Source organism: Alosa sapidissima, chromosome 18, assembly GCF_018492685.1.
Source record: "Alosa sapidissima isolate fAloSap1 chromosome 18, fAloSap1.pri, whole genome shotgun sequence".
Lineage (NCBI taxonomy): Eukaryota > Metazoa > Chordata > Actinopteri > Clupeiformes > Clupeidae > Alosa > Alosa sapidissima.
The window spans coordinates 31,002,621-31,074,709 of record NC_055974.1 but is presented as its reverse complement, the minus strand read 5'-3'; the positions used below and the strand labels follow the sequence as shown (position 1 = coordinate 31,074,709).

At 42.8% G+C, this 72,089-nt stretch overlaps 1 protein-coding gene and 2 long non-coding RNA genes across 7 annotated transcripts; all 3 read right to left on the bottom strand.

Moving 5' to 3' along the window:
• Nucleotides 1-22,694: 22,694 nt before the first annotated feature.
• On the bottom strand, nucleotides 22,695-27,439 carry LOC121689874. The gene is made up of 3 exons (XR_006024914.1): nucleotides 27,242-27,439; nucleotides 23,533-23,535; nucleotides 22,695-22,706 (listed from the first exon to the last, which is right to left on the bottom strand). It is a non-coding gene; the product is annotated as an uncharacterized LOC121689874 (long non-coding RNA).
• A 1,078-nt stretch (nucleotides 27,440-28,517) lies between these two features.
• On the bottom strand, nucleotides 28,518-40,716 carry LOC121689814 (endogenous retrovirus group 3 member 1 Env polyprotein-like). 5 transcript variants are annotated; one of them, XM_042070033.1, is made up of 4 exons: nucleotides 40,419-40,589; nucleotides 37,022-38,101; nucleotides 29,596-31,124; nucleotides 28,518-29,541 (listed from the first exon to the last, which is right to left on the bottom strand). In XM_042070033.1, coding segments are annotated over exons 3-4 (1,020 nt in total). In that variant the 5' UTR covers nucleotides 30,615-31,124; nucleotides 37,022-38,101; nucleotides 40,419-40,589; the 3' UTR covers nucleotides 28,518-29,540. The 5 variants fall into 5 exon arrangements, with proteins under 5 accessions (XP_041925967.1, XP_041925965.1, XP_041925962.1 ...); XM_042070031.1 differs by having other exon boundaries at nucleotides 28,518-31,124; nucleotides 40,043-40,716; XM_042070028.1 differs by having other exon boundaries at nucleotides 28,518-31,124; nucleotides 40,419-40,716.
• A 690-nt stretch (nucleotides 40,717-41,406) lies between these two features.
• LOC121689849 lies at nucleotides 41,407-47,222 on the bottom strand. Its single transcript, XR_006024886.1, has 4 exons — nucleotides 46,163-47,222; nucleotides 42,434-42,504; nucleotides 42,151-42,207; nucleotides 41,407-41,610 (listed from the first exon to the last, which is right to left on the bottom strand). It is a non-coding gene; the product is annotated as an uncharacterized LOC121689849 (long non-coding RNA).
• Between the last annotated feature and the right edge of the window lie 24,867 nt (nucleotides 47,223-72,089).

Genomic DNA, 72,089 nt, shown 5'->3' with positions numbered 1-72,089 from the left:
TAACATTTGCATGAAGTTTAAACTTGTGCTTGTGTGTACTGTATATTTACATTGATATGCAGTCATTTCAAGTATATCAGGCTTGATATGAAGCAGCAACACGTTAGGCTGCGCAGTCACAGTGCAGTTCCACAGGGCGGTGTTGGGGGGGGGGGGGGGGGTAGACAGGATCCTAGGGTCCTAGGTTCTTGGCTGGCTGGTGGGTAGGGGGGCTGTCAGTGATGGGAGAGTGGGTAGAGTGTTCAGCATCCTGATTGCTTGGTGGATGAAGCTACTTGCAAGTCTGGTGGTGCGGGATCGGAGGCTCCTGTACCTCTTTCCAGAGGGCAGGAGGCTGAACAGTTCGTGTGCAGGGTGGGTTGTGTCCTTGACAATCATTAGTGCTTTGCGGGTGAGGCGGGTGCTGTAAATGTCCTGTAGGGAGGGGAGTGGTGCTCCAATGATCCTCTTAGCTGTGTTAACAATGCGCTGGAGGGTCTTTACAGAGGATTTACACTGTATCAGTCAGTCTTTACAGAGGATCAGTCAGTCTTTACAGAGGATTTACACTGTATTTACACTGTATTTTTTTTTTTACTGTAAAGGCGACTGTGCTTGCCTAAACATCTCACTGGTGCTCTTTCCTATCATTCAAATTCCAGCCATGCAGACCCGGCGCCAGACACAAATTCACGGACAGGCATGGCATTGTTTTGGGGGGGGGGGGCACAAAATAAATAAATCTAATCATGTAACATTTTCTTAATTATCTTCCAAATGAACATTTAATGATTTCATGCAGTCTTCACGTATAACAGATTTTATTTGGTATTGAAACAGGTAAGTCATGGACAACTAGCCTACCATTGCGCAGAACGGTTTACAGAAAATAAAAAGAGGAGCGCCTCTTGAAACGCATCATCTTAAAAACAGCATAAATCATCGTAGGCCTATGGTAGCCTATAACATTAAGCTCAATTACATCCCAAATGAACTTTGAATTCATAGCCTACACGTCTAACAGTCTAACAAAACACATTTCGTATTGAAACAGATAAAGCATGGACAACTATTGCGCAGAGCATAGGCCTATACAGCAGCGAAAGAGATAGCCTATCATGGACAACATTGCGATTCAAAAGAAAGAGGGAGAATAATGTAGGCCTTAATTATTAAGCATCTTAATAACGAGTATGAACGTTACATTGTTATTACATGTTGGGTGTTTTGAGGGTGTTTTACTGTCTCTCAACCTCGGTTCTAATAGCGTAATAGGCTATTACAAGCTCACCATTAGTAGAGCGACAGGCGACGATTTGCTGCAGAGTGAAATCTTCTCAAAAGGCTGTCCTTCCACTCCTCTCTGAATTTCTTTGTTAAGTCCTTTTCAAATGCCAACTTAATTAAATTGGCCTTTCGTCGATGAAGCATGCTGAGACGATGATCTGTAAGAATGTTCTTTAGTGTGGAAAAAGAGTTCTCACAGAGTGTAGTGCTTGCACCAAAAGTCAAAGCGTGTTTCAGCGCTGTCATCACGCTCGGCATTGCTTCGAGAGGTTTGTGAAATTGTTTTAGAACTTTTTTCATTGTCCATTTACCCCCGTCAGGTGGGGGCGAGACCTTCATTTGCTCATTTAAGAACCGACGAGCCACTGCATTTTCTGACTCCACAATGACAGTATTAGAAAGGTCCAGTAAAGGTTTCACTTTGGACCCATCCAAAAAAGTAGAATCCTCCGGGTCGAGAGATTTGAGCGCATGCAGTTGCGTTCCCCGAAACGCTCCTTCATTTCCCCACAAACTGCATCAATACAACTGAAATACAATCTGCGCAGCTCAGTTTCGTTGTTGGGATCTTCGTGTATAATTCTTTCTTCAACTACATACATAGCAAGGGATGTGTTTAGTGTGCGCTGTCTTTTTGGTGCGGGCTCCTCTGTTGCATCCTTGCAGCACTGGAAAAGTGCCATGAATTCTGTCTCTGAGCGCAAATTTTCAATGCATGTACATGCTGAATTTACAAGTTGCACACCTGTAAACAGGTCCATGTCCTCTGACTGTAGCATCATGTTAGGGGGGGCGAGATATGACAAGATTTTGTGCGCCATCTCAGCGATAAATCTGAAACTTGGTTCAGACATGGCCTCCAGTAAACCTGTTGCTTCAACTCTCACGTCTTTGGGATAGGCTGTGGTGCGGTTGACTTCGCGCAAAAGGGTGACAAGGTCATCAAATGATCTTAAAATAACGGAGACCGTGCCAAGATGACCAGTCCAGCGTTGATCTAAGAGTCGCTTCAGAGTCTGTCCCTTATAGAGAAGGGAGACTGTAGGTTTTCTGCAGAATTTGTAGAGCATGTTGCACATTGAGAAAAAATCCAAAAAGGCTTGCTCAGTTGCCAAAGCATGAATGATCACCAAATGAAGCTGATGATTGAAACAATGGACATATGGTATATCTCTGTGCAGTTTCTGTTGCCTCCGTGTTTGCCCGACATCAGGGAGGCGCCGTCATACACCTGACTGATGATTTTTCCTGGACTCAATCCTGCTTTTGTTAATTCGCCGATAATCGTGTCAGTCAGTGTAGCTGCATCCCCCTTGTCAGTCGTGGAAATTGTAAGAAGACGCTCAGTTGGCTCGTACAGTTCATTGACAAAACGTACAATTATGGAAATATTCTCTGTTCCTGTAGGGTCTCGAGTTCCATCCACTTTTATAGTGTAAAACGACTCGCCAACCTCTTTCACAATCTGCTCTGTGACCATAGTACTCATAATGTCTATTATGTTATTCTGAATGTCATGGCTAGTGTATCTAGTGTTGTGTGGAATGGATTGTGCTATTCTGGCCAAGGCAGGAGGATCTTTCCTTAATGTGTATTCAAACAAGGACAAGAATAGACCACAGCCATCACCAGACATACTATCAAAACCATCACTGTCCCCTCTAAAAGGTAGGTGGTTTACGGCAAGGAACTCAATTGCATCAATGATAGCAGGCAGGTAGTATCTATTACGTTGCAACTGTTCTGTATTTACCAACGTTGATATTTCTGTATCTGTCTGAACACGTCTCTCCATATGTCTCCACATAGCTTCACAGAGCTGGTGTTCTTTTGATGATGCATGTTTGTTGAGTCCTTTCCCAGTTTCGACTGCATGCTTCCAATCATAAAATCCACTTAGCGTAAATGTCGAGTCTGTAGTAGAGGAGGGTGCTCGGAACTTTCTGCATGGGTAGCAGAATGCAGCGTCTGCCTGGATGGAGTATTCCAGCCAGCTTCTGCTACCCTACCAGGCGCTATTGAAAGTTCTTTTTTTGCCTGAGAACAGGCGTGCAGGAAAAGGTTTTAGGATAACCTGGTTAGGTTTCTCAATGCCGAGATCCTCTGGTTGGGCCGCATGTGATGAAGACCCTTGCTTTGGGTTACAGTGTTGGCTAGCACTAGCAGCACTGATGTGGTGGGTAATGGTAGCTTCGGGAGTGACTGGGCCTACCTCTTGTTCTTTAGAACTAACGCAGCCTGTGCTTTCGCCGTCTTTGTCTCTAATTTCTTCCACCAACCTTGGTGGTCGTTGCAAGTTAAGAAAACGCCTTATATCCATAACCGTATTGTTTCCAGATCTTTGTTTACATTAAGCTTCCATTAAGCTCAACCAAATTCCCGCTATCTGACACATAGCACAATTTCCGTTCTAACCGGATCAGTTTTGACAGACCAATCAAATCCATTGACAATTATTTTAATACAGTTAAGAAAAACACCCTTTTTATTCATGATTTATGTACGATATATTTTGTATTAGGGTAGCCTAAGGATAAATAATGAAAGATAAAACAAAAAGTGGTTAGTGTGAAGTGGGATTGGTGACAGGCTCGTCAGTCGTCAGTTCAAAAAAAAAAAAAAAAAAAGGCTCGTCCGTCCAGGGCGGGCACAACTGACTCTGGGGGCGGGCCCGGCCCCCTAAAGCCCGCCCATAACGCCGGGACTGCAGCCATGCAGAAAAATGGAAGAGTGTGCATGTTTGATGAGTGCTGAAGAGTGCTATGGAAGAACAAAAGAGAACAAAAAGAAACATTCTCCAGTGCATCATTACGAGGGCAGCCGTGGCCTACTGGTTAGCACTTCGGACCTGTAGGCACCTAACCCTTCACTGCTCCCTGAGCGCTGCTGTTGATGCAGGCAGCTCACTGCGCTGGGATTAGTGTGTGCTTCACCTCACTGTTTGTTCACTGTGTGCTGGGTGTTTTTCACTAATTCACGGATTGGGATAAATGCAGAGACCAAATTTCCCTCACGGGATCAAAAGAGTATATATACTTATACTTATACTGCATATGATGCTGAAAGGGAAGTGGACCTAGGACAAATCCTCAGCTGTGAACTGATTAATGTCCCTGTACTGTAGCTATTGCAGATAGCGATGGTTATTTGTGAAGTCTATCCTCACTTAAGTGCTGTCTAGCAATGTGGAATGTCCAGTAGTGATCACTGGTCAAAAAAACTGGTCATTCAACACTGGTAATAGATGCTCAAGATCTAGTTATGTCTTTAGGGTGTACTTTGGAGTGGGTAAGACTGTTTTTAGTGGCAGGCTAGCACATACCGTTGACTTGCGCTAGCCTAGCACCTGCGAACTCTGCAATTAGAAGGACTGGATGAAACGTGTTGAAAACGGTCTCCACTGATAAATATCACACTTGCTTACTTGGAAATGAGGTCCTATGTCCAAAATCCTGAACCACCCCTTTAATGCTCAAACATGTATTTAGAGAACACTTTTATTTGGTTTTAGTGATTACTTTTGAAATCAACCCAATTTAGGGAAAAATAAGCAAAAATTATCACTATTTTATGTTAAAATGCTGATTATGCGGCTTAGAACTCAGAATTGAGCTTGGTAAACAAAATATTCAGAATCAGCACCCTCAAATTATGTAAGAAAGGTGGTTTACCAACTTTTCCTCAAATTTGCCGTCAGAAGTTCTCTTCTGTGAAGCTGCTCTTCCTCTACAGCAGGGATGTCAAAGTCAAATACATTAGAGGGCCAAAAAAACTTTGCTACAAGCTGAGGGCCGGACTGGTTCAATGTTTATTAAAACATATTAAAATTACTGCACGTAGGCTAACCTATTGAACCAAGACGTGTACTGTATTTTATTTAATGATTAAATGAATAATGACTGTGACTGAAGTGCGGGCAAAGTTTGCACAGAAATGTACGATTTTTCCCATCCTCACCGACCTTGTCATAAAACTTGTTTAAATGATCATATGATGCCTCCTTGCTGCTTTGTCGTCTACACCTTTCTCAAACTTCTTTGACCTGAGGCCCAGTCAAGGCATACTTTGGGGTCATAGGGCCCACCTACATGAACCCACCCCCTCCTCCCACCCCCCATCAATTTATCATAATGATATCACAATTATTATTATTTTTATACTATATTGCTATACATGCACTTCAAAACAGTCAATGTTTAAAGTGCTAAAATTGTTCACAAAAGTTTGTGAAAACATGCACATCAGAGTACTGCTTTACTAATGTAAAATATAATTAGGCCTACAATAGTTTCATTGTTTTTGCATTGTTGCATGACGCTTGCATGAGAAATACTTCTCAAAACAACAGCAGTTATATGGGTGCCGTTGTTTTGGGATGCTTCCCTCATGCAAGTATCATACACTGATAGAATATTTATATGCTATTTAATTACATTTCATTTGAATGCCTGAATGTAAGGATTCAGGAAACCCAATACCAGCTTTTGTGAATGGTAAATGGCGGATCAGATCATGCGTAAATCACTGATCTGGAGATCTTTAACTATCCTTAACTAAGACTAATTAATAGCTTTTGGCTGACTTTAATACTTAATGCTAAACAGTGTTTTATATAGTCTGTGCTCTGTTTTTTATGGAAGTTGCATAAATCCACGTCATTCTATTAAATGTCGTTTCATAATTAAATAGCCTTCCAATAGATTGAAGCTTAGCTTTGCTACCAACGTGCACACGCATGCATTGAATAAACACTCATACCACGACTTACCAAATTAACAAGTATTTCCTACTAATTGCAGAAATGTTTTTTTCTTTTTCTGTCCACAGCTCCTTGATCAATTGTGCAGCAAATTATCAGACGATGGCCCGGGAATAATTTCACTCTGCAGACCATTGTCCACGTTGCGATCGCGGCCCATAGTTTGACAAATGGTGACCTGCATGCTGCCATATTAAGGCCTTTTTACGGTGTGTTTTAGCCGGGTTTTCGCGTAAAAGGCTGTAGAAATCGGGCACCCTATTCAACGAAGTTAAACTGAAAGAGTGTGCCGTTCACAGACACCAGAATGAACGAGTTCACAGTATCGTTCATCAGGCAGTGATACAGTACGTTCAGTTCACGTTCGCTTAAAATATGAACGAGTTCATGAACTTTCGTTCAATGAACGTGTTCAGGCACAACACTGGGGAGGGGGGTAGCTGAAAGCTGACATCTGCCCTGACTGAATACTGATGAATAATGAAGCCGAGGCCAACTTGCGGTGCCGCAGTGAGTTTGCGGGCTACCGTTGCATTGTGGGAAATGGAGTATTGGTGCGTGTAAAACAGCAGCCGGCGGCTGTGGCCTGCGGGCCGGTTCTAATACTAATCAAATATCATCCCGGGGGCCGTAGATAATTCATTCGCGGACCGGATCCGTACATTCATATAGGCAGCCTATAGTATGAACTATCGTTATTGGGAAATAGCAATTTTCAGAAAATCACAGAATGGTCGCACTCCAAAAATCTTTTTTTCTTGCTTTTATTCCATTTAGCAACAGGGGTCAACGAACAACACACAAGGATGGCCTTCGTCAGTGTGTTGTTTGTTGACCCCTGTTGCTAAATGGAATAAAAGCAAGAAAAAAAGATTTCTGGAGTGCGACCATTGTGTGATTTTCTGTGAGTTCCCTGGATCACGCACCCACAAGCAAATAAACAAGAGAAGAAACGGGAGAGCGCGGTGTTTGCAAAGAAAAGGACTCTTATCTTAAATAGTCATCTTCAAACAGAGGATAGTGATATATCAGTGTGTGTGTGTGTGCGTACGTGTGTGTTTCTGTGTGAGGATATGTAAAAATGTAGGTTTAATGTAAGTCACTCACTGTCCCTCAGTTGGTGACAGGCAAGGATGTACTGGGCAGCTATGATACAGCTGGATTTGTCTTCACCCAAAATAAAAGGTAATTTGCTTTGGATTGGTAGAGTCATAAAATCAGGATATTTTACTTCAAATATTTGGAAGTAGATTTCACACAGATTTCTCTCTCTCTCAGACTCGAACCCGCGAACAGCAGCACCTCAGATCGGGAGTCGAGCGTGCTGACAGTTGAGCTAAAAGCCCAGGCTACAGGCTCTCATGCCAGCAGCACTCTTGAGGCGTCGGGGAGTGAGGTTTACCAACGTTCCACAAGCACAGCTAAGCTAGCTGCCATCTGTTACACTCCCACAGGAGCTAATACTACTGAGCTTCCCCCCATAATACTACTGAGCCATAGGGGTTAATACTACTGAACCATAGGGGTTAATACTACTGAGCTTCCCCCCATAATACTACTGAGCCATAGGGGTTAATACTACTGAGCTTCCCCCCATAGGGGTTAATACTACTGAGCCATAGGGGTTAATACTACTGAACCATAGGGGTTAAGGGGTTAATACTACTGAGCCATAGGGGTTAATACTACTGAACCATAGGGGTTAATACTACTGAGCCATAGGGGTGAATACTACTGAGCTTCCTCCCGTAGGGGTTCAGTGAGATGGAATGCCCATGTCACTTTTAAAAAGGAGTGAAATGTTTATTCTTCAGATTAACTGTTAAGGAGTGAAATGTTTATTCTTCAGAATAACTGTTAAGGAGGGAAATGTTTATTCTTCAGATTAACTGTTAAGGAGTGAAATATTTAGCCTTCAGAATAACTGTTAAGGAGTAAAATGTTTAGTCTTCAGATTAACTGTTTAGGAGTCAAATGTTTAGCTTTCAGATTACGGTAACTGTTTAGGAGTGAAATGTTTAGCCTTCAGATTAACTGTTAAGGAGTGAAATGTTTAGCCTTCAGATTAACTGTTTAGGAGTCAAATGTTTAGCTTTCAGATTACGGTAACTGTTTAGGAGTGAAATGTTTAGCCTTCAGATTAACTGTTTAGGAGTGAAATTTTTAGTCTTCAGATTAACTGTTTAGAAGTGAAATGGTTAGCCTTCAGATTAACTGTTAAGGAGTGAAATGTTTAGTCTTCAGATTAACTGTTCTCTGGTGTTTAGCTCTCTGTCACCACCTACTGTGTGAAATGATCAGTGACAGATCTACTCAGACAGATCTGCAGTGACAGATCTGAACATTAACACTAATAAACACATGTACAAAGCAAATACTCAAAGTATACACACACACACTCACACACACACACAAACATCAAGCAATTAACACACACCCAGCGTAAACACACACACACACACACACAAAATAATTGACACACACTCAGTGTAAACACACACATGCACCGAGCAATTAACACACTCAGAGTACACACATACAAACACATACACACAGAGACACAAAAACAGACAGACACACACACACACACACACACAGACAGGCAGACAAACACACAACCACAGACACACACATACATACACACAGTGCTCTATCCTAAACAAGACAGCATTTCTTACCTGAAAGAGAAGGTGCTTTTTAGTTCACACACCCTGTCTCCATGTGACAACACTAGCACACTCACACACACACACACACACACACACACACCCTGTCTCCATGTGACAACACAAGTGCACTCAAACACACACACACCCTGTCTCCATGTGACAACACAAGTGCACTCACACATTACACACACACACACGCTGTCTCCATGTGACAACACAAGTGCACTCACACATTACACACACACACACACGCTGTCTCCATGTGACAACAAGGGTTTTCTTTTCAATGTAATTTCTGCAAAGTGAATTGTGTGGTGTTTGCTCCGGGCCAGCAGGGGGCAGGGTCGGGTGATGGGGCTTAGCTGCGTGAAGTGGGAATAGACCTCTGAAGTTCGCCTACAAAAAAGCAGCCATCTTTGACATCCGGTATCTGGCGATTTTTCCTATTGGGAAAATAACATGGGGATTTTGAATTATCGCATCTTTTAAACTCTCGCGGGGATGAAAAAGTCTGAAATGCAGACGTTTTCCTGAACACACTTTTGTCCTCTGCCTTCGAGTGGACACTGTGATCTCCGGTACGTGAAGGCGGCACACTTAGATTGTTGCTACCCCAGAGCTAACTTGCAATGCAACTTGCCATAGGTAGTTAGCTTCAATTAACAACCGGATCTCCTTATATGGGCAAAGATGGCCGTTTTGGTTCTTTTTTGTAGGCGAACTTCAGAGGTCTATTGTTCTCATTACTGCAGAGAGCTTGAACCTGACACGCTGTCTCGTTTCTCTCCTGTGTTACAGGTGGGTACATGCACAAAAACACCTCAGAGCTCAGGATTTAGCCATGCTGAAATGTGTTTGGGATATGAGTGGACTAGGATTTAGCCATGCTGAAATGTGTTTGGGATATGAGTGGACTCAGAGCTAGGATTTAGCCATACTGAAATGTGTTTGGGATATGAGTGGATTTAGCTAGCCTGGCTAGCGCCACCACTTCTCAATGAGACGTGGTCTGGGAACCAAACGTTAATTTTCTCGTATTTGAAAAAAATGCCCAGATCCGTTTATTGGGTGCCACGGATGTCTATCAAATGCATCTGTGCATAGCTCATCATCGTCTTGCTTTCCCCCCTGTTCTGTGATTGGTTCCCTATCTCAGGCGAAAATTTGAACCAAATCGCGCGCAAGGCAGCATGGGAACACCCAGGCCAGGATTTAGCCATGCTGAAATGTGTTTGGGATATGTGTGGATTTAGCCATGCTGAAATGTGTTTGGGAGATGAGTGGACTAGGATTTAGCCATGCTGAAATGTGTTTGGGAAATGAGTGGGCTCAGAGCTAGGATTTAGCCATACTGAAATGTGTTTGGGATATGAGTGGATTTAGCCATGCTGAAATGTGTTTGGGATATGTGTGGATTTAGCCATGCTGAAATCTGTTTGGGATATGAGTGGACTAGGATTTAGCCATGCTGAAATGTGTTTGGGATGTGTGTGGATTTAGCCATGCTAAAATGTGTTTGGGATATGAGTGGACTGTTTTAGTGAAGTAAACACCTCAGAGCTAGGATTTAGCCATGCTGAAATGTGTTTGGGAAATGAGTGGGCTCAGAGCTAGGATTTAGCCATACTGAAATGTGTTTGGGATATGAGTGGATTTAGCCATGCTGAAATGTGTTTGGGATATGTGTGGATTTAGCCATGCTGAAATGTGTTTGGGATATGAGTGGACTAGGATTTAGCCATGCTGAAATGTGTTTGGGATGTGTGTGGATTTAGCCATGCTAAAATGTGTTTGGGATATGAGTGGACTGTTTTAGTGAAGTAAACACCTCAGAGCTAGGATTTAGCCATACTGAAATGTGTTTGGGATATGAGTGGACTGTTTTAGTGAAGACATTTTTGTTAGAGTCTGTTTATGATTTTGTTTGTAACGAGTTTGAAACGAGAGGGCAGAGCCCGGCAGAGTAACCGTGACAACGCACACATTATGTCATAGAGAGCAAGTCAGCTCAACACACACACTTTCCCACATGCATACACAAACAAAGATATTTTATGAGCTTGCAATGTTAACTCAGAACTCAGAACAATGAACAGGTGATCAAAGACACAGTTTAAATCACTCAATCAATTACAGCAAATTAAAATATGGGGGTGTAACAAGCATTCCTAATAAAATACTAAATGACATAAAAGGCACAAGTGAGTCATTCTCCAGAGTGAGTCATTCTACAGAGGTAACCCATGAAGTCCAATAACACTGACTGATTGAGATATAAATACAAATGTGGTACAAATGGCATGATGGTGTGTTGGTGGTGTGATGACGTAATGGTGTGATGGTGTAATGATGGTCAGACGTTCTTCCTCACACAGCAGATGAGTGTGAACACCAGCAGAGCCACCAGCAGGACCGCAGTCTTCAGGACGCCCCAAAACACACAGCTATGGACGCCCCAAAACACACAGCTACCGAGAGGATCAGACGCTGAAATGAGACACATTCCTCAGGTGCATCCATACATAACTTATTAGACTTACAAAGCCTCATACAGTAGTAAACTCCTCTCTCACACACACACACACACACACACACACACACACACACACACAGATACATAACTTATTAGACTTACAAAGCCTCATACAGTATTATACTCCTCTCACACACACACACACACACATTTATAAAAACTACATTCCTCTGGTATATACAGTACATGTACACACACACACATGATAACTATAACTGAGTATTTAATGTTACTCAACAGGCACACAAAGGACAAATAGTGCTGTATCACACACACACACACACACACACACACACACACACACACACACACGATAACTATAACTGAGTATTTAATGTTACTCAACAGGCACACAAAGGAGAAATAGTGCTGTATCACACATGGACTAGTTGATAGCACAGAGACTCCTACCACTTGGTGGCGCTGTCCTGTTTGCAGAGAGGATGTGGGTGCAGGCCTCCACCATGCAGTTGTGAGTGTGTGCGTCTGGGAAGCGGAGACTCGTCAGGATGATTGACACTTTGGGGCACTCTGACTCAAACCCACGCTGCAGCTCAAACACACCACTCCTGGAGTTCCCACCTCCTATGTGCACAACACACACACACACATACTCACATACATACACACACACACTCACACACACACACACACACACACACACACACACACACACGTAAACAAACATATATACACACCTGCATGTTACCAATGGAGTTTGCACCCCACGTGAGTACAACAATCAGAGAATCAGTGGTGATACTGCACTTCATATCCCAGCTCACATGAGTCCAACATGGAGAGCCAATGAGAAGCTATAACACTGCTGTATCATGAGTCCAACATGGAGAGCCAATGAGAAGCTATAACACTGCTGTATCATGAGTCCAACATGGAGAGCCAATGAGAAGCGATAATACTACTTTATTCCACTGCTTGGTTGAATTTCCCATTGTCCTACGTAATTTAGAACGACCATTAACCGTATGTTATCTGCACACCTATGAAGTAGATCCATTTTTTTGGCCGTATCACACTTGTATATTAATTCGCCAAACTCGTTGTGAAGTTTAAATGAACCGTCACGTTGCATCCGAGCTGTAAAATGCAGACGTTCAGAACATAGTAACATTGTAGCATATGACGGAGGTGGGTTTTATCTAGATGGATGACAGTAGGCTAGGGAAAATAGCGATGTTACAAAGCTAAAGTTCATCAGAATCTTGGGATACGCCCGCTTGACAACGGGAGAGATAGAACTAACGACTGGCCTTTGGCCGTAGCAACCATCCATTTAGAACTAGTAACGGCAGTTTGTCCTGCAAGTTGAGAAATCAGTTGATATGTGTCGGAAGAAAGTAGTTCTACAAACAAGACAAGTTTTAGCGATTAAAACGTTTAAATTGTAACAGGAAATGAATACAACGCAAGTGGCAACAGTGGAATAAGCGGGATAGTGGACTCCACGGTGGTCTGTTCACAGGAGTTCATGCACTTACGAGGTCCGCTTCGCGTCGGGGCCGTTTACAACCTCGACCGTGCATTAACTTCTGTGAACAGACCACCGTGTCGTCCATTATCCCTTACGTATCTGGAGTCACACCAAGCTTGCAGTATCCAGTTTGCAGCATCATTATGAAGCAAGACGGGATGATCTGATATAAACAGACTCTAAAGGTACCTGTCTAAAGTGACCTGGCTAAAGTGACCTGTCTAATCATCATCTGTTAGAGATTTAATCTAGTCATTTAGTGGTTGATCTTTCAGATGTTGTTTGTTTCTTTCCAAAAGTGATATCACAGACAGTAATTCACAGACCAGAAACATCACTCTGTGATCTACTCTCTTACTGATCTACTCACCCTGTGATCTAATGACCCCTCACCATGTGATCTCCTCACTATGTGATCTACTCACCCTGAAATCTACTTACTGATTTACTCACCCCTATCTGATCAGCTCACTATGTGATCTAGTCTCCCCCTACCCTGTGGTCTTCTCATCCTGTGATCTACTCACTATGTGATCTACTAACTCACTGATCTACTCACTATGTGATCTACTCACCCTCACTCAGTGATCTACTCACCCTGTGATCTACTTATTTCTCATCCTGAGATCTACTCACTTACTGATCTACTCACCCTGTGATCTACTCACTTACTGATCTGCTCATCCTGTGATCTACTTATTTCTCACCCTGAGATCTACTCACTTACTGATCTACTCACTCAGTGATCTACTCACCCTGAGATCTACTCACTCAGTGATCTACTCATCCTGTGATCTACTCACTCAGTGATCTACTCACTCAGTGATCTACTCACCCCTCTCTCTGTGATCTACTTACTCCTAGCTCACCTTGTGTAATCAGTCTGTCCAAGATAAACTCACTCTCACCCTTTTTGTAATAAGACAGGCATGTCTTCAGCCTGGATGCCAGCCGAACTTAGCCCCTGCCCACAACATTTGAGGTTGGGAAGTTCAGTCTGGACTTGTTCCGTTGTGGAGCAACTGTGCCTGAACCAGAGCTGTTCGGAGTCACGGTTTGAGACATTTAAAATATAAAGTGCTTCATTATTCCCGGTTCTTCCTAACGAAAACGCTATTGCTAAAAGGTCGACATGTAGATTTTGCTATCATGTCTGTTGTACAAGATACCAGACATCCCAACCTGCAAAAAGTAATTTCAGGGAGGTATCACGAAGCCGCCCCCCCCCCCCCACCCCCGCAAAATAAATAAATAAATAAATTAATAAAAATAATAATAATAACTTTAGCCTGCTTAGATACTGAAATACAGATTAATATGTTTATAATATGTCAATAATGTCTAGTCAGCACACCAAATAAGGAAGGCCTATAGATAGAAATTGTGAAAATAAAATATGTAGATTTTGGTAGTTTGGTCTTTTCATGTAGCCTTGGCAACTAGCCATCTAGTATAGGCCTGAATAGTATGCACATGAATTGACACTAGTTAAACTCACCTCAACATGTTTTTTGCAATCATTTAACCCGCCATGGGCAATGCTAAAGTCACTATTACAAACAGTGCAGCGTGCAAGACTAGGCCTATCATTATTTTTTACTCTTATGATTACGAGACAAGGGTACACTTTGAAATGGGTCTTACATTTTCCTTTTTTGGGGGCACTGACTGCCATGACGCTCCTGTTCCTAGATACACTGAACTGATTAAGTTGGGGAGAAAAGGGATAAAAAGCTCGTCTACACTGAAAACTGATTGGTTGATTTAGCGAAACAGGCCAATCAGGATGCTCTCTGTCTTGGATGCGCTCAGGCACACACACAACACCCCTCTCTCTCCCCCCTGTCGTGTGCGCGCTACACTCAGATGCACATGCGATTTTAAGTCTCGTCTGTGTGATCGCTCGCTCTAGATCCCGGGAGATTTTATCTAATTTGCGGGCGTCAGGGAGCCGCTATCAATATGCGGGAGACTCCCGGAACTTTCGGGAGACTTGTGATGTCTGAGATACTGAGAGCCCAATAACCAGAAAACAATGTTAAGGCATTTGTGGAGAAGAAGGCGGCATTTGTGGAGAAGAAGGCGGCATTTGTGGAGAAGAAAAGCCCCTGTATCGGTTGAAACACCATAATCACATCCCAATGGAGCAGTATCAGACTCAAATTCTGACTAGAATGATCACATACCAATGGAGCAGTACCAGACTCAAATTCTGACTAGAATGATCACATACCAATGGAGCAGTATCAGACTCAAATTCTGACTAGAATGATCACATACCAATGGAGCAGTACCAGACTCAAATTCTGACTAGAATGATCACATCCCAATGGAGCAGTACCAGACTCTAGTTCTGACTAGAATGATCACATCCCAATGGAGCAGTATCAGACTCAAATTCTGACTAGAATGATCACATCCCAATGGAGCAGTACCAGACTCAAATTCTGACTAGAATGATCACATCCCAATGGAGCAGTATCAGACTCAAATTCTGACTAGAATGATCACATCCCAATGGAGCAGTATCAGACTCAAATTCTGACTAGAATGATCACATACCAATGGAGCAGTACCAGACTCAAATTCTGACTAGAATGATCACATACCAATGGAGCAGTATCAGAGTCTAGTTCTGACTAGAATGATCACATACCAATGGAGCAGTATCAGACTCAAATTCTGACTAGAATGATCACATACCAATGGAGCAGTATCAGACTCAAATTCTGACTAGAATGATCACATACCAATGGAGCAGTATCAGAGTCTAGTTCTGACTAGAATGATCACATACCAATGGAGCAGTATCAGACTCAAATTCTGACTAGAATGATCACATACCAATGGAGCAGTATCAGACTCAAATTCTGACTAGAATGATCACATACCAATGGAGCAGTATCAGACTCAAATTCTGACTAGAATGATCACATACCAATGGAGCAGTATCAGACTCAAATTCTGACTAGAATGATCACATACCAATGGAGCAGTACCAGACTCAAATTCTGACTAGAATGATCACATACCAATGGAGCAGTATCAGACTCAAATTCTGACTAGAATGATCACATCCCAATGGAGCAGTACCAGACTCAAATTCTGACTAGAATGATCACATACCAATGGAGCAAATTCTGACTAGAATGATCACATCCCAATGGAGCAGTACCAGACTCAAATTCTGACTAGAATGATCACATACCAATGGAGCAGTACCAGACTCAAATTCTGACTAGAATGATCACATACCAATGGAGCAGTATCAGACTCAAATTCTGACTAGAATGATCACATACCAATGGAGCAGTATCAGACTCAAATTCTGACTAGAATGATCACATACCAATGGAGCAGTATCAGACTCAAATTCTGACTAGAATGATCACATACCAATGGAGCAGTATCAGACTCAAATTCTGACTAGAATGATCACATCCCAATGGAGCAGTACCAGACTCAAATTCTGACTAGAATGATCACATACCAATGGAGCAAATTCTGACTAGAATGATCACATCCCAATGGAGCAGTACCAGACTCAAATTCTGACTAGAATGATCACATCCCAATGGAGCAGTACCAGACTCAAATTCTGACTAGAATGATCACATACCAATGGAGCAGTACCAGACTCAAATTCTGACTAGAATGATCACATACCAATGGAGCAGTATCAGACTCAAATTCTGACTAGAATGATCACATACCAATGGAGCAGTATCAGACTCAAATTCTGACTAGAATGATCACATACCAATGGAGCAGTATCAGACTCAAATTCTGACTAGAATGATCACATACCAATGGAGCAGTATCAGAGTCTAGTTCTGACTAGAATGATCACATCCCAATGGAGCAGTACCAGACTCAAATTCTGACTAGAATGATCACATCCCAATGGAGCAGTACCAGACTCAAATTCTGACTAGAATGATCACATACCAATGGAGCAGTACCAGACTCAAATTCTGACTAGAATGATCACATCCCAATGGAGCAGTATCAGACTCAAATTCTGACTAGAATGATCACATCCCAATGGAGCAGTATCAGAGTCTAGTTCTGACTAGAATGATCACATACCAATGGAGCAGTATCAGACTCAAATTCTGACTAGAATGATCACATCCCAATGGAGCAGTACCAGACTCAAATTCTGACTAGAATGATCACATACCAATGGAGCAGTATCAGACTCAAATTCTGACTAGAATGATCACATACCAATGGAGCAGTATCAGACTCAAATTCTGACTAGAATGATCACATACCAATGGAGCAGTACCAGACTCAAATTCTGACTAGAATGATCACATACCAATGGAGCAGTACCAGACTCAAATTCTGACTAGAATGATCACATCCCAATGGAGCAGTACCAGACTCAAATTCTGACTAGAATGATCACATCCCAATGGAGCAGTATCAGACTCAAATTCTGACTAGAATGATCACATACCAATGGAGCAGTATCAGAGTCTAGTTCTGACTAGAATGATCACATACCAATGGAGCAGTATCAGACTCAAATTCTGACTAGAATGATCACATCCCAATGGAGCAGTATCAGAGTCTAGTTCTGACTAGAATGATCACATACCAATGGAGCAGTATCAGACTCAAATTCTGACTAGAATGATCACATACCAATGGAGCAGTATCAGAGTCTAGTTCTGACTAGAATTGAGTATGACAACGTCAGGCTAGCATGTCTTAGCTCACTTAGCTCATTTATTAATTTAGCAGAAGCTTTTATCCATAACGACATACTTGTGTCATTTATTTTACAGGCCGCTGTCCCCGGGCCAGTTTAGAGTTAAGTGCCTTGCGTTCAGTAACGTTTCAGGCCTTGCTTTCAGTACCGTTTCAGGCCTTGCTTTCAGTACCGTTTCAGTAGCGTTTCAGGCCTTGCTTTCAGTACCGTTTCAGTAGCGTTTCAGGCCTTGCTTTCAGTAGCGTTTCAGGCCTTGCTTTCAGTAGCGTTTCAAGCCTTGCTTTCAGTAGCGTTTCAGGCCTTGCTTGCTGTATCGTTTCAGGTCTTGCTTTCAGTAACGTTTCAGTAGCATTTCAGGCCTTGCTTTCAGTAACGTTTCAGTAGCGTTTCAGGCCTTGCTTTCAGTAACGTTTCAGTAACTCAGGCCTTGCTTTCAGTAACGTTTCAGTAACATTTCAGTAGCGTTTCAGGCCTTGCTTTCAGTAACGTTTCAGTAACTCAGGCCTTGCTTTCAGTAACGTTTCAGTAACTCAGGCCTTGCTTTCAGTAACGTTTCAGGCTACCGCATGTTAGTCCAGGTAACCACTGTGCTACCACTGGCCTTGTTAAAGAAAAAGAACACAAACACAAATCTTACCTTTGACAAATAAGACACTTCCTTTTCCAAAAGTCACTTCTGTATAATAGATGAATCCGCAATAATAGGTAGCAGAGTCCGCTGCTTGTGCTTGGGAGATGGTCAGATTGATGCTGTTAGTGGCACTGTCCAGTTTAAATCGGCCGCTCCTGTCAAAGCCATTGTGATAGTTTGTAGTTGAAGCGTAATATGAGGCGATGGTCACTGTCTTCTCTCCAACGGGCTGTTTCATCCAGACGGCACTTGAGACGGTGTCCTTAAAGTAGAAACAGTTGAGATGGACGTCTTCACCAACCTCTGCTGCAATGAAGGACGGTGTCTGTAAGATCAGAGATCCATCTGACAAATAAAAGATCAAATATCCAATTAGATACATGAACTCCGCATCACCTGTTAAATATCCAACAAGATACATGAACTCCGCATCACCTGTTAAATATCCAACAAGATACATGAACTCCGCATCACCTTTAAAATATCCAATAAGATCATGAACTCCGCCATCGTCCTCATCACCTTACTAATTATCCAATAACATCATGAACTCTGCCATCGTCCTCATCACCTGTCTTTAATTTGTGCTGTTTGTTTCTAATTTATCTGAGTGGGAATGATGATGTAAGCATAGCAATGGTAGTGTCATAACAGGTTCGGCTCTTGACATGAAAGTGAAACTAAATAATAGACCATGTTAAATAGAAAAGAATTACAATCTATATCAAATACAAATGAATATGATGACACATACACAATACAATACAGACACACACATGCACACAGTTAAATACATACACAATACAATACACACACATACACACAGCTACCACATACACAATACAATAAATACACACGCATACACACATCTACCACATACACAATACAATACAATACACACACACATACAGTACATACAGCTATGTGTACACACATACACAATACAATACACACACACATTTACACATTTTATCTACAACATGGAAGATTACAGTACTCACATACAGTGACAGAGGCCACTAACACACATGTGTGAAGTGTGAGATGCAGGTTGTAGATCGGTTTATTTGTGTGTTAGAGTATTCAAATTGCGCACACACCAGCGAAAAAGCATGGCTGTTTGAATGTGTTTGTTTGAATGTGTGTGTGTGTGTGTGTGTATATTTAATATAATAAGTATCAGAATGATAACAATTCTCACAGACAGTAGGCATGTGAAATATATATGTGTGTGTGTGTGTGTGTGTGTGTGTAACATAATAAGTATCAGAATGGTAATAATACTCACAGACAGTAGGCATGTGAAGTGTGTGTGTGTGTGTAACATAATAAGTATCAGAATGGTAATAATACTCACAGTAGGCATGTGAAGTGTGTGTGTGTGTGTGTGCAACATAATAAGTATCAGAATGGTAATAATACTCACAGACAGTAGGCATGTGAAGTGTGTGTGTGTGTAACATAATAAGTATCAGAATGGTAATAATACTCACAGTAGGCATGTGAAGTGTGTGTGTGTGTGCAACATAATAAGTATCAGAATGGTAATAATACTCACAGACAGTAGGCATGTGAAGTATGTGTGTGTGTGTGTGTGTGTGTGTGTGTGTGCGCAACATAATAAGTATCAGAATGGTAATAATACTCACAGACAGTAGAAAAAGAACAATAAAGCAGCAGGCTCCATATTCTGGCCATGGTGTGTGTGCGCGTGCACGTGTGTGTGTGTGCATGCGTGTGTATGCTGTCCAACTCAGTTTCACACCCAGAGTGTAACTTCCCCACACCCTCTCACTCTCACACAGGAAGTGAGGCAGGGGGAGGCGGACGCAGTGATTGGCTGGACACACAGATGACACCGCCCCAGATGGACATGTGAGACGTGCGACACACACACGCGCACACACACACGCCGTGTGTGTCTAGTCTCTGGGTCTTCTGGTGTGTGTTGGGGGGCACCGTTTTGCTATAGTTCTCATCTTTCTGACATTTTTCTCTGTTTCCATGTGTATCAGAGCTACTATCAGCATAAATGTATTTGTGTGTGTGCGTGTGTGTGTCTATGTGTGCGCATGTGTGTGTCTGTGTGTGTGTGCGTGTGTGTATGTTTTGCATTTTTTCTCTGTTTCCTTGTGTTTCACAGGTGTATCTTCATAAGTGTGTGTATTAAAAAGGGAGTGTGGTCAGAGCAAACACATCACATCTGCAAATGCTGGACAAGAATGGACACAGATGGACATTATCGATAAAGACGCAAACTCTTTATCTGAGACACGGTCATAACCACTGCTCTTCCTATGACATAGACATGAAGAGGAAAGGTGTGTGTGAACGTGTGTGTGTATGTGTGTGTGCGCGTGTGTGTGTGTGCGTGTGTGTATGTGTGTGTGAAGGTGTGTGTGTGTGTGTGTGAAGGTATGTGTGTGTGTGTGTGTGTGTGTGTGTGTGTGTGTGAAGGTATGTGTGTGTGAATGTGTTTGTGTGTGAACGTGTGTGTGTGTTTGCATGTTTGCTATTTCTTGTGCCACCACATGTGTGAAACAACATGTGCAGAAAGGACAGTGGATTTTCCGCTTATAGGTGAGGTTTTATGATACTTACAGGCACACACAAACACCTTCGGGTCAGGATGTGGTGAGTGTTTACTAAGAAACACTGAAAAGAGAAAAAAATGGTCAGTGGAAGGTCTGAACCTAGACACACACACACACACACACACACACATGCATATACATACACACGCACACACACACACACGCACACACATGCGCACGCACAGTTGCACACACACCACTCCTCTCACACACACACACATACACACACACACGCACACACACACACACACACCACTCGTCTCACACACACCAGAGGACCTGATAGAGAACTGAAAGCAGCCCCAGTTGTCTGGCCGTTATGAGCCTTCTCAGCTGGAAGTGTGTTCGCATTTGGTATGTGTGTGAGTGTGTATGTGTGTGTGTGTGGTGTGTGTGTGTGTGTGTGTGTGTGTTTGTCTAGGTTCAGTGTGTAAGTATGAGCTATGTGTATTACATAGCAACGTCTGTGTGTGTTAGTGTGTGTGCGTGTGTGTGTTAAGTCACATAGCAACGACCGTGTGTGTGTGTGTGTGTTAAGTCACTTAGCAATGACTGTGTTTGTGTGTGTGTGTGTGTGTTAGCATGTGTATGTGTGTGTGTGTGTATACGTCACATACCAACGACTGTGTGTGAGTGTGTGGTGTGTGTGTGAGTGTTAAGAGAGTGATAGAGAGAGAAAGAGAGTAGTGTGTGTCTGTGTGTGTGAGTATGAGCTATGTGTGTGTTAAGTCATATAGCAACGACTGTGTGTGTATGTGTGTGTTAGTGTGTGTGCGTTTGTGTGTGTATCTGTGTGTGTTAAGTCACATAGCAACGACCGTGTGTGTGTGTGTGTTAAGTCACTTACAGTAGCAATGACTGTGTGTTAGCATGTGTGTGTGTGTGTGTGTGTGTCACATACCAACGACTGTGTGTGTGTGCGATGTGTGTGTGTGTGTGTGTGTGTGTGTGTGTGAGAGAGTGAGTGTATGTGTGTGTGTTCTCATAAACACACACACACACTACAGCTCCTTAACCACTACACTAGCACCGCTCACATGACTCCCTGTATGCATCGGTTATCACACGGCTCCAGTGGGGCGGCCTAATGTCCAAGTACGTGGTTTAGTGACACACCTGGCTAAGTGGACTCAGAGTCCTGTAAATGACAAATCTCCTCATTTTCCTCACAAAACAATTCCATAGGGCTCTTGTTGTAGGAGGTTTACCACTTACTCTGAGTTAACTTACCCAGGATTGTCACTAAACCACGTAGGCTACTTGGAATACCCCCCCTGTTTAGGAGACAGCCTCAACCCTCAAATCAAGCAAACAAAACAAACATTATGACCTCAATACTGTTTGGAATAACATTCTAAACTCACTATAGCATATATAACTACATTCTAAACTCCAATATTGCATATATTGGGGCAGCCGTGGCCTACTGGTTAGCACTTCGGACTTGTAACCGGAGAGTTGCCGGTTCGAACCCCGACCAGTAGGCGCGGCTGAAGTGCCCTTGAGCAAGGCACCTAACCCCTCACTGCTCCCCGAGTGCCGCTGTTGATGTAGGCAGCTCACTGCGCCGGGATTAGTGTGTGCTTCACCTCACTGTTTGTTCACTGTGTGCTGAGTGTGTTTCACTAATTCACAGATTGGGATAAATGCATAGACCAAATCAAAAGAGTATACTTATACTGATACTTATATACATTCTAAACTCACTACATCATATATAACTGCATTCTAAACTCACTACATCATATATAACTGCATTCTAACTGCAAGCAGCAAGATCAGACAGTCTAACGCAGTGGGCCCCAAACTACGTCCTGCGGGCCGGATATGGGCCGCCACCTCATTTTGGGTGCCCCCCTAAAAATGTCCTTGGTATATAGCATCTGGCCCGCATGACACCGTCAAACTATACCCTCCGTAATTTCCTCCATTCATTCTCTTTGGTGAGTCAAGTACACTTGTAATACCTTTTTTGTCCACTGGTGGTTGTTTTGGGGCTGTTTCGAGTTTGCCATTGAAAACTGAATGAAATTTAGGCCTACCTGGAAACAATGTAAGATAGGCCTATGCTTACTGCATCAGTGCTCAAAGTATTCTAAAATGTTATCAATTAATTGTTAATAGGCCTAACTTCTATTCAAGTCATATTTCTGGGACTTTCTGGGATAATTATTTCTATTTTTTATTCACTCGTTTAAATGTTCATATAAAGACAGCAGAGATCACACAGTTCTCACCAGGTGAGTGAAAGTTAGAATGGTGGTCATTTCAGATGTTTATTCCAGCACTTCTGTTGAGAGTGGATAAGTGTATGAATGCATGCAACTGTAATTAGATAGATAGATAGATAATGAATGCTGTAATTCGATAACTGACCAAGAGGAGGCGCTGCGCCACATGTATGGAGTCACGTATAACTGATGGCACCACTACTCAATAAAAATGTTACTCTGCACTTGACTCTCACGTATGACTGATGGCACCAGCACTACTCAATAAAAATGTTACTCTGCACTTGACTCTCACGTATGACTGATGACACCACTACTCAATAAAAATGTTACTCTGCACTTGACTCTCACGTATAACTGATGGCACCACTACTCAATAAAAATGTTACTCTGCACTTGACTCTCACGTATGACTGATGGCACCAGCACTACTCAATAAAAATGTTACTCTGCACTTGACTCTCACGTATGACGATCACGTATTCCGCTGTGCAGGTAGGCAGAAAGAGTAAACCTACCTGCTAACAACTTAGATAGATAGATAGATAGATAGATACTTTATTGATCCCCAGGGGAAATTCAAGGTCTCAGCAGCATACTCAGAAGCAAAAAAGGAATACACTCACAAGATAACCACCCACTTCAAAGACAGCAGGAACGCACAAAGCCTATGGCAGGGCATTCAGGCCATCACGGACTACAAGCCCGCGCCACAGAGCTGTGAGAGCAACATCCCTCTGCTCAACAATCTGAACCGTTTCTTTGCTCGCTTTGAAGCACAAAACAGCACTTGCCCACAGAAGACCCCTCACACACACGAGCAGCCCCTGTGCCTCTCTGCCGACAGCGTGAAGAGGACACTTGCTGCTATCAACACCCGTAAGGCAGCAGGCCCAGACAACATCCCAGGTCGTGCGCTGAAGGACTGCGCTGAGGAGCTTAAGTATGTCTTCACAGACATCTTTAACACTTCCCTGAAGCAAGCCATCGTCCCATCATGTTTCAAAGCTGCCACCATCATACCTGTGCCGAAGAAAACTGCTCCATCCTGCTTCAATGACTACCGCCCCGTGGCACTGACACCCATCATCATGAAGTGCTTTGAGCGGCTTGTCATGTCACACATCAAATCCATTCTCCCCCCACCCTGGACCCCTTCCAGTTTGCATACCGAGCCAAACGGTCCACAGAGGATGCAATCTGCTGTGCCCTCCACCCAGCCCTCACCCACCTGGAAAAAAGAGACTCATATGTGAGATTGCTGTTTATAGACTTCAGTTCTGCATTCAACACCATAATACCACAACAACTCATCTGCAAACTTGACAAACTGGGACTCAGTACCTACCTCTGCAACTGGCTACTGGACTTCCTCTGTCAGAGGCCTCAAGTAGTACGTGTTGGCAACAATACCTCAAGCAGCATCACACTGAGCACAGGGGCCCCCCAAGGCTGCGTGCTCAGTCCGCTGCTCTTCACCCTGCTGACGCATGACTGCACTGCAACCTACAGCAACAATCACATAGTGAAATTTGCTGACGACACAACTCTGGTGGGTCTCATCACCAAGGGCGACGAGACTCAATACAGGTTGGAGGTCGACCATCTAACCACGTGGTGCAGGGACAACAACCTCCTGCTGAACGTCAGCAAGACCAAAGAGATTGTTGTTGACTTCCGGAGAGGTCACACCCAACACCTGCCACTGACCATCGACGGTGCTGTGGTGGAGAGAGCGAGCAGCACCAAATTCCTGGGGGTGCACATCAGCGAAGACCTCTCCTGGACCACCAACACTGCATCACTGGCGAAGAAAGCTCAGCGCCGCCTGTACTTCCTGCGGAAACTCAGGCGAGCAAGTGCTCCACCAGCCATCATGACCACATTCTACCGAGGCACCATTGAGAGCATCCTCTCCAGCTGTATCGCTGTGTGGGGCGGAAGCTGCACTGAATACAACAGGAAAGCCCTGCAGCGCATAGTGAACACAGCTGGAAGGATCATTGGTGCTTCACTCTCCTCCCTGAAGGACATTTACACCTCCCACCTCACCCGCAAGGCGACCACAATTGTGAGTGATGCAAGTCACCCCGCTCACAATTTGTTTGATCAACTGCCCTCTGGGAAGAGGTACAGAAGCCTGCACTCCCGCACCACCAGACTCACCAACAGCTTCATACACCAGGCTGTTAGGATGCTGAACTCTCTCCCCCCTCTCCCCCCTCCACCCTCAGCTACATAACATCCTGGACTTTTAGACCCAAAATGGCTGCCTTGCACTACTCCACTTGCACTACTCCACTTGTACACTTGCACACTTGCAACTTGTTGTTGTTGTCCTGTTGTCCTGAACACTTCTGAACACACTTCTGCTGCTCTTACATAAATTGCACCACTATGCCACTTGCATACTTAGGTCAAACAAAACTACCTCAGCCATTTATTGGCCTGACTTTTGCACTATTATATTGACTGTCTACTGTATGCACAATTGCACAATTTCTACCAAATTTTTCATTGTATGTGCCTTCTTATTTTTACTTTTTATATTGTTTACTTGAATGTTATGTTTGTCTGTGGACCTAATTGGTAAAATATGTCTTGTCTCCACCGTGGGATAGTAGGAAACGCAATTTCGATCTCTTTGTATGTCTTGACATGTGAAGAAATTGACAATAAAGCAGACTTTGACTTTGACTTTGAGCATACAGACAACACATACACATTCTTTAACAGCAGAAAAAGTAATTAAAGTATATAATATAAAAAAACAACTAAGCAATAAGGACAGTAGAAGATAGAGAATATACTAAATATACTAAAATACAAATTATACTAACGCTTAATCTAAATCAGTTCTAAAAACAGTATCCACATAGTGGTGATTAATCAATCAGAGGCGCTTGCAATGACTGAGGCAGGGACTGAGCCTGTGATTCTCTGTGCATAGTAAGATAAGGTAAGGTCTGGCTCTGTGTGAATGAGTGTCATGGTGATAGTGCAATGGTGATAGTGCAAATGAGTAAGTCCAACAGTGCAACAATGCAGAATAAAGTCTATATATCTATATATTTAACTATTTTAAGAAAAGGTATAAGTGTGGCCACAGTTCGGCTGTGGCATGGAGGGAGGGGTTATGCATATGTGCTAATGTGCTAATATAGCACGCAAACAGTGAGGCAGAAAGACAGTGGTAAAAGTGGCTAGTGGACAGACTATCCAAACATGGAGGGGGTGAAGAGGCAGACAGACTATGCAGAGAAGTCTATCTCTCCTCTTCCCTTAAGTGAAGCATTGAACAGTTCAATGGCCCTGGGGACAAATGACTTTCTCAGTCTGTCTGTTGTGCAAGGCAGTGAGCGAAGTCTCCAGCTGATCAGGCTCTTCTGCTTAACAATAGTGCTGTGGAGTGGGTGACACTCATTGTCCAAGATGTTGATCAGTTTGTTCAGGGTCCTTTTGTCAGATAGTGAAGTGATGCACTCCAGTTCAGCTCCCACTACAGAGCCAGCTTTCCTTACCAGCCTGTCAATTCGCCCCGCATCCTTCTTCCATGTGCTTCCTCCCCAGATAGATAGATAGATACTTTATTGATCCCCAGGGGAAATTCAAGAACCTCATAAAACTCTCACAGTTCGAGAACTTTAAATTATTTGTACGATATTTTTATTGTTCACAACTTGAGCTGTGTATGCAAAGACATAAAATATTAATAAAATATACTTTTGGGAATGCTAAAGTATTTGTATTAGTATTATTTAATTTCAGCTATTTCCATGTTGATCTACATTTTATATCAATATGGCATGATGGCAATATAAAATAAACACAGCTTACAATGGTATTTAATTGTAAATGTTAATGTAATGGATTAATATTCAACTAAGGTAGACTGCTGTTGTACACAGCACTAAGCTATTTACGGTTACTGACATACTCGGAGTCTCTGGCCCTCTGAAGGAAAAGTTTGGGGACCATTGGTCTAACGTTTCTCTGTCGCCATCTACTGTTTAAAAGGAATGCTACTGTCTTGATGGAAACATTTTATTCGAGTAACAGACTACATTTCGCAGCCAACGCTGCAGTGATGTGCTGCCCTTTGCTGCCTCCCTGAATTGTCTCTCTCTCTCCTGAATCCGCCTCTTTTCAGTGGGCATCTTGGCTCCAAACAATACCCAAAATAGTGAATAGGATTTAGGCATTTAACCATTTTGAATAAAATAATTAATGTGATGCATTACTTCTATCATTCATTCTTCTTGCTAAAACGAAATGTGAGAAACTAACTATCGCTTAGTTTGCCTAATGCCTACCAAAAAAATAGTAGCTTTAGGCTATGCGATAACGTGGGCATTTGATGTCAATTCAACATCAATATGACATCAAACATTGACGTCAAAATTATGTCAAAAAACAGGCCTAGAATTAAAGTTGTATTGACGTCAATGTACTGATGTCAATTTGATGTCAATATTTTGACCTCCGCGATGTCGTTTTGATGTTATTTTGATGTCATACTTTGTTGCCATTTGATGTCAATTCAACATTTATTTGACGTCAAGATGTCATGATGTCGTTTTGATGCTATTCTGATATCATTCAATGTCAAGCTTTGATGTCAATTCGACATTTATTTGACATCAAGATGTCATGATATTGATGTCGTTTTGATGCTATTCTGATATCATTCAATGTCAAGCTTTGATGTCAATTCAACATTTATTCTACATCAAGATGTCATTTCCATGTCAAGCTTTGTTGCCATTTGATGTCAATTCTACATCTATTTGATGTCAAGATGTTGATGTTGTTTTGATATCATTCAATATCAAGCTTCAATGTCAAATAAACATAAATGCGACAAACATTGATGTCAAAATTACATCAGAATTTATTAACATATATTTTGATTATTTGTGCAGAATACAAGTACAAAGACAACAAAATGCAGTTTGTGTCTAACTAGAAGTGCAAAAAAGCAGAAAAGTGATATGCAAAGTATAGACAGCTGGTGCATAGACAGGACAAGACAGACAGTAGTATACAGTTGGTTTATAGAAGGTGGTTTAGAGTAATATAAATTAAATATGTGCAGTGTATTAGTAGTTATCCTATAAGGGCAGAATAAATATGGCTAAATATGAACAATGTATGACAACATGTACAATGTAGTAACAAGTAATGGAATGTTGGAGAACATTGAGAACATTGAGAGATCCAGTTGAATGGAGAGAGACAGAGAAAGGGTTTCTTTTAACAGGGTTCCTACACATTTTCTATTTCAAAATCCCATACTTTTTCCATCCTTTAATTTACAAACGTCTTGGTAGATTTTTCTGAGCATTCTCAACAATGCTACTCCAAAACCAAACGTTTGTCTCAGCATCCAGGAATCGTTGAGCACCTACATTTGTGCTTTAACATTGATGGTGTGGTCAAAATTAATCCAAGACAACTGGTGTGAGACTGCAGCTTTATTCACGACGCCGGGAGCATGTTACCCACATGAAATGTCAAAGTAACAAGCCCACACATCTGTGGGTGAAGCCAACACTTATACCTTATCCCACACCCATGGAAAATCACAAGTTGTCGCCCTCCATTAATCACTTAACCTTCTAGTATTTTAACAGAGATACGAAATGTTTACAACCCCACTTAACCATCTGGTGTATTGACAAAGATAAGAAATGTTCATGACCCCGCATCCTGGGGTTACCCAAATACGCTGACACAAGGGTTAAGTTAACCAAACATTCTAACTTAGGAGTTGCAAAAGACACATGGGTCAGAGTAGGGTGATGGCAATTAGATTTCACTACATGTATGTAAGGTATACTAAACATTCAATGAGAGACATATAAAATTTATCCCACATATTCCCCCCTGTGGAGCTGTAAAGCTACATGTTTAATACAGTACTCTACATGTGTATATACTAACACAACTAGTCTGATCAACATTATATTTAAACCTACCAAACAATGATTAAAAGTCACTTCTAACAATTAATTAGATTATTGCAGTTCTAAATCTAAATTACAAAGGGAAAACAGAAAATGAAAAACACAGTTACATCATCATCATTTAAACCAGGTACATCGGGTCAGACTACTTTGTACACTTCTTTTACTAACATGTTTCCTCTATCTCAATATCTGGTGTTTCCCTAAATGGGAAGATGTCTTCATACATTCCAGTCGCAGTAACCGATACATAATTTGTCACTGTGGTCTGTCTGTTTAGAGCTCTAAATATACAAGCTAATGTGAACTTTCCTATAAGAAGTACTATAAGGACAACCACCACAGGGACAAGGAATGGTAATCCAATTCGTAACATTCCCATCAGGATGTTTGAGGCAGTTGTACCAAATCTTTTCTCAAAGTCCTCCAGAAACATATAAAAAGCAGTAAGGGGAGGTGGATCTGGCACAGCTTTTTGGATGTCTTCAATATATTGGGTGATATTGTTGTACTCATCTGGCACTAAGAAGCAACATGAGGTCTCAACAACCTGACACAAACCCCCTTGCTCTGCTAACAACATATCTAGGGCCATTCTATGGGCTACTGGCTCAGTTCGCATATATTTTACTTCCTCATTCAGCATCGAAAGAGCTGCTGCTGTTTCATTCGCTACACTTTGCAGGTGATAAGCTAGTCCATTAATTTTTTGTAAAGCTGCTACTACACCACCCCAGAGAGAAAAAGTCCAACCCACAGTAGCTCCTTGTCCTGTCCATGGGTCTGCTATAACATATCCTTTCCAGTTACTCATACCTCCTGATGTATAAGTCATCTCTCTTTTCTCTCTATGGGTAAATCTAGTAGATTGGTTTTGATTAGAATATTTTCCATGTAAAATCCACATTGTAGGAGCAATAGCAGCTATGTAACAGGTTCCTACAGCATTAGGAGGCCAGTATGAATATGCCATTTTACCACACACCCAATACATGCCCATGGGAAGCGCAAAATTGAAGTTTGGACTTGGAACACTGCTATACCTTATGAGTGGAAAATAGTTCCCTCCCAGCCAAATCCCATGTTCACTTTGGCTATCAGCCGAATTAAGTTGATCATAATTTGCTTTGAGATAATATTGGCATTTACTATGTCCTAATTGTTTCCTTATCATTTTATCTTTGCCAGAGGACCTAACAGACAAACACACAAAACCTTTAGTAGCAGGCACCTGCATAGTTTCTAAGTTCCATCCAGATACTCTCAAAGGAAATCCACTATTATTACAAACGGTATAAGGTTTTGCTGCTTGAGGTATTGCTTGTCCTTTTGTGATTGACACAGGCCAATAGTCTTTATACTTTGCATTTGCCTCAGAGTTAATCCACCCTAATTTTCTTTTTGACCACTCTCCTGTTTCATTTAACCACACTGAATCCATTAAGGTCAACATAACATTCAAGGATGAGCCATGCAAGAATTTCTCTATGTTTTCTAACCCTACTTCTGAAAGACATTTAGGGCTAGTACATAGTCTGGCGGCTGCACATACAGAGTCCTGTAAAGTGCGATATGGAAATACTCGCACCTGAAAAGATTTGTCTTGGCATACCCAACATGTGTCATTATTTCCTGTTAATGTTGTTTTGGCACGAAAGGCTAACTCACATACTTTATTGTTACCACACACTTCATCCTTAAGGGAGGAAGTTATAACCCTTAGATGAAGAATAAGCACAACAATCACCAACATCTCGTCTTCTCAGTTATTCAAAACTAAAATAAAACCTAATCCTAGTCTTCAACAGCAGAGCTGACTTGGGTGGTTTAGTCCCTCCTCAGGTTACTGTCCAAATAAAATTAAATCAAAACAACAAACTTGTAACGTTTATCTAGCTAAACTGAGAAAGAATATTCTTATATGATGCTAGTGATATTTTATTAATCCTCTTCAAAGTATGTATTCTTCAGCCTATTGCAAAAAATGTGTTTGTCAATCCTCTCGTGCAACCACGTGTTGGTTATGATACTCAGTTCAGTCCATGTATTGTTCCGGATTCTTCACCACTCTACAGTGTGACAAATGGACCCAAGTGTCTCTTTCCGCAATCCTTACGGCTGTAGGTGTAGATAATATTACTTCAAACGGCCCTCTCCATCGTTCTTCATTCCAGTGTCTTCTCCTTAAATCCTTTATGAGTACCCAGGCGCCTGGCTCCACTGGGTGTGTCCTTTGGAAACTTTGTGGTAGTGCCGACGCCACCTGTTGGGAAACAGAAGACCGAGCAGCAATCAGTTCTCGCATGTAACCATTGTCCTATGTATATCTCTTAGGTTAGGTGGGAGCCGGCAAGGGACGTCCGGTCAAAATCTCAAAAGGGCTAAACCCTGTAGATCTTGATGAACGGCCTCTGAGGTAGAGTAGAGCCAAAGGAAGAGCTGTCACCCAATCCATCCCTGTTGACACTATGATTTTAGTCAATTCTGTTGTGCCCCATCTAGGCACACCATCTCTCTTTAAAGCCTTAGCTACTGATAAGGCATTCGCATGCTTGACTTTTTTAGAACATGTAAACTATCACCAAACAATATTCATATCCTCTACATTTGTTGAATTTAATGAACTCCATCATTATGTGCTTAAACGGGCCTTCAGATGGTGGGTGATGTCCTTCCTTGACTCTCATTGTAGGTGCAACATCAATTTTTAGACACATAATGCACCTTGCACAATACATGGCTGCTACTGAAGTGAATCCTAGTGTTAAATATATTTTCTCTTCTGTCTAGGTCATAGTATTTGCATGGTCTAAGCCACTGATAGTTTAGCAATAATATGGAAACAAGATCTTGGAAAAACCGGTCTGTCTGTCGGTGTGTGTTCTGTCCTTACAATTCTTCCATTTCCATCTTTCCTTATTATCTGATGCTTTTATGCTTCCTTTAAAGCCTCTTCAGATGTAACTACATCTGGTATTTGTAAATTCAGAAATGTGGTTTCAAAAAGTTTGGTGATATTCTCTGCACTCCCCCCTGCGCGGCTCTCTTACTGTAGCTGCCGCGTCAGCCTTCCTATTGCTCCAGCTGATAACATCTGTATTTGCAGAGTGGGCTGCACATTTTAAGACAGCCACAGATGTAGGGAGTTGAATGGCATTTAACAATATTGCTATCCAATTTTTATGTTGTACGGGTTTGTCTGTAGATGTGATCATGCACAATTCCCCAGTTATAATGACTATATATATAAATACAAATTTATTCCCATTTGCTTAAATACATGCCCTGAATAGGGCTACCAATTCATCTGCTTGGACAGAAATAATATCTAGGAGAGAGTGAGAGTAAACCACATCAAATTGATTCACTACAGAGTAGCCAGTCCCTACCTCTCCGGACTCCAAACGCATAGATTAGCCTAATAAACAATGTTAGGATTTGACAAAGGTGTTAGAAATGTCAGAGCTAAGTTTAGTGTACATAGAGACACCTTCACCACAATCATGCAAGAGCCACAGGGTTAATACCACATGCTGATATATAGATACAGGATTTTAAGTTTTTTCTTTTAGAAGCAGTGAGTGTACTTCATGTGGGACATGTACAGTTAGTGAATGTAACAACACAACGTCAGCACAGCTACCACTTGACTTGCAGCTGCTGCCACATCTATCCTCTCACTACTGCATCTAATTGCTTAGATAAATAAGCCACTGGTCTGTGCTGACCCCCATGCTGTTGACATAACACCCCTGACATGTACCCTGCTTTTTCACACACCAATAAATCATAGTCAACAAGTCAAGTAAGTCATAGTAGGCAAGAGCTGAAGCTGAGGCTAATGCCTATTTCAAATATGTAAAGGTCTTATCATAATTGTCAGTCCAAGTTTTTTTACATGTATTTGCACATGCTTGGAGAGGCTGTGCCTCTCTGTTTAATTTAGAATCCAAGCACGCTAGTAGCCAATCATTCCTAGGAAGCAAAACTTTTGCTGCTTTGTCTCGGGTCTGGGACAACAAGCAGTTATTGCTGAGATGCGAGATGCATCTAGGGCCCGACAGCCAGGAGTGAGTATATGACCCAAGTACTTCACTCTCTCTTGACAGAGTTGCAACTTTTGTTTGGAGACTTTCAGTCTCACACTGGCCAGGAATGTTAATTTTGCCACAGTGTCATTTTGGCACACCTCACTCGACGGACTTCTTAGTAAAACATTATCGACATAGGTGATAATAGGCTTGATATAAGCAGAATGATTTTTTTTTAGAGGCAAGATACCAGAGCTTCGTTTGAAACGGCCCCTGACTCTGTGTATCTTTGTGGCAAATGTGGCAAAATACCTTATCCTTTGAAAATAAACGCAAATCAAAACTAAAATATAGCTGCAAGCAGCAATGAGGGGGCCAAGCAGTGAGATCAGCAGGCCAGATTAACCATGTAAATCAATGCCGTTGCATCAGACATATAGCCTTAAGCAGTCACAGCAAGTTCCATGCCATACAACCCAAGATTGGCTGTGTTACAAGGTCAAGTTTCACATCAAAACATAACTGATTTTGTGGGGCTGAACCAGCGCTGAGTGTCGCCGCTCCCTCCCCCAGCCAGCCCACCGCCGCAACCGCCCCTGCCCATCCCACCCCGTCCCACCCTTGCACGCACACATTAGAATGAACTAGATGGAACTCGCTGTCATCAGTTTCACATCAAAAATAAAAGATTGACTGAGATATGATCACACTTGCTGTGATTTAAACACAGAGGTCAAAAATTGACGTCATAGGGTGAGTGGGGGTGTGAACTCGGCTTGGCCCAAGGATTCCAATGATACCTCATTTTGCCATTCGGGTCAACAGGTCAAAAGTTACGTCCGTGAACACAAGTCCAACTTTGGCCTGTTGGTGGCGCTAGAGCGCTTGAGGTGCCGGCATGAAACTTGGTGACATTAATCATGGGACTGTCCCTTATCAGTGTGCCAAATTTCACAACTTTTCACCAGACGGTTCTATGGGCTGCCATTGACTTCCATTGCAAAATAATGCGCATCAGCAACTACTGGCCAAAATGCATTTTTGTCAATTACGGAGCCCCCTAGAGGTCAAATGTCACCAAATTTCTTGAGCGTCCTCCCGATGTGGTCTGAGGTACATGTACTAAGTTTGGTTTTGATACATGAAAGCGTTGCTGAGATATGAAATCACTTCCTGTTTGGCGGCTTCGCCGCAAATTTTGATTGGCTGGTACAGGCCAAAGCTTCTGTCAATTGTTCCAGAAAGCAATGCACTCATCAGGCATAGTCTGAAGATGGTCTCTGCCAATTTTGGTGAGGATCCGCTGAAATTTGTGACCTGCGAAAACTTGTACGTATTTTTGATTAAATCCAATATGGCGGCCGAATCAATTACGATGACATCACAAGTTGGCTTGGGTCGGCCTAAGGACCTTCAACAGTAGTACCAGACACCACTAGTGGGTTTTAATTCTAAGCACAACTGCTGCTACAGGCCAAAAGGCATGTTTCTTAATTACAGCGCCCCCTAGAGGTCAAAGGTCACCAGATTTATTGAGCGTCCCCCTGATTGGGTCCTGAGTCCATGGACTAAGGTTGGTTATGATAGATCAATGGGTTGCTGAGATATGAGCTCACTTCCTGTTTGGCGGCTTCGCCGCAAATTTCGATTGGATATTACGGGTGAACGGTCATAGTTCCGGAGACAAAACACCACAACTTTTGTGAGGCTTGGTCTGAAGATCATGTATGTCAAGTTTGGTGACGATCGGACAAAATTTGTGACCTGTGAAAAATTAGTTTCACTTTCACTTAAATCCAATATGGCGGAAAATCCATCATGGCGGAAAATGACGTCATTGGGTGCGTTGAACTCGGCTTGGTCCAAGGATTCCAACGGTACCTCATTTTTCAAAATCGGATCAACAGGTCAAAAGTTACGTGCGTGAATGCACGCCCAACTTTGGCCTGTTGGTGGCGCTAGAGCCCTCGAGGAGCCGACATGAAACTTGGTGAAATTAATCATGGGCCTGTCCCCAATCGGTGTGCCAAATTTCACAACTTTTTACCAGACGGTTCTATGGGCTGCCATAGACTCCCATGGCGGAAGAAAGATGTTAAATAATAATAATAAGAAATCATAGAAAAACAATGGGGCTTCGCAGCTTCGCTGCTTGGCCCCCAAATATGGATCCGCTCGAATTGTAACTTATGCATTTTTCTATCAATTACAGAGAAACACGTTGCATTCTGAGTCAACCTTGAGTCACAACCACCTCCTGTTGTCCAGAGAGGGAAAGCTGCTCAAAGATCTGTCTCTGCACAGGGGTGACTTTAACAAAAACACTAAACACAAAAAATGATGTATTTTGTGATGATAATACATGACCCAAAGTGTGTTGGACATGCGTCCAATCTTTGGCATTTACCACACCTCAACTAAATAAAAATCAACATGGGGATAATAATATTGCGTTTGCAAACAAATATGTCAGACCAGGTGACAGGTCTACTACATCTGCAGAGTAGCTTTACTTGTAATTACGCTGGCTTTTTCAACAGTCTTAACTGTATGTCCTAATTGGTACCATTTTCTAAGTATTCCGGATCCGGGACATCATGAAAAGAAGTCATCACACATTGAAAGTACTCTGGTGTTTCTTTATCTTCCTGGACTGAGACTGGAGATGTTAATACTATACTAAGCTGTTTGCTAATGGTCCCTTTAAACCAACCCCATTATGTTTGAGTGAAATTATAAGATATAATTTACACATTAAGTCCCAGTCCAGTAAATTTTCGGAGCAAACACTGCTGAGGAGGAATGCTGTTTTACTACATGTTCTTTACATTTAACTACCCATGGGTAAGGAACTCTCTCAAATATGAACTGATCTAATACTCCTGTACCATGCACTTTTCATTGTCATAAACTTACACTATCCTTCTTTTCATTCATACTAATATCTGCTCCTGTCTCGTTCAAAAAGAAAAATATCCCCATTAACAGAAAGAGAGTTGGCTGAGTAGGCTGTGCTGATGCATTCAGAGTGAGTTGAGGAAAACAGTTCAAGTTGTAAATCAGAAGTGTCACCACAGGGTCTCCTGTTCAGACCTCTCTGTCCTCTTCAGCTTTGTCATGCTGAGACCAGACAGGAGTTTGAGAGAGCTGCTGTGGAGGGTGATCTCCGTACTGTTTCTGATGTTCCTTGTGACAGTGACGTGCTAAGTGGCCTTCTCCTCTGGTTAGCCCCACAGCCACATCCATGTTCTTCCTTCAAGCCTTTCATAGTTTTCAATTGTTCAGTTCCTTTAGAGCTGCTGTACTCCAAGTAACAAGCTGGCTCATAACATAGTCCATGATGTCCTCCGTATAGCCTTTGCCTCTCTCTCTTCTGCACAGGTCTATCTTTCCTACTGTTCTTTACCCTACATTCATTTACCTTCTCTACCATAGCCCTACTTTCTTTTACCTTCTCTACCATAGCCCTACTTTCTTTTACCCTCTCTACCATAGCCCTACATTAATTTTGCTTTTCTATGCTCAACACTCCAGATGAATGATGTTGCCCTTCAGTTCACCTATTCCATACTTGCTAATTTCCCATCTATACATTTAGATTCATACTTTCTCTACATGTCCCTCAAACACCCTGGATTATACTCCTCTAGGAAAGTTAATAGCTTTACTCTTACTGCTCCCCATCGCAGTGTCCCCTTGATATTTTTATTTCCAATTACCTCACGCCTAATATCAGAGCAAAACCCAACAAAATGTGATGACAGTCTTATCAGATACCCAATGTTCTCAGGCCTATTTTACCAATGCGCATAACCAAAAAAAAAACAGAGCACTCAGTTTACTACCTACGCATAGGCAGTAAGGCCACTACCACTATCACTGGCAGGAAATATAATGCGCATAACCAAAAACAGTGCACTCACAATTTACCACCTACGCATAGGCAGTAAGGCCACTACCACTATCACTGGCAGGAAAATGTGCACCAAATGCTACCTACGCATAGGCAGCAAGGCCACTACCACTATCCCTGGCAGGAAATGTGCACTCAACCACTACCCCTCTCTCGGGTAGGGACAGGCCTTCCTTCCCTATTTTACCACCTCAAAGTGTAAAATCAGGGACTCACCACCACGTTGTCTGTGACCACCGAATATGGTCGTTACCGTATCCGAGACACAGGAGGATTCCCTCTGGCCAGGCTGGGTGCCGCGAAGCAGTGTTTGGTGCTGGTGACGGCCTTCTCCCAAGATCACAAAGAGATCTCCCTCAGTTGCAACTTTGTTGGGTCCTGCGCCGTTGGTCCTCCTCGCTATGCCTCAGGAATAGGTAATCCCATCCTCGTCGCCATTAATGTGGTCAAAATTAATCCAAGACAACTGGTGTGAGACTGCAGCTTTATTCACGACGCCGGGAGCATGTTACCCACATGAAATGTCAAAGTAACAAGCCCACACATCTGTGGGTGAAGCCAACTCTTATACCCTTACCCCACACCCATGGAAAATCACAAGTTGTCACCCTCCAGTGATCACTTAACCATCTGGTATTTTAACAGAGATAACGAAATGTTTACAACCCCACTTAACCATCTGGTGTATTGACAAAGATAAGAAATGTTCATGACCCCGCATCCTGGGGTTACCCAAATACGCTGACACAAGGGTTAAGTTAACCAAACATTCTAACCTAGGAGTTGCAAAAGACACAAGGGTCAGAGTAGGGTGATGGCAATTAGATTTCACTACATGTAAGGTATACTAAACATTCAATGAGAGACATATAAAATTTATCCCACAATGGTGTGCCACTTTTTAAATCCTCCAACTTCCAAATGTGTCCCATACTCTGCAACTTTCACAACTTTGCTCCTTTCATTGTGGCCATCTACTGTGGAGTTGCTAAACCAAATTCAGTGGAAGAGTACTTAAGTGACTTTCTCCAGGAGTTGCAGCAGTTACAGCAAGATGGCATTGTTCATGGAGGCAAAGCACTTCAACTGTCTGTGAAAGCATTCATATGTGATGCTCCTGCCAGGGCATTCTTTAAGTGCATTCTTGTTACCATTGTTGTGAGTGATGCACTATCAGAGGCACCTATGACGGAAGGTTTGTTCTTGGGGCCAAAGAGCCAGGTGCGGTTCCACGGACTGAAGACTTTTGTTTAGGCCAGCTCTGCTGCCACTCTGCCTTCACCGCACTGCTGCCACCTGTGGACAAGGAGGAGTGCGAGTTATACAACAAAATTAGTTATTAGTTGTTAGGGGCAGCACTAGTATAAAACCTCTAAAAACAATCACAAATAGGGCAGTTCATCACAGTTCAACAATTGTGGTTTGGAACTAGGCCTACTGCAACTGGATTGATAAAAAGTAATGTTTTGCAAACATCTCACCTGGCTACTTGTATTTGGGAAGAGCAAAAGCTATCAGCCATCAGCATGATCATGTTATTTGGTTGTTGTTGTAGAACAAGGAAAGGAATATCCAGTGTTTCCTCTACATTTATTTAAGCATGGCGGTCCGCCACGGTTTAAATCCTATCCCTCTCAAGCCCTCTGAAGTCACATTAAATGGGATAGGATTCAGGAACTAATTAATTTAAACCTCACTGACCAGAAAATGTAATGTCTCTGTTTCATAGCAGAATTATTGCTAATCACACCATTTAACATGACGTTGAGCAACTAGAATCGTTTTTAATATCCCGGGAGTGACACCCCCAAGTTTTTTTTTTTCCGGGGGGTGGATGGGTAGGTGGGTTGGTGGACTAGGGGGTGGCTCAAGGACTAGAGTGCCTTAGCCTGGGTTTTCCCATGCTGCCTTACGCACCCGATTTTATTAACCCATGCTGCCTAACGCACGCGATTTTATTCACGCTGCTAGGCAGCCTGGATTCTATGGACTTCGTTTTCACCTCAACGAAGGAACCAATCACAGAACAGAGGGAGGGCAGCAAGACGATGACGACACGCCGAAGCCGTTATGAGCTATGTACAGACGCATTTGATAGACATTCGTAGCGCCCAATAAACGGCTCTGGGCATTCGTAAACCATGTTTCAAATACATGAATGTCTAATTCCCACACCCTATCTCAATGAGGTCTGACGTTAGCTAAGACGTTAGCTAAGAGCGCCTATTCATGGAAGAGGCATGCGTGTTGGAAGTAGTTTTCAGCTAAAGAGACACTGAAAACATGTTTTAATCTGTATACCATTAACATTGCATAACAAATAACAACGTAAAACATTCATTTGTAGAGTACCAAAGACAGACGTCTTTTGATTGTAATCAGATTATGGCAATCATTTTTACAATTGTTTACAACTTAACTCTATGTCCTCACTTGAACCCATTTGCAAGGATGGACGACTCCGAGTATAGAACGTGCTGGCAGCGACAGATAACATGTAAACGTGCCATAGCAGTGACGGGACGCACACACCATACAATCGGCCTGACATTTTGAGTGCACTTAAATTAACTACCTAGCAACAATTCCAACACCCACAAGTTAAGGATGTCTTCAGAGAGTTACACTTGATAAGCATGATAGGTCTACTTTCGACACACAATCAACAATTGAAATGGAGGGGCAGCGTGACTATTTCGGTAAAGGCTACAATCTTTGATAGGTGTAATCTCAAAAGAAAGTTCACTTTCTCCATCATCGAACTCTTGAATACAGTGATGGTACAAACCAATATCTGTAATGCAGTGGGTAAATTAACGTTACGTTAGCAGTAGTTTTTACGTTTTATGCAAAACTCTACTTTATACTACACTCACATGCATCTTAACACATGCCTCAGAGCAAGTCAGGTACATCAAACAAGAGGCAAATAAGGGCTATGAAATGAAGAACATGAAGCCTAACACTAACGTTACCCTTCACAAACTAAAGATCCCTTTACTTGTAGGCATGATATTGAGGTGCCACCCACCCATCACACTTGCCCCATTCACATCCATTAAATGACAGGTCTGTTAATGAACATGGCTATATTAAACTGCAGTTCCTTAAATCAGTGGGTAGATAACTGATATTACTTAATTCATACTGGACCTCTTTGCAGTTATAGCAACACTACATGTATATTATGTATCAACACTAGCACTACATGTATTAAGTTTAAGTAATGTGACCTACCTATGTCCCATGGAAGTTCGCAAGGTAGAGCTAACGTTAACCGTTATTAATTCTAACGTTAACAACTTCTGTGTCTGCTAGCCTGCATGGTAACAGCCACTTTAAATGTAGCTAACGTTACTTTAAATGTATAGCTAACTTACTTGCGCCTGATATTTCATTCTAAAACTAACAAACAGGCAAACAAACAGATATTCTACATAATAGTGAAGTTAGTCTGCTACTGGAAAAGTTAACATTAACAGCTAACATCGCTAGCGTTAGCTCACTAGCTAATTCTAAACATGACTAACGGCTTTGATTAACATTCCATTATGAAAACAATATCTTTTTTTCAAAGTTTTCAATTGGCATACAAAAGTACTGTAATTCTTACCTGGGATATGATGACGGCAGAGTTTGTACAGCTTACACATTCAGTCAGAGGCATGACAGAAAAGTGACGGTTGAAGTCACTGGTGACCGCAGTTGAAAAGTAGCAAACTCAGCAAAGATTCTAGTGCTACGCGAATTTTAATTTGATCAGGGGTGGGGGATGGGAATTGCTGTGTGTGCGCATGCGCTTATCAAGTGGTGATAACCCAGACAGCAAACGGACTACGAAACGCATCCGCCGCGGAGGTACGGTGAACTCCGGAACGGATCCAGAAATCGGATCCGAAACTGTGTCCACTTGCACAGATCCGATCAGACACTGCGGCAGTCCCATTGCCTATCCGTACATAAATGGATACATCCTCCCCGGTTTCGCTTTGGATCCGCGAATGAGCCACAGATCCGCTCCGGGTCCGTTTTGGAGCCGGTCATATGAGAGGCATCCGCCGCGGAATCATTTCGGACCCGTTAATCATCCGTCCCGGATACGTTTAGGATCCGTTCATGAAGCAGTTCATTTCATGGCCAAAAACTAGCTACTAGGCCTACTACAGAAATATATAGCTTAACCTATCTGGCCAACACCTAGACTGCACTACAAAAAATAGGTTTTAATGTAAAGTATTGTACCAACCAATATGACAAATATAATACAAATGACTTAATGCATTCAGTTTAAGACATGAAGTCAAAATCTATCATGTGAAGCACATTGTGATTTTACAGCCAAATGCCTTCATTGTGAAACAGCAAGTATGAAAATAGGGGTTTTACTAGCAGTAGGCTACATCAATTCAGCTCTGCTACACTACAATAGCCTACAAGTTATCCATCAGTTACAAACTGTAAATCCTTTATGCAATTGCTAACTGTCCAATTGTGGAAACTTGTCTCAATGCTCCTCACCGCACCTCAATGCTCAATGAAAGAGGTCATCGTAGACACTAAATACATTGAACAGGTATTAGAGGTAAAATGAAATGCAACCATAAAGTGTCAAACTTTTTTTTATTATTTAATGAATATTAAGAACATGTTCCAAAACACAGATAACCTTCATACCAGACCACTGTTTTTCTTAGTGGGCAATAACAGTAGCCTGATTTTTTTGGGTAGAGTTGCTGACAGTTAAGACTCCGACTTGAGCTTTTCCTGTTTGTTGGCTGGTTGAACCACTGACTCTCTCACAGCATCTGTAATCATAGAAGCTTAACAAAATGAGTTGTTATACATAACTACCTACTTTTAAACGGAATGTCTGCTACATGAATATAAAGCCACAGCCACCAGCAGGCTGCTATCGGCTCTGTCTAACTGTGACAAAATCTACCACCTGTAAGGCCTGGGCTACACCGAGTCCGCAAGTGAAGCACTCGGTTCGCAGAGCGTAAAAATAGTTTAAGAAGACTAATCCAATGTTTTTAAACATACTGTACGCCATCACGTCTGGTTTAACCAGTTCCATTGACTACAGTGGAAGCCAATTGTTGCAACAGATGCTCTGCAAACTGAATGCTTCAGTTACGTGCGCAGTGTAGCCTTCCTGTAAGTGTGAGGAGTTATGGAATTGACCACATTTTGGCAAAGACCTGTTCCCTTAAAATACAAAAAAGGCATCAGAAAAGCAGTTCCCAGACACAACTACTTGTTAGTTACACAGTCCAGCATTTGGGGGTATTAGAAATGAGGTATTTATCAAAGCTGACAAAAGCATTTTATATGTTGAGATTTACCTGCAATTCATCCTGAACCGGTATCAGCAGTTGCAGAGGTCTGTAGTTATTTCTCTTCTAAAACAAAAATATGTGCATTTCATTAGAGAGCTTTTGAAGTAGGTGGATTTTATTGCAGAAGACAAGCATATTTTTGTATGTTGAGATTTACTGTACATTCAATTCATCCTGAACTGATAAAGGCAGTTACAAAAGTATGTGGTCATTTTATTATTTTTTTTTTTTTTTTTTTTAAGTGTGGACCAAAAGTCAAATAAATCAAATGCAAAACTGTATAGCTTACTTTACTTGGCTGGCAGGCCAGGATGAGAAAGGGTAGACCCCCAAACCAGACTGGAGCCACTGGTGAATGACCTGTAACACAGATGTAGAACATAAACATACATTACTTTTATCCAAGATGGCGGCGCGTACACACGCAGCGACCTCTCTCTGTCCCAACCGTACGGTGTTTTGTTCGTTTAAAAAGTGTTTGTCCGAAAGTTCTACGTGTTCGTCTCGTCTTACTATGTCGTACTACAAGTACAGCAGGCAGTTTCTACTTGACATCTGCAAAAGCAAGTTTTGCAGCGTTCTGGACTTTGCAACAGAGACGCTAAAGGAACTCGGACTACTCCGGCCTGCAACAACACCGGACTCGCCTGCTACTCCTCCCCCGGAAAGAAAGCGTCGGAAGCGGTGTGCGAGGAAGCAGAAGAGGGGCAAGCGCGGAGGCGTCCGGGCCAGGCTAGCGGCCAGCCCAACTCGCCCAGCCATACCATCCATTCTCCTGGCAAATGTACGATCACTGGACAACAAAATGGATCACATACGACTGCTGAGATCAACGAACCGGACAGTAAGTAACTGCTGTGTGCTCGTCTTCACTGAGACTTGGTTAAATGACAACATTCCGGACTCTGCCGTACAACTGGAGCAGCTAGCATGCTATCGAGCAGACAGGGCCATTGTAAAGGGAGGTAAATCACGAGGAGGAGGAATCTGTGTTTACATCCGTGACGAATGGTGCCGGGACACTGTAGTAGTATGCAAACACTGCTCACCACTGGCAGAGTTTATGATCATAAAGTGCCGTCCTTTTTACCTGCCAAGGGAAAATTACTGCGATTCTGCTAGTCGCAGTATACATCCCGCCTACCAACAACAACAGCGATAAGAACGCGGCTCTTAGTGAACTGTACCAGGCTGTCAGTGAACAACAGACGGCACACCCAGACGGTTTCACCATCTTCACTGGAGATTTTAACCATGCTGATCTCAAAACTGTACTTCCAAAGCTACACCAGCATGTTGATTTTCCAACAAGAGGAGATAACATCCTGGACCTGGTCTACACTACACACAAAGGAGCATACAAAGCCACCCCCCTCCCCCACATTGGACTTTCAGACCATATCACTGTTATGCTAATGCCCGCATACAGACAAAGGGTAAAAGCGAACAAACCGGTTCGTAAGCAGGTAAAAGTGTGGCCTGAGGGAGCCTCTGATGCTCTTCAAGACTGCTTTGACACAACAGACTGGGAAATGTTTAAGCAGGCAGCCACTTACAACAACCGGACAGACATAGAGGAGTATACAGACTCTGTAACCTCTTACATCACCAAGTGCATCGATGATGTGACCCACACAAAAGACATCATCACTCGGGCTAACTGGAAGCCATGGCTGACAGGGGATGTCCTCAGGCTGCTGAGGGCCAGAGACAAAGCCTACAGAGCTGGGGATGAAGCTGGCATGAGAACAGCGAGAGCCAACCTGTCCCGTGGCATCAAGGAAGCAAAAAAGGAATACACTCACAAGATAACCACCCACTTCAAAGACAGCAGGAACGCACAAAGCCTATGGCAGGGCATTCAGGCCCTCACGGACTACAAGCCCGCGCCACAGAGCTGTGAGAGCAACATCCCTCTGCTCAACAACCTGAACCGCTTCTTTGCTCGCTTTGAAGCACAAAACAGCACCTGCCCACAGAAGACACATCCCCCTCTACATGAGCAGCCCCTGTGCCTCTCTGCCGACAGCGTGAAGAGGACACTTGCTGCTATCAACACCCGTAAGGCAACAGGTCCAGACAACATCCCAGGTCGTGCGCTGAAGGACTGCGCAGGGGAGCTTAAGGATGTCTTCACAGACATCTTTAACACTTCCCTGAAGCAAGCCATCGTCCCATCATGTTTCAAAGCTGCCACCATCATACCTGTGCCGAAGAAAACTGCTCCATCCTGCTTCAATGACTACCGCCCTGTGGCACTGACACCCATCATCATGAAGTGCTTCGAGCGGCTTGTCATGTCACATATCAAAGCCATTCTCCCCCCCACCCTGGACCCCTTCCAGTTTGCATACCGAGCCAAGCGGTCTACAGAGGATGCAATCTGCTCTGCCCTCCACCCAGCCCTCACCCACCTGGAAAAAAGAGACTCATATGTGAGATTGCTGTTTATAGACTTCAGTTCTGCATTCAACACTATAATACCACAACAACTCATCTGCAAACTTGACAAACTGGGACTCAGGACCTACCTCTGCAACTGGCTACTGGACTTCCTATGTCAGAGGCCCCAAGTAGTACGTGTTGGCAACAATACCTCAAGCAGCATCACACTGAGCACAGGGGCCCCCCAAGGCTGCGTGCTCAGTCCGCTGCTCTTCACCCTGCTGACGCATGACTGCACTGCAACCTACAGCAACAATCACATAGTGAAATTTGCTGACGACACAACTCAGGTGGGTCTCATCACTAAGGGCGACGAGACTCAATACAGGTTGGAGGTCGACCATCTGACCACGTGGTGCAGGGACAACAACCTCCTGCTGAACGTCAGCAAGACCAAAGAGATTGTTGTTGACTTCCGGAGAGGTCACACCCAACACCTGCCACTGACCATCGACGGTGCTGTGGTGGAGAGAGCGAGCAGCACCAAATTCCTGGGGGTGCACATCAGTGAAGACCTCTCCTGGACCACCAACACTGCATCACTGGCGAAGAGAGCTCAGCGCCGCCTGTACTTCCTGCGGAAACTCAGGCGAGCAAGTGCTCCACCAGCCATCATGACCACATTCTACCGAGGCACCATTGAGAGTATCCTCTCCAGCTGTATCGCTGTGTGGGGCGGAAGCTGCACTGAATACAACAGGAAAGCCCTGCAGCGCATAGTGAACACAGCTGGAAGGATTATTGGTGCTTCACTCCCCTCCCTGAAGGACATTTACACCACCCACCTCACCCGCAAGGCGACCAAAATTGTGAGTGATGCAAGTCACCCCGCTCACAATCTGTTTGATCTACTGCCCTCTGGGAAGAGGTACAGAAGCCTGCGCTCCCGCACTACCAGACTCACCAACAGCTTCATACACCAAGCTGTAAGGATGCTGAACTCTCTCCCTCCTCTCCCCCCTCCACCCTCAGCTACATAACATCCTGGACATTGGACCCAAAATGGCCGCCTGCACTACTCCACTTGCACACTTGCACACTTGTACACTTTACAACTTGGTGTTGTTGTCCTGAAAACACAACACTTCTGCTGCTCTTACATAACTTGCACCACTAAGCCACTTTCTTTCTTACTTAGGTCAAACAGAACTACCCAAGCCTTATTGGCCTGACTTTGCACTATTATTTTATTGACTGTCTATGCACAATTTCAACCAAATTTTGCTGCTCTTATTTTTTCATTATTATATGTGCCCTCTTATTTACTTATTTACTTACTTTTTTGTTTACTTGAATGTTATGTTTGTCTGTGGACCTAAATTGGCAAAATATGTCTTGTCTCCACCGTGGGATAGTGAGAAACGTAATTTCGATCTCTTTGTATGTCTGGAACATGTGAAGAAATTGACAATAAAGCTGACTTTGACTTTGACTACTTTTATCATCAGAAAGAAACTGCCAAATATGTAACATTACCAATCTTATACTCCATTAAAAAATGAGCTTTATATCGGGATCCAGAGAGTGGGATGCTTATCATTTTAGCTCATAGTTCCGTTGAAAATTGTCTGACCTGTGACAAGGCAATGATACTTGACCGGTAGAAAGACCTCCGCTCCACAATGAAGCATGTAAAGATGTGAAAAAGCAGTTATAAGAGGCAAAAACACATTAAGGAATGTGCATTTACATCAAGTCAAATACTGCCCTTTCTCGTTAAATCTTACTCCAAGAAACATTCCTCATCACTCAATGAACTCGTTGACGGCGGTATGTCCACATAAAACAAATAGCTTCGGGATTTGTGGCCTTATATTAAATAAAAGTTAGCAAAAGCCCGGTTTTGGAACCAGGAAACGTCTGCAAAAACGGACTTTTTATATCGGCTGATCGAAAATCCTTCCCTGCTTATTTTGTGCAGCCACATAGCAGAGCCCATAGTATGCCAGTTAGCCGACTTCTCGCTAACTTTTACAAAATATAAGGGCACTAATCCCGAAGCAGTTTGTTTTAAGTATAAATATTGTCAACAAAGTTCAAAACGTCCATTTTTGGAACCAACAAACACATCTGAGCATGCACGACTCACATCGGGCTATGACAGGGAATATCATTATAACGTTAATTAGCTTATCAGCTGCTAACGTTCAAGTTATCCAAGACAGGTAACGTTAACCAATGTGAAATCAGCCCCCTACCAGAACGAAATTATGTTTATCCAAAGTAGCCTAGGTTTTCTTAAGGACAGCGCCCGAGTCCATGATCAATAAGAAAAAACGAGTTTTCCTGTTAACATTATCGTTAGCCAACAAGCTAACGCTAGCTCACGCAAGCCAACTTCTGTTGTTTGCAGGCAAAGACGTGAAGTTAGCTTAGCTCATTTTAAACGCAATTTTGAGTTAAGTTATGAAACGTTAACAAAGCTCAAGTTAGACAGGATTTAGCCCTGTGAAAGGTGAGCTAAATTAACGTGCGCAACCTAGAAACTAGCTGGTGTGTAACTTGGCAGCTAATATGAGCTAGCACTAAAAGCTACAGCCATCAAGCTGGCCATTAACGTTACGTTATAACAAATTTCTAATTAGATTATATCAGCAAGCAAAGCTAGATAAGTAAGTAACTTGTGTTATGGAAGTACAAATTTTCACTGGATAGACTAGGTAACTTAAAAAATAAAGCATATAGGAGCATACTTACAGTGAGCCTTCAGACACCGCCGTATTCCACTCCATTAGCGAGAAAACTGAGGAAAGAGCCGTTAGCAGACTTGAGAGGGCGCGTTCGATATGCGCATTCGCACGGGGTTAAATCAACGTTGATTTAACATCAATCATATTGACCCAAGTTTTATAGACCAGTGACTACATGTTAGATTGATCCCTTGTTGGACCTCTTTACAACCACAAGCAAGCCATAGCTTGTAATGCTAAAATAGTATGAAATTATAGATGCTCAACATGATGGTCAAAACCTTGACTAATTCTTGACATCAAATTGACATCACGGTGCCCGCTGGGGGGCTGCTTGTCTGCAAGCTATCTGTCTGATTATTTAGGCTAAACGTGGCAAACTCACCCTGGATTTATGAAGACTTTAATTAATTTCATAAAATGAATGATGATGATGATCGTTCGTTTGTTATAGCCTACATCACAAACTCACCTTTTCCGACAACGTTTAGTCGTCTCACCCGACAACCGCGACAATCTACTTCTAGGGCCGCTGCCGCTCATGCAGGCTCAGCTCAGGTGCCGGTCGCGTGCAGCGCTGCAGCCACGTAAACAGAGTTTGCCTACTGACTTTCACTTTCGGTGCCTGAATGGAAGTGAATGAGGTTTGCGATTTTTTAAATCTAGGCCTACGTGAAATTCTGCATCCATTGTACGATTTATTTATTTATTTTTCTTCCCCCTCGGAAGGGCAACGTGAGTCGAGAAGGGCATATGGGCAATTGCCCGGGCAACCTGAGCAACCCCCCTGTGCACGTCCCTGGTTCCTGGGTTGTTTTGTGTGTGTGTGTGTGAGAGAGAGAGAGAGAGAGAGAGAGAGAGAGAGAGAGAGAGAGAGAGAGAGAGAGATGGGTGGGGGAGTAGAGAAAATTTCACTTTTTTATCAGCAAATGGCATCATGTGAGTGTGTGTGTGTGTGTGTGGGGGGGGGGGGTAGAGAGTAAAGTGCTCTTCCTGTTGGCCTATAGTCTGACAGTTAGAGAAAGTTTTCTTTCTGACTCTTGTACAGTCAGCTGAGAACACACACACCATGGACAGGCTATGGGGATTGCTGCTGTTGTGTTCTCTCTCTACTGTGTGTGAGTATTCTTATCAATACTTTACAAACAAACAAACAAACCTGATTTCACGACTAAACTCACACACACAGACACACACCATGGATAGGCTATGGGGATTACTGCTATTCTGTTCTCTTTCTACTGCGTGTGAGTATCCTCTCTCTCTCACACACACACACACACACACACACACACGTACACACACTTGGAGATTAACAACTCACATCTATACCAAAATGAAACACTGCTATCAAAACAATCCTCTCTAAAAAGGAATTTCCTGCAAAAAAAACATACACATGCACCATTTGAATTCATCTTTCAAATCACCAGAAACACACTGATGTGCTTTATATAAAACACTGCTGTCTTTGTGGTTCTATTTTTATTGTCATTTTCTTAGTCTTCTGTGAAACTCAAAAGTAGAATTTCTGCAGTAATCAGTTTACTCAACAGTTTTTACCAAAACAATCCTTGTCGGTATCCCAGGCTATGTCCTCTCGGGCTAGGCAACGGATAAAATATCACCTTGTGTGCCATATCTACCCTTGAAGTGACCACCTCAATGTCTCGGCATGCCCCTTCCATTGCTTGCAGAAGAGGCATGCAGTTATATCAGGTATATATATATATATATATATATATATATATATATATCAGATAAAGTAAATCAGGTTTCTAGGCCAAGTATACTTGCGTATACAAGGAATTTGGTCTCTGCATTTATCCCATCCGTGAATTAGTGAACACACAGAGCACACATTGAACACACAGTGAGGTGAAACTGTAAACACATTGTCAACTTTGCACTTTGTTTGCAATTCTGCAACACAATTAATGCGAAACACTACACACACAACTTCTTTCATTAGACACTTTGTTCAAAAATTAAATCCCCTGTTATCATCGGCAAAACACATCTGGCAATTGGTAATACTCACACAAATACCTAAAAACACTTACAGAGAAAGCTGAACACCAATCAGTCTGAGGCTTAGCACTACAAATAATAATACAAATATAATTCCAAAGGGGGCAGATAGGCTACGGCACTTAAAGAGATTGAACGAAGCTTCCCGAACTTTGAAATTGCGATCAGTGACTGGCATCGAAGCTTTTCTCAAGTCGAATAGGCTATTAAAAACTATTTGCGCACCTCCATGTCACAGGAGAGACTAGTGGGCTCGCTCTTCTATGAAAAATAGACGTTAGGCTATACCTGCAAGCTGGCCTATGATTTCATTGCTGAGTTTGCGGCAAAGTAAGCAAGAAAATGTTTTTTTTTTCTGAGTCAGGATATGGCGAGTCAATGTCATTTATTTGTCCAATGTTAGCCTACAGACCATAGTGCACATCTTATCAACAGTTTGAATGTCGTGTGTGTTTCTGCTCATTGACAATTAGCGTTCAGCACAATGATTCATGCCCAATTAATTCCCCCTGTTAAAGTGTTCGCCTTTGTTACACTAGTTTGGCTTCGTGATGTAGCCTATGATGAACAGCATATGGCCAAATATGTGAATCAGCTAATGTAATAGGCTGTACAATTTCCCCTCTTAAATACAAGCTGGTGTAGCTTATTAGACTACTATTAAAATGCACCGACGGTAGCTAAAGTACCCTAAAGTAGGCTATCGCATGATGGCATGCACGTAAGTGAAAAGGGCCTGTCAAGTTCGCACAGGGCCTCGCACCCCCTTGCGACGGCCTATATCGTCAAAGGTGACAAGCTAAAAAATCACAAAGTGTTATGCTAATGCTGGGAACAGGAAGATTGCATATTTATAGTTGTCCATATGATGTGACAGACTTAGGCTAATAGCTCACCAGGTCCGGGGACCAAAGGGATGTGTTGGCAGACTATAGGCTACGATGTCCTAAATTGGAGACCCAATTTAAGTTCTGGATGTAAAGAAAATTAAGCTAACTCCATTAAAGCATACGTGATTTTCAGTTTCACATCCACTCTTGGCTGCCCACATATTTCAGAAAAAAATATGATAGACGTTGGCAGGGTTGGAATTTCACAACGGCCATGGCAGTCATTGCCCCTTGCATTGTCCGTGATGCCTCTTTGAAAATCGGAGGTTCACAGGTCAATGTGGCCTTGGTGGCCCCTTCTTTCAATATTCTGCTTTGCATCCGACTAACAGAATATTTTATTGGGCCTATGGCCTGTCAAAATAATCTTAGCATTCACAGTGCAAAGTAGCCTAATTTAGTCTTTTAAGCAGTGGAGAAAGTGACAAGAAAGAAAGTGCGTCCAAATTCACCCATTCTTCTCTGTTGAACTACTCGAAGTAGCCTAGTCATCACACAGACATTACATGTATCACATCACAGGAAAGAGCTTTTTCTCAGCTTTTAAACGATGTAAGCCGCTAGTTGCTGTGATAAACGGTTCGTGAGAAAAGTAACTTTCATTTAATCATACTATTTTAGAGTTCTGCGCCCCCTGCCCATTCATCTCGGTGGAATACTTTACGAACTTTACCCTCAACACATGACAAACCATATATCAGGATAGATAGCAGACCTTACCGAACTCAAAGGTGTAAAGCATTCCCCTGTACATTTAGCCATTCCAGAGTAATCCAGTTTTGAATTTGCAGCAAATTTCTACATACATGTGCCAACATTGGGCTTTAAATTCCACAGTCACAATGTGTTTAAATTGTTCAGTATATTATAATAGGCCAAATAAAAATCAAATGTTACAAATATCGCCTACAGTAGATATCTGTAAATATTAAAATCAGAGGATATACAGCTGACTAAGAGTTTGTCAAAGTAGCCAATGATCACAAAATGTTAAACATGCATGTAGGCTATTTGAATTTCTTAAAGCTGAACTGTGCTTAAATTGTTCAATACATGATTTCATAACAGACCAAATAGAAAATAAATGTTAAATATAGCCTAGATATCTGTACATATTAAAAACAGATGATTCTGATCATATTCTATGTAATATGTCATGTTTTATGTTTTTGTCATGTTTCATAGTGATGCAGGTCTACTGCTGTAAATAGGCTAAATACAACTTTGATAATTTTTATGTAGAATAAGTTTGGCCTTGGTGCCCTGACCTGTGGCCTTTGTGCCCCCCGCCAAATGTGCCCAACTGAAGGCTAAGTGGCCTTGCCCCTAAAATTATGAAATTCCAAGCTTGCCCATTGCAGTATTGCACTACACATATGCCAGTTGTATCATGCAGATTTTATGAGTGGCAAGCAAAATAAACAGAGTTCTTAATTTGTGTTTCTTCAGATTGCAGTACAGGCAGAAACCCCATGAAGTTATCCTACAACTGATTTTGATACTGTAGGCTACTGTATGGATGGTAGCTACATAAGATTTAACAATACAGTGTTAGGGAGAAATCAGATGGCCAAAGATTTGAGAGTTGACTTGAACTCATGACAAAAGACTTGAGACTGGACTTGACCTTGCTCCCAAAGACTTGAGACTTGACTTGGACTTGAGATCAAAGACTTGAGACTTGACTTGGACTTCCAAAAAATTACTTGTGAACATCTCTGGTTGTTACATACACATGCACTAATGATTAGTTAGGGTGAGGATACATATTTTATAAATCACTTTCTAATAATTCATGATTAACTCAGGAGTTACAAGTGGTTAGTTAATGATATTTTGTGAGCTCATCTAAAGTGAGGACGTTTTATGCCTTGCAACACATTTACAAATGAGATATAAAGTTTACATTAGCATTTATGAGATCTGAAAATTGTGTTTAATTTGAGAAATCTGTTTTGCCAAAAGGGGAATCAAAGAAATGTGTTCAGGCAACTGAGAATTTGGTTCAGAGAATGGAGTTCAGTGTTTTAGCAATTGTGAAAAACTGTAAGCTATGGTTACACTGTGTTTAATGCAGTGTTTTTCAACCTTTTTTGAGCCACGGTACATTTTTATATTAAAACAAATCCTGCGGCACACCACCAACCAAAAATGTAACAGAATTACACACTGTGGCCTAATATAGTAAAAATAATGACAATTTAGTCTCTCATTTGTTCACAGTTCAGTTCAGAGTCTGCATTTTTTCTTTTCAAAGAGGCCTATTTATTTATGTTTAGCCTATTGATTTGCTGTTTTAGGCCCTACGTCTTTTCACCCATATTAGAAAGCTAGATGCCGGACTGTCCGTCGAGTTCTAGCCTATTAAGTGGCACAGGCTACGTGAACGCGGCCGTCATACTGCTGGAGGCACCTACACGCTCTGGGCAACACTAGCTGACGCTCAGAGACACCTGTCTGATTTCCAATCAGAGACACCTGTTTCTCTGTTGGCCTCCACTAATTGTTGCCCCCATGATGGCATCGCGATTTACGTATGTTCTGGAGCCCAATGCGGTATCTGGCTTTCCAATATCTATTTTTCACCACCAGTTCTCGTGCGCATCACTTGATTAACAAGGTCATTATTGCACTATTACTGTCACCCACGGACATGAAAAGAGGATTTATTTATTTATTTAGCAAGTCACTACATTGCAGGCACAGATGCTCAACAATGGCATATCCTAGCCTACTATTTGCAACAACTATTTTGGACCAATTAAGTGAAATTGGACAATTTCCCACGGCACACCTGATGATCTCTCACGGCACACTGGTGTGCCACGGAACAGTGGTTAAAAATCACTGGTTTAATGCATGTTACAAGTAGTTTAGGTATTGAGGCTTTGGCCTTTGGTCTACTGTAAGCATTTGTTTTTAGTGTGTAAGCAATGGACAAAAACTGTAATTACTTTAGCATATTTTGTCATTTGTATTTTGTAGGATTGGAAAAAATCAAATGTAGTTTGTAACACAATATTTAGGGATTATATTTAGAGTATTTCTTTCTCAAATAAGCCAACATGTAATTTAAATATTTAAACTCACTTAAATATACTACATATAACCATGACAATAGATTATGCATATAACAAAATATTTGACCATATTTTCTGATGTTGGCCAGGACAACACCCTGTACACCGGGCTCCACCCATGTGTGTGTTTATTTTCATTTGGTCCCATATACTGTCAACAAAGACCAACCATGTTACATTATGATACACTACACACAAACAAACCTGCTCTCACAGCTTAACACATACATGCTTCAAATGACTGTGTATTCTGTAAATTCATGTGTTCATTCTGTAAATATTCTTATTGTTGTTACACTTTCTGCATAAACAACATTTACAGTTAAACACATATACAAAAACATGCAGCTTACATAGAAACCTAATCTCACTGATAAACACACAGACACACACACACACACACACACACACACACACACACAAACATGCAGCTTACATAGAAACCTGATCTCACTGATAAACACACACACACACAGGCACGTGCACGCACACACACACACACACACACCCACTCACACACACACACACACACACACAAACATGCAGCTTACATAGAAACCTGATCTCACTGATAAACACACAGACACACACACACACGCACACACAGGCACGTGCACGCACATACTCACACACACACACACACACACACACACACACACAAACATGCAGCTTACATAGAAACCTGATCTAACTGATAAACAAACAGACACACACACACACACACACTCACACTCACACTCACACACACAAAGACAGAATGGGAGAAACACAGAGAGAGATAAAGAGAGAGAGAGAGTGTGTGTATATGTGTGTGTGTGTGTGTGTGACTTCATGTGTATGTTATTGGTCACACACACAAAGACAGAATGGGAGAAACACAGAGAGAGATAAAGAGAGAGAGAGTTAATTCATACAAATCTTTGCTTTGCTGCATACTTCTGATACATTAAAATAACATGAGAAAGGTAGTGTTTATACCAGTTTCTAAAACTGATAGTTCCGGTCCTTGATTGTGGTTGGCTGAAATACGTTTGATGCCATTGTAAAATGCAGCACAAACATACACCTTGACCGCATTTCGTTGTGCTACCATTACCGTACTTGATACAAAAGTTAAAGTAGCTGCGTCTCGAAGTTGCTTGGCAACCATTCAGATAGAGAAAATATATTTCTTGGTGGAAGAATGATTATCTAGGAATAACTCATTATACAGTATTTCTAGTTGCTGTGCCTTTACTTTATGAAACTTTGCCAGGTATTTATAGTGTTTTAGAAAAGCAATAAGCCACTCGAGTCCGTAGGTTACACTGATTCTACTACAGCTAAGGGGGGTTTTAGCCACTCCGCTAGCACGTCGTGTCTAACAACGCTCCTTAGCTGTAGCTGTTGTAGAATCAGCGTAACCTATGGCCTCTCAGGGCTTATTGCTTAAATATGTCAAATAGTGGTTCATACCGGAGTATCTTATCGGTCATTTAATGTTTTGTATTTCAGGTGGATCTCTGGTCAGAGATAAGATCACACAGACACCATCCTTCATCTCTGCAGAGGCCCGCGATGACCTTCATCTTATGTGTGTCTTCTCTTCTCAAGAAATGAACACTGGTATTCTGTGGATGAAACAGTCTGTTGGAGAGGAGCCTGTGCCCATCGCCTCACAATACCCTCCAAATACTAATTTCTACAATGATTTTGACGAGAGTGGCCGCTTTAAACCAAAAGGTGGAGCGAACAGCTTTAATCTGACAATTTCCCAAACACAGACTACAGACTCAGCTACCTACTACTGTGGATCTGTTTATTATGCTGAGGTGACTTTTGGGAAAGGAACGGTTGTATTTGTCAAAGGTAAGATATTCCTCTCTTGTTACAAAAGAGACTGAGTTTCCATCCTCTCTATGGGTCACATGGTGATGTGATGAGTCGGTCACAGGGTGAAGAGTGGGTCACAGGGTGGTGAGGGGGTCACAGGGTGATGTGGTGAGGGGGTCACAGGGTGATGAGGGGGTCACAGTCACAGTCCTGCTGCATGTGCTTATTCATCACAGTCCTGCTGCATGTGCTTATTCATCACAGTAACTCTATCAGTCCTGCTGCATGTGCTTATTCATCACAGTAACTCTATCAGTCCTGCTGCATGTGCTTATTCATCACAGTAACTCTATCAGTCCTGCTGCATGTGCTTATTCATCACAGTCCTGCTGCATGTGCTTATTCATCACAGTAACTCTATCACATCACAACTCTATCTATAACTTGGTCACAGGGTGATGTGTATCTCGTGAGTGGGTCACAGGGTGATGTGGTGAGGGGGTCACAGGGTGATGTGATGAGGGGGTCACAGGGTGGTGAGTGGGTCACAGGGTAATAAGTCTCGCTGCTACGTGACAATTACAGACATCTCTGATTAACCGTCCATTAGTTGAGAAATCTGTGATATCAGTTGTGGCCCCTCTCTGTCTTTTTTCAGGCAGTCACCGTTTTTTCACTTTTTTTTCAGTTGCTTTGACGCATTTTTCAGATCAGAATTGTAATTCTCAAAACTGTATATTTAAACTCCACATCATCTTATCACTTGGTCACATCATTGAAGCAGTCTCTCCCCATTTTAAACAAATAACAATGCTTTAGTAACATTTATATTATAGTAATCCATGACGTCCTCTTTCACCGAGGTATAGAAATAAAGTGGCACGGGTAAAGTCCCCTAGTCCAGGGGTTCCCAATCTTTTCCACGACAAGGCCCCCCAAATACCACTAGGTTCTGGCCAAGGATCCCCTTGATGTGTTATTAAACCCATCGACAACACTACGGCAAATGTAAAAAAATATATTAAGCTCATCCTAATAATTATTTTAGCCACAAGCACTTCGCGATTGAGCATACAGTGTGAAAAAATTCCATTTGGGGCTTTCTGCTATATGAGAGCCATCACTCTGTTATTCCTTATTATCATGGAAAAAAAGAATGTTCAGATATGCGACAAATTATTATAATGGCATTGTATAACAACCCTTATAGTAATAGGTATATTTTAAAATTTTAAAATGTATTTATTTGTTGCTTTTATTTTTCCTTCCAACTTGCTGAGGCCCCCCTCGCGGCCCCCACTTTGAAAACCACTGCCCTAGTCAATCTTCATTTTAGGAATGAGAATAGAATACACTATTTGAATAAGAGGAAAGTGTGTTGACCTGACCTGTTGAGACAGGGAAAGACTGAAAAATAGCCTGAAGATTCCCGTGTCTACACTCCAGACCATAATTAAGAAAATCCTGGAACTGGGATGGACCTGCCTTGATAAAGACCCATGCTGTTGGAGAGTTACAGAAAAAGTGGCATCTCAGGGTCACCAAGTCCAAAATCACAAATCAACCTATTCTAAGGGTTGCAAATTTATCCTGCAGTTACTCGTGCTTTTGGGGAAAAGTGTTACAGTCCTGCTGCATGTGCTTATTCATCACAGTCCTGCTGCATGTGCTTATTCATCACAGTAACTCTATCAGTCCTGCTGCATGTGCTTATTCATCACAGTAACTCTATCAGTCCTGCTGCATGTGCTTATTCATCACAGTAACTCTATCAGTCCTGCTGCATGTGCTTATTCATCACAGTAACTCTATCAGTCCTGCTGCATGTGCTTATTCATCACAGTCCTGCTGCATGTGCTGCTTGTCTTAGACAGGGACTCTGATGACCATGCGGTCATTGAGCAGCTGGACTCAGTGTCGCCCCCCTCAGGCGGTAACGTGACGCTGACCTGCTCTGTCCACTCTGGGAGCTGTGCGGAGGAGCCCGGTGTGTTCTGGTTCCGACCCGCCTCAGGAGACTCACGTCCAGGAGTGGGTTACAGCAGTGGAGACAACAGGTGTGTGTGTGTGTGTGTGTGTGTGTGTGTGTGTGTGCGTGTGTGTGTTGCTTTGGGCCTTAAACAGGTGTGTGTGTGTGTGCGTGTGTGTATATGTGTGTGTGTGTGTATGTGTGTGTGTTTCTTTGGGCCTTAAACAGGTTTGTGAGTGAGTGTGTGTGTGTGTGTATATGTGTGTGTGTGTGTGTGCGTTGCTTTGGGCCTTAAACAGGTGTGTGTGCTCTCCCAGGGTCAAACACACACACACAGGGGAGAGAGAGCAGACTTTGGGTGTGTGTTTGTGAGTGAGTGAGTGAGTGTGTGTGTGTGTGTGTGTGTGTATATGTGCGTCTGTGCGAGTGAGTGAGTGAGTGAGTGCGTGCGTGCGTGTCTGTTGTGTGTGTGTGGAGGTGTGTGTGTGTGTGAGTAGTTTACTGACGTTGTCTCTCCTCCACACAGCTGTGTGTACCAGTTGTCCAGGAGGAACCTAAGTCGTGATGACGCACACACACACTACTGCGCCGTCGCTGCCTGCGGACGCATAGTGTTTGGGAACGGGACACGGGTGCACGTTCAAGGTAAATATGAGAACGAGATACGAGTGCACGTTGCACGTTCAAGGTACAAACGACACAAGTGTGTGACGACTGAGTCAGCCTTAGCATGCTAGTAATACAGGCTTTAGCATGCTAGTACGGCACAGCTAATACAGGCTTCAGAGAGGGTGGGGCACTCTGTCCTCAAAGTGTGTGTGTGGGGGGTTAACTATTTAGAAAATTACATTTGCCTTAGTAACTACACCTTAGAACAACTGAAGAATAAATCAGAATAAAGTTGCAATCAACGGAACCTGTGATGAACTGGCCTTCAAGTGTTGTTTAGAGTTTGTAAATCCATGCTCAACATACAAATTAGTATCATTATGCATTACTGAGTGAGCACTGTTTGTCTCATTTCAGAGTCTGATCCTCTCGGTAGCTTTGTGTTTTGGGGCGTCCATAGCTGTGTGTTTTGGGGCGTCCTGAAGACTGCGGTCCTGCTTGTGTCCCTGCTGGTGTTCACGCTCATCTACTGTGTGAAGAAGAGCGTCTGACCCTCATGTCTTCAGAATGCTAAATGTGCGGTTGGGAGTTTGCTAGATATGTTGTTATACTCTTTCTCATGTGTGTCACAGTCCGGCCCAGAATCCTGTCATGCCTCTGCTGTTCCCGGTCTCCGGTCCCCAGGATAGAGTTTTCCCTCTATCCTGGCTCCTGGTTGACTGACAAGGGAGTTGTCCAATCATCACCTGACGCCACTCTCCATAGATTTAAGTGCTGCCAGGAGGAACACTCTTTGCCTGTATTTTTGGACTTGTGATTTTTGCCTGAACCATTTTGGAAACTTGGACCTTGCTTGGACCTTGCTTGCCCTTTGTTACTGACCTATGCCTGTTCAGCCCTGTTAGTCATGCCTGGCCCCTTTGTTGTCTGCTGACCTGTGTACCAAACAACTGTTTTTTGACACTCTGGATATCTGCCTGAACCCTGCCTGTGTTTCTGACATTTTTGAGGTTACGCTGCCTACCAAGTGGTTCTCCCTGGCTACCATTTCCCGTGTTTCTACATTAAAAACTACTACACATAATCTACCATCTGCCTCCTACTGTAAGTCTGCTTTTGGTTCCACAGTCTCTTACCTCACCGGCCCTAACACAGACCTCAATTAAAAGAAACAGCCCTGAAAATATGTACCTCTATATAAAGAAAGAATACTTTAAATACTAGGACTTTAAATACTAGGCTAAATACTTTATTCTCATCTCCCAACTGCTTATACACATTTTCAAAACTTTGTTTTACACACATTTTCAAAGATATTTTCAAAATTCTCAATTGCACATAGCCTGGAAAATCCAGACCCTGGTAATCTAGAAAGATTAAGGGTCTGGCCATGAACAATGTAATGGCCCAACTCGAGGGGCGGCAACAAGCATGCTTTTGAAAATTTCACACGCAATTGGATAACACTAGACCAATGTTTACTCTGAATGATTCCGGACTTAGATAGATAGATAGATAGATAGAAAGATACTTTATTGATCCCTAAGGGGAAATTCAAAAAAGGGGACTTCCACGCAATTGGATAAAAACTACGACCAATGTTTACTGACGCCCAACGTTGCAGCTCTGTCGTCATCAGTTTAGCTCGCCTCTGGCCCGCATATATCAGATACGCCGATTTGATTGCTTCCCCGGGATGCAAGCGGTAAAAGTAACGTGCATCATTGCTCATTGCCAGAGTGTCTCGCAGAGACAATTCCATTGTGCTCTCACGAGAACTCTGGATTTCCAGGGTAAATGGCACATGCAAAACACCACAAATCTACAAAATGAAACACTGCCTCCAAAACTTAATCTCTTCTTAAAATCAGACGGTCCTCTCAAATGATAATTGCAACTATTCATACAATATGGTTAACCCTTTCCAATGGCTGTGGTGCATCTGGTTACATATTGGTACATACAGTATACAAGGGTACAGGGTACCATATTCGGGTTAAATATTGCTATATACAGGGTACAGGGTTGGATTCATTTTCTTCTTCCACATCACCTCTGTCTCCCTATTGCTTCCTGTCACTCTCTCATAAAGGCATAACCCCCCAAAAAAGATTTAAAAAAAGATTTTCCAACAAAGCAAGGGCCCCACGCATACAAGCATCTCAACCTAAACATAAACATATAAGCATCTGCCAAATCCCCTCCCTCTGCACTTGATTTTACATTTTTGCCTTCATCACATGAAGGAGGTGGGTAAACAGCATACAGACCTGAATGCAAACACACACACACACACACACACACACAGATCCATAGTCCTCCAGCTCATTAGGGGTGTGGGGGTGTCAGGGGGACGGGTCAAAACAACTCAGAACAACATCCTGTTATTCACACCAAGGAGCACATGCATGCAACTGTGTGTGTGTGTGTGTTTTGTTCCACTGCCTGCGTCGCGTTCCTATGTTTGTGGCCCACCAAAACCCCCTCCTGTGTGTGTGTGTGTGTGTGTGTGTGTGTGTGTGTGTGTGTGTGCGCTCGCACATAAAGCATCGCTCGCACATAAAGCATAAAGGCCACTGTACCACAGAGCTGTGTGGAGCTGAAAAAGTGTCCTGCTTTGAACTAAACCACAGGGCGCTTTGCAACGGTCCACACACACACACACACACACACACACACACACACACACAGTCAGCAAGCGAAACAAACAGGGCAAGAAAAACACCCTCCACCATAAATGGACACGTGTGTGTGTATGTGTGCTATTTTTGGAGTGGATGAGGTTTATGTCAGACAGATGAGAGAGAGATAAATGTCTTCAGTCAATGTCTAAGATCAGATTAAATCTGAGATAAAGATGCACTAGATTGAAGAGAGAAAGAGTGAGAGAGAAAGAGTGAGAGAGAAAGAGTGAGACAAGGTGAGAAAGACAAAAGAGAGGCAGAGAAGGGGAAAGGAAGAGTGAGAGAGGAAGAGAGAGAGAGAATGACGGGGGAGAAGAGAGAGAGAGAATAGAAATGTAATGATGACTTCGGTGCTGTTCAGGGTGATTGGAAAAGAGTCCTGTACTGGACTGGTCAGTACTGTCTCCTACAGACTCCATATAGTGGTCAGTACTGTCTCCTACAGACTCCATATAGTGGTCAGTACTGTCTCCTAGTTAGACTCCACTGTCTCCTACAGACTCCATAGAGTGGTCAGTACTATCTCCTACAGACTCCATAGAGTGGTCAGTACTGTCTCCTAGTGAGACTTCATAGAGTGGTCAATACTGTCTCCTACAGACTCCATAGAGTGGTCAGTACTGTCTCCTAGTGAGTGGTCAGTACTGTCTCCTAGTGAGACTCCATAGAATGGTCAGTACTGTATCCTAGTGGACGGTGCAAGTACTACAGAAATCTCAGTCCAATATCTCCTACTGTAAGATACAGTCTGATCTTATCTGTCTTACAGTTTTTCTCGATCGTTTTGACCTGTGTCAACTCTGACATCACGTTCTCAAAACAGTTGAACAAAACTGTGTCTGAACAAAAGCACTCTGGACAAAATGACACATTTTGCTTGCAAAAGGCTGTTACTCTCTCAAAACACTTAAAACATGCAGCAAAAGCAAATCTTGCCTTCAAACACTACAACTTGTTGCCAATTCAAAAACACTCTTTAATCAATCGTTACACACTGGACAACAAAATGCAAAATCTAGTTCTCAAAATGAGCATTTTTGCTATGTCTATTCTTTTTCATTTTTCTGGTATCAGGAAAAAACTGTGAAAAGACAAAATGTGCTGAATAAAAAAATTATTTATTCATTCCTCCCCAGATGTAACTGTCATTGTAAGACATACAGCAAACACCTAGTAAGATACTGTCAATTTCATTGAACTACAACTTTCATCGAAATAGACATACAGTAAACACCTTTTGTACTGTTTTCTCCACCAAATAGGCAATACAGTACTTTGTCTAAATGTGCATTAGATCCATACTTGCAAATAGCAACACAGAACAGACATCTCTTATGGATAATGAATGATTGCTGATTGAAGAATTGTGCAAAAGAGTTTCACACAGGTGTATCAGAGATTCGGACTTATGCAAGGGATCTATACCACCTGTGAAAAGATGTTTTCCTTTTGTTTAGCATGGGAAAACCAATAGAGTTTGGGGCTTTTGAATGACACCTGTGTTAACTGTTTTGCAAAAGGGTGTGAGAAATGTGTGAACCCAATGAAAATGTGTGAACACATTCGCAAGAGATGACTTCTGCTGTGCAAAGAAAGTAGTCATGAAGACCAAGTGGGTTCTAGTTTACTTAAGCAGGTAAAAGCAATCGAGAAAAACTGTAAAACATGATTGTATCAAACCACATGCTTGTCCTCTTGTCTCACACTATATAAGTTTGTGTGTATGTGTGTGTGTGTGTGTGTGTGTGTGTATGACTCTGTGGTTGTGGTTTGTACAGGGCCTGTCAGCTCTCGCTGTTTGAAATGTTCTTGTTTCCATCTGCGGTTATTATGTCCTTTGGCTTTTACAGCAGAAAGTTTCTGTTCTGTTCTGTGGACCATTGTGTGTGTCCTGAATAAAGTAGTGGGTGAGTGAGTGAGTGAGTGGGTGGGTGAGTGAGTGAGTGGGTGAGTGAGTGGGTGGGTGAGTGAGTGGGTGAGTGAGTGATTGAGTGAGTGGGTGAGTGAGTGGGTGAGTGAGTGGGTGAGTGAGTGAGTGAGTGGGTGAGTGAGTGATTGAGTGAGTGGGTGAGTGAGTGTGTGAGTGGGTGAGTGAGTGAGTGAGTGGGTGAGTGAGTGAGTGAGTGGGTGAGTGAGTGTGTGAGTGGGTGAGTGAGTGAGTGAGTGAGTGAGTGAGTGAGTGGGTGAGTGGGTGAGTGAGTGTGTGAGTGAGTGGGTGAGTGAGTGAGTGAGTGGGTGGGTGAGTGGGTGAGTGAGTGGGTGAGTGGGTGAGTGAGTGAGTGAGTGAGTGAGTGAGTGAGTGGGTGGGTGAGTGGGTGAGTGAGTGAGTGAGTGGGTGGGTGAGTGGGTGAGTGTGTGAGTGGGTGGGTGAGTGAGTGAGTGGGTGAGTGTGTGAGTGGGTGGGTGAGTGAGTGAGTGAGTGAGTGGGTGGGTGAGTGTGTGAGTGGGTGAGTGTGTGAGTGGGTGAGTGAGTGTGTGAGTGGGTGAGTGAGTGAGTGAGTGAGTGGGTGGGTGAGTGTGTGAGTGGGTGGGTGAGTGAGTGAGTGAGTGAGTGAGTGAGTGTGTGTGAGTGGGTGAGTGTAGTAGTAGTAACACTTTATTTGTCCCAGAAGGGCAATTATTTTGCAGAGGTAGCATGCAAGATTACGAACTCACACATAAACACACACACACACACACGCTTCCACAAAATAAGTCGAAGCACAGAATTAAAAATAATAAATAGAAAGAAGTGTATGGGGCAGAGGGCTATCTCCGTGTCCTAGAGTTCAGTAACTGAACAGCAGATGTTATGAAGGAGTGTTTGTATCTGTTGGTTGGGGCTAATGGATATTTAAGACGGGAACCAGAGGGTAAGATCTCAAATTGGCTGTGCAGAGGGGGGGGAGAGTTTAACAGGATGGATTCAGCCTTCTTAATTGCCTGTTCCTCATACAGCATGGACATACTTCTCTGCTGGACACCAGGGACTCTACTACACACCTTAATGACTTTAGAAATGGCATGTTTCTGTTTCACATTGAGCAGGGCATACCAACAGATGGCTCTACTGCACACCTTAATGACTTTAGAAATGGCATGTTTCTGTTTCACATTGAGCAGGGCATACCAACAGATGGCTGAGAAGGTAAGTATTGACTCAATGAAAGATCTATAGAAGAGAGTCATCAGGGATTTAGCTACATTAAACTTTGCCAGCTTCCTAAGACAGTATAGACGCTGCTGACCTTTTTTACACAACATGTCTGTGTTATGGGTAAAAGTTAGCTTGTAGAGGTCTGCACTCCCGCGGTAGACCCGCGGGTCCCAACGCAAAAGAGTGCGGCGCGGGACAACTTTTGAACGCTCTTTGTGGGAGCAGGCGAGATGAGAGAGGTGCGTTCGCGGGTGCGGGACAAACCGATGATTCACTGCACTCCCGCAAATTAAATATGTGCATAAAATTAAATATGGAAATGAGTAGTAAGTAGTGTTCATAACTATAGTTCAGCTGGATGTTCTGTTAGGCAGCATTAAAAAACGGGGTTTAAGCATAACTGATGGATAGCAGGCCTATAGCCTATATTGTCGTTTACGTGGGTTCAATTTGTTCCTGCTGCTCATTGTCAAAACTCAAAAATCGAAAGCATGACAGAGGAAGAGAGCACCAGACTAGGCCTACTTCAGTTGTTAGCCTACATTCAGAACCAAGAAACTTAAAATCTGACATCTAGAGTCTTTCTCAGGTGTGTGTGCTCCTTTCGTGAGACAGAAAGAAAAGCTGAATAGGCTATCCCTCCTGCATGCGGGCTTTAGCGGGCAGGAGCGGGACATCATGTTACAGATGCGGGCAGGAGCGGCACTAAAAATGACACATTAATGCGGGAGCGGGACAGAATATTGCGGGAGCCGGACAGAAAAATCAGTCCCCCGCAGACCTCTATTAGCTTGTTGTCAATAATGGAACCCAGATACTTGTATTGCTGGACTATCTCAATGTCCTGCCCATTGATGTTTGTGTGGTTGCAGTCTTTGTGTCTAAAATCAATACACATGTCCTTAGTCTTGGTCACATTTAGCTCCAGAAAGGCTTCCTGACACCAGTTCACAAAATAGTCTATGATGGGGCCATGAGTTGTCTCATTGTCCTTCAACAGACTCACAATGACTGTGTCATCTGCAAACTTTACAATATGACAGCTGTCCATTACTGATCGACAGTCGTCTGTGTAGAGGATGTAGAGGAGAGGAGAAAGAACACAGCCCTGGGGAGAGCCTGTGGATGTAAAGGATAGTCCAGACTGGTGGCCATTTACTCGTACTCTCTGAGATCTATTGGTGAGGAAGTCTAGGATCCAGCCAGACATGCTGGTGTTCTGCTGAAAGCGATCAAGTAACTTCTGCACCAGTAGGTGGGGCTGTATGGTGTTGAAGGCTGATGAGAAGTCCACAAAGTGAGTGAGTGTGTGTGTGAGTGAGTGAGTGGGTGAGTGAGTGTGTGTGTGAGTGTGTGAGTGAGTGAGTGGGTGAGTGAGTGTGTGAGTGAGTAAGTGAGTGAGTGAGTGAGTGAGTGGGTGGGTGAGTGATTGGTTGGTTGATTGACTGATTGTTGTGTAGAGATGACACGAGATGAGGAGGTGACTGATGCATAATTCTTGCCACACACACATACACACACACACACGTACACACACACACACACACTCTTCTGGGGGGGTGATATCAGGTCCCTGCTTCTCTGTGCACTCACACCCACACACTCACACCCACACACACTCACACCCACACACACACACACACACTCTTCTGAGGCGCTGATATCAGGTCCCTGCGTCTCAGTGCTGCTGCCTTCCTGCTAAGGATAAACTGTGTGTGTGTGTGTATGTGAGGGGCGTGTGCATGTGTGTGTGTGAGGAGGGGGGGTATAAGTATATAGGACAATAATCTCTCCTTCTACATTACTGCTTAAGACAGTTTATGTCCAGTCACTTTTATTTACATAGCCCATTTTATTTACATAGCCCATTTGTATTACATAGCCCAAGACTCACAGGACACAGGATGCAAGATAAGAGGTGTAGTCGCCAGCGTACCCAGACATACAAGACAGATAACAGACAAACTAAGAAAATAGATGTAAAAAAAATATGTTAAATTAGTCCAATTGGTTGCATCTAACCGGCTGAAAAATGTCCAAGGGCAATGATGATGATGATGATGATGATTATGATGATGATGACTTGGGTGAAACGGCGCACAGCTGAGTCTTTATAACTGACCAACCCGGATGATTTACTGGCACTGGAAGCACAGAACAGTCTGAAGTCATGATGGAGAGCACACCGGAGAGTGTGTGTGTGTCCCTATGTGTGTGTGTGTGTGTGTGTGTGTGTGTGTGTGTGTGTGTGTCTCTGTGTGTGTGTGTGTGTGTGTGTGTGTGCCTATGTGTGTGTGTGTGTGTGTCTGTGTGTGTGTGTCTGTGTGTGTGTGTGTCTGTGTGTGTGCCTATGTGTGTGTGTCAAAGTCAGCTTTATTGTCAATTTCTTCACATGTTCCAGACATACAAAGAGATCGAAATTATGTTTCTCACTATCCCACGGTGAAGACAAGACATATTTTACCAATTTAAGTCCACAGACAAACATAACATTCAAGTAAACAAAAAAGTAAGTAAATAAGTAAATAAGAGGGCACATATAATAAGCAGCAAAATTTGGTTGAAATTGTGCATAGACAGTCAATAAAATACTAGTGCAAAGTCAGGCCAATAAAAGGCTTGGGTAGTTCTGTTTGACCTAAGTAAGAAAGAAAGTGGCATAGTGGTGCAAGTTATGTAAGAGCAGCAGAAGTGTTGTGTTTTCAGGACAACAACAACAAGTTGTAAAGTGTACAAGTGTGCAAGTGTGCAAGTGGAGTAGTGCAGGCGGCCATTGTGGGTCCAATGTCCAGGATGTTATGTAGCTGAGGGTGGAGGGGGGAGAGGAGGGAGAGAGTTCAGCATCCTTACAGCCTGGTGTATGAAGCTGTTGGTGAGTCTGGTAGTGCGGGAGCGCAGGCTTCTGTACCTCTTCCCAGAGGGCAGTAGATCAAACAGATTGTGAGCGGGGTGACTTGCATCACTCACAATTTTGGTCGCCTTGCGGGTGAGGTGGGAGGTGTAAATGTCCTTCAGGGAGGGGAGTGAGGCACCAATAATCCTTGCAGCTGTGTTCACTATGCGCTGCAGGGCTTTCCTGTTGTATTCAGTGCAGCTTCCGCCCCACACAGCGATACAGCTGGAGAGGATGCTCTCAATGGTGCCTCGGTAGAATGTGGTCATGATGGCTGGTGGAGCACTTGCTCGCCTGAGTTTCCGCAGGAAGTACAGGCGGCGCTGAGCTCTCTTCGCCAGTGATGTAGTGTTGGTGGTCCAGGAGAGGTCTTCACTGATGTGCACCCCCAGGAATTTGGTGCTGCTCGCTCTCTCCACCACAGCACCGTCGATGGTCAGTGGCAGGTGTTGGGTGTGACCTCTCCGGAAGTCAACAACAATCTCTTTGGTCTTGCTGACGTTCAGCAGGAGGTTGTTGTCCCTGCACCACGTGGTCAGATGGTCGACCTCCAACCTGTATTGAGTCTCGTCGCCCTTGGTGATGAGACCCACCAGAGTTGTGTCGTCAGCAAATTTCACTATGTGATTGTTGCTGTAGGTTGCAGTGCAGTCATGCGTCAGCAGGGTGAAGAGCAGCGGACTGAGCACGCAGCCTTGGGGGGCCCCTGTGCTCAGTGTGATGCTGCTTGAGGTATTGTTGCCAACACGTACTACTTGAGGCCTCTGACAGAGGAAGTCCAGTAGCCAGTTGCAGAGGTAGGTACTGAGTCCCAGTTTGTCAAGTTTGCAGATGAGTTGTTGTGGTATTATGGTGTTGAATGCAGAACTGAAGTCTATAAACAGCAATCTCACATATGAGTCTCTTTTTTCCAGGTGGGTGAGGGCTGGGTGGAGGGCAGAGCAGATTGCATCCTCTGTAGACCGCTTGGCTCGGTATGCAAACTGGAAGGGGTCCAGGGTGGGGGGGGAATGGATTTGATATGTGACATGACAAGCCGCTCAAAGCACTTCATGATGATGGGTGTCAGTGCCACAGGGCGGTAGTCATTGAAGCAGGATGGAGCAGTTTTCTTCGGCACAGGTATGATGGTGGCAGCTTTGAAACATGATGGGACGATGGCTTCCCATCGTTTGTGTGTGTGTTTCGTTTGTGTGTCGTTTGTGTGTGTGTGTGTGTGTGTGTCTCTGTGTGTGTGTGTGTGTCTGTGTGTGTGCCTATGTGTGTGTGTGTGTGTGTGTGTGTGTCTCTGTGTGTGTGTCTGTGTGTGTGCCTATATGTGTGTGTGTCTGTGTGTGTGCCTCTGAGTGTGTGTGTGTCTGTGTGCCTATGTGTGTGTGTGCGTGTGTCTCTGTGTGTGTGCCTCTGAGTGTGTGTGTGTGTCTGTGTGTGTCTGTGTGTGTGCCTCTGAGTTTGTGTGTGTGTGTCTGTGTGTGTCTGTGTGTGTGCCTCTGAGTGTGTGTGTGTGTCTGTGTGTGTGCCTCTGAGTGTGTGTCTGTGTGTGTGCCTATGTGTGTGTGTGTGTGTGTGTGTGTATCTGTGTGTGTGCCTCTGAGTGTGTGTGTGTGTGTGCCTATGTGTGTGTGTGTGTGTGTGTGTGTGTGTGTGTGTCTGTGTGTGTGCCTCTGAGTGTGTGTGTGTGTGTCTGTGTGCCTCTGAGTTTGTGTGTGTGTGTCTGTGTGTGTGCCTCTGAGTGTGTGTGTGTGTCTGTGTGTGTGCCTCTGAGTGTGTGTGTGTGTGTGTGTCTGTGTGTGTGCCTATGTGTGTGTGTGTGTGTGTGTGTGTGTATCTGTGTGTGTGCCTCTGAGTGTGTGTGTGTGTGTGTCTGTGTGTGTGCCTATGTGTGTGTGTGTGTGTGTGTGTCTGTGTGCCTATGTGTGTGTGTGTGTGTGTCTCTGTGTGTGTGTGTGTGCCTCTGAGTGTGTGTGTGTGTCTGAGAGGGGAGTATATGGTGTCCCTCTCTGAGTTGCTGTGCTGCCATCCAGCTCTTAGCTTCTGTGCTGTGAAGTCCAGGGCCAAGTAGTTCACTGCCTCAGGGTCCTGGAGAGGTGTGTGTGTGTGTGTGTGTGTGTGTGTGTGTGTGTGTAGGAGGAAGGGGCACATCAGACACACTCATCAGATAACCATATCCTAATCTCACACATCAGAGAGGTTAGATAACCCAAAAGTAGACACTTTCAAAAGATTTATAAATACGCTTTGAACTGAGTGGATGCCAGTTCTGTTATAAAACATTTACAGTAAACTGCAGGGGGCAGTAAACTCTGAATCCTATCTATCTATCTATCTATCTATCTATCTATCTATCTATCTATCTTATCTCAGTTTGACATGGCATTTAAGATTCTCAGTATTACAGGAGCATGTTTACTAACATTACAGAACTGTACTAGCCATTATACAGTATGTACTGGATGCCCCATAATATATTCACTGGAGTGCCCCAGCTCTTCTGTGGGGTACTCTAATGAATATATTATGGGATATATTACAGTTTTTCTCAGTCGCTTTGGTGCTTTTTTCAGATCAGAATGAAAATTCTCATAACTATTAGTTCAACCTCCACAACATTTAGTCATTTGTGCACATCATAGTAGCAATTTCTCCTTCCTCTGAACAAATTGCAAATACTTTTGGACATGTATCAGTTGCTTTCATACAATTCTCTGCTGTTTTTTAACATTATCATTTGCTTATGTCATGTCAGTCAAAATGAACTATACTTATGAATGCTGAATAGTCGTTCCCAATAAAACTAATAGTCTTCATTTCATTGCTTGAGTCATTACATACAAAATTGTTGAACTAGTTATCAAATTCTGTCACAATGCTGTAGAATTGCAAAGAGCATACAGTAAAAATGTACGTATTCAGTGTCTTGTACTCACTTACTCACCTAACTACAGCAACGTGTAACTTTACTGTAGTTTTCAAATAGCTGTACAAGTAGTGTATAGTGCTGTCTTGAGCATGTTCAGGTAGTGTCACTGAGTTCTGACCCTTTTTTGCACTGGAAAACACTGAGAGAACTGTCATAATGAAAACATGACAAAGCCATTTGACTAACTTGTTCATAAACGATGGTGTCAAGACTTCTCATTTTGATGACACTGACAGTTTCATTGACACTTTTGAGGAATGGACTATCCATTTTGAGCAAGTGACGTGCTTTTGCAGGTCATCCACTAGGTTTTGCAGTTTGCACTAATTGTTTTGAGAATTGCACTAACTGCTGTGCAAATGTTAATAGTGATGTGAGAAAAGCACTGAGAAAAGCGACTGAGAAAAACTGTATGTGTGTATGTGTGTGTGTGTGTGTGTGTGTGTGTGTGTGTGTGTGTGTGTGTGTGCCTTACCTCTTCTGGGGCTGTTTGGGTCACTGGAGTGGACGTCACTTCTGCTGCCACTAGACAAGAGAACCACATCAAACACACTTACAGAAGAACCTAGCTCAGGTGTGCGTGTGTGTGTGTGTGTGTGTGCGTGTGCTTTCTGAGTACTCACATGTCCTCCTGGTGGCCCTGATGAGTAGCAGCATCAGGATGAGACTGGCTGCTAGACACACACACACACACACACACACAGGTATACACACACACAAACGCAAACACACACACACAGACACACACACACAGATATACACACACACAAACGCAAACACACACACACAGGTATACACACACACAAATGCAAACACACACACACACACACAGGTATACACACACACAAAAGCAAACACACACACACATACACACACACACGTATGCACAACCACACGTATACACACACACACACACATGTATACATCTCTGTATTTCAGCAATGTCAACATTTCAGGCATCAATAAAGGTGATGATGAAACGTTATCCCATTGTTCAATATTTGATAGCCTGTCACAGGAACGTTGTTTCGCTAAAATCGCCCTGATTTGGTGCATTGATCTGTATCGATAACGTTATGGGAGAACCTGCATGTAGCCTAATGGTAGCCTAACTTTTTTTCTCTGTTCAAAACTCGGTTTACACGAAGACAATAGCCTTTCTTAGAAGCTGTGAAATTTGACCAGAAAGGAACATGTCTTCCTTCTGAAAGCCGACACAAAATCAAACAATATTTGATCATTTAACTTCAACTGAACAGTGACAGGTCTTGGTAGGCAGTAGACTCAACAGATGTTAAAACGGTAGCCTACTGTTATAGCCAGAGTCAGTCAGCATCATGTAACATTAATGGCGTTAGTCATGAATCCTGTAACATATTATATCATATAACAGCGATGGCTTATTCGAAGACGATCTGCATGGATATATAACCACCCAGAAAAACTCAGAATGTGAGTGATAAAGTTCATTAATTGTATGAAACTTTTTATTAGTTATCCATTGCAGCATCGCCTATATTAGGCTGTTATGCTAGCTCAGCCTTTAAATATGTTGTTATTTTGGTCATGTGGACTTGATTAAATGGGTAAAGATAATTCATAAACTGCTTATTTCTTACATGACTGAAGCAGTAGCCTAGGTTCAACAGTAGTGTTTGAGGTTGCTGTGTTAAGTTGTTGTGTGTGATCGCTAAACAATTAGGATCAAATCAGCTTATTTTGCCATACGGGAGTTAGCCTGACCTGTAACGTTAGCCTATAGCACATAAGCCTATTCTGTTTTCATTTATTAGCATTTGTTTTGATTATATAATCAAATGACACTCATGATAACTTGAAATAGAACGACAGAAGATAGGTGATTGATGTCCACAAACACGAATTTCACGAGACAAATTAGAACAAACTGTTCCGGTAAAAATAATCTTGCCATGTTTAAAATGCTGCACTTTTTCCCTTCATAGCCTATCTCTGGCAATTCATTTTTGGATGACTGTAGATAGTAGTATTTTAGCCTAGTTCTAAATGGATGGTTGCTATGGCCAAAGACCTGTCGTTAGTTCTAAATGGATGGTTGCTATGGCCAAAGACTTGTTGTTAGTTCTAAACGGATGGTTGCTATGGCCAAAGACCTGTTGTTAGTTCTAAATGGATGGTTGCCACGGCCAAATGCCAGATGTTAGTTCCATCTCTTTCATTGTCAAGGCAGCAATTTCTCTTTATCTAAACAAATTAATCTAACCATAGTAATCACCATAGCAGTGGCTTTCTTAATCTATTTCAATAATTTAACAACGTTTCTAAGACGTTAGTATATTTTTTTACACTGTAGGAATCACACACTACAACATATATTCATACCAACACAATCAAATTCGTGACTACAGAGTTTTATTTTAGCATGGGTTTCCTCCGTAAAAGAGACCTGCATGTAACTTCACAGCATGCGGTTAAAATCCTTATATTCACAGACCTGTTTTTATTTTTTTGGCAAAAAACGTCAATCTTAACAGCCGCCAGTCTTTGAGAAGATGTGAAATATCCACTGGAATTTTGTTTCTTTCTATTACACCTGACAGGGAATTCGTGTTATGTGGCTTTTTACATGTGTAAATGGCTATATCCTTCGTTCAAAACAATTTATTAGCTAGAAATGATGCCACATGTCTACATTCAATGCTATTCAAGCCACTTCAAAAGTTTGTTTAGATCCAGTATTTCTGCCGTCATGGAAATGGAACGTCACACTTCGATACTCTATTATGAGAACACACACACACACACAC

Bases quoted from the DNA above. Each gene is read 5' to 3' on its own strand.
- LOC121689814 (XM_042070031.1), bottom strand. From the start codon at position 30,614: ATGTTGGTGATTGTTGTGCTTATTCTTCATCTAAGGGTTATAACTTCC.